This window comes from Schistocerca nitens, chromosome 4, assembly GCF_023898315.1.
Source record: "Schistocerca nitens isolate TAMUIC-IGC-003100 chromosome 4, iqSchNite1.1, whole genome shotgun sequence".
NCBI lineage: Eukaryota > Metazoa > Arthropoda > Insecta > Orthoptera > Acrididae > Schistocerca > Schistocerca nitens.
This window is the reverse complement of record NC_064617.1, coordinates 747,315,537-747,387,625: the sequence shown is the minus strand read 5'-3', so window position 1 is coordinate 747,387,625 and position 72,089 is coordinate 747,315,537.

Genomic DNA, 72,089 nt, shown 5'->3' with positions numbered 1-72,089 from the left:
GACATAGAGAAAGTGTATGAGGATATTTAAAGGGTAACACAGCATGTAAAGGGGGATGAAACTCTAATAGTCATGGGGGCTGGAATGTAGTCATAAGGGGGGGAGTAGAAGAAAAGGTTGCAGGAGAATATGGGCTTGGGACAAGGAATGAGAAAGGAGAAAGAATAATTGAGTACTGTAACACGTTTCAGCTAGTAATAGTGAATACCCTGTTCAAGAACTACAAGAGGAGGAGGTACACTTGGAAAAGGCCAGGTGATGCGGGAAGATTTCAGTTACATTACATCATGGTCAGAGAGAGATTCCGAAATCAGATACTGGATTGTAAGGGGTACCCAGGAGTAGAAATAGACTCAAATCACAGTATAGTAGTGATAAAAAGTAAGCTGAAATTTAAGACATTAGTCAGGAAGAATCAATACGCAAAGAGGTGGAATATGGAAGCACTAAGGAATGACAAGATACGGTTGAAGATCTCTGAGTCTATAGATACAGCAACAAAGAATAGCTTAGTAGACAGTACAGTTGAAGACGAATGGACATCTCTAAAAAGGGCTATCACGATAGTTGGGAAGTAAAACATAGGTACAAAGAAGGTAACTGCGAAGAAACCATAGATACCAGAAGAAATACTTCAGTTGATTGATGAAAGGAAGAAGTACAAAAATGTTCGGAGAAACTCAGGAATAAAGAAATACAAGTCGCCGAGGAATGAAATAAATAGGAAGTGCAGGAAAACTAAGACATAAATGACTGCAAGAAAAATGAGAAGACATACAAAAACAAATGAGTTCTGGAAGGACAGAGTCAGCATAGAGGAAAGTCAAAATAAATGGTGACATTAAAACCAAGGGTGATAACATTAAGAGTGCATCAGGAATTGCAGAGGAGGCTGCGGATATGTGGAAAGAATACATTTAAAGCCTCAATTAGGGGGAAGTTGTGTCTGATGTGATAGAAGAAGAAACAGTAGTCAATTTGGAAAAGACAGGAAATACAGTATTAAGAGCAAAATTTAAAAGACCTTTCGAGGGCTTAAAATTAGATAAGGCAGACGGGATATATAACATTCCATCATAATTTCTAAAATCATTGGGGGAGTGGTAACAAAACGACTATTCACGTTGGTATGTAGAATGTATGAGTCTGGCGACATACCATCTGACGTTCGGAAAAGCGTCATCCACACCATTCGGAAGACGGCAAGAGATGACAAGTGCGAGAATTACCGCACAATCAGCTTAACAGCTTACTAGAATAAGATACAGAAGTATTGAAAAGAAAACGGAGGGTGTGCTAGATGACTACCAGTTTGGCTTTAGGAAAGTCAAAGGCACAAGAGAGACAATTCTGGTGTTGCACTTAATAATGGAACCAAGACTAAAGAAAAAACAAGACACGTTCATAGGATTTGTCGACCTGGAAAAGCTTTCGACGGTGTAAAACTGCGGAAGATGCTGGAAATTGCGAGGAATGTAGCGGTAAGCTATGGGGAGAGACGAGTCATGTTGGATATGTACAACAGCCAAGAGGGAATCATAAAAGTGGACGACCAAGAACGAAGTCCTCGTTTTAAAAAGGGTGTTAGACAAGGCTGTAGCTTTCCGCTCCTACTGTTCAATCTGTACCTCGAGGAAGCAGCGATGGAAATAAAAGAAAAATTCAGAAGTGGAATTAGAATTCAAGGTGAGATGATATAAATGATACGATTCGCTGATGACATTGCTATCTTGAGTGAAAGTCAAGAAGAATTGCATGAGTTGCTGAACGGAATGAACAATGTAATGAGTAGAGAGTTTGGATTGAGAGTAAATCGAGGAAAGACGAAATAAAAAAAATGTCTTGGGACTAGGGCCTCCCGACGGGTAGACCATTCGCCGGGTGCAAGTATTCCAATTTGACCCAGCCTGGAATCGAACCAGGACCCTTAGGTGTAACAATCCGTAGCGATGACCACTTTTTTTTTTTTGCATTTTGTTCGTTGTTGATCGTTGTGTTTGGTCGTTGCCGACGTCACAATGACATCAGTTCAAGTTCGTTTGTTGATCCTTCCACTCAAACCACTCAGGTACCGGGGGCCGGAGAAAAAAATGGCTCTGAGCACTATGGGACTCAACTGCTGTGGTCATAAGTCCCCTAGAACTACTTAAACCTAACTAACCTAAGGACAGCACACAACACCCAGCCATCACGAGGCAGAGAAAATCCCTGACCCCGCCGGGAATCGAACCCGGGAACCCGGGCGTGGGAAGCGAGAACGCTACCGCACGACCACGAGATGCGGGCAGGGGGCGGACAAGACGGAGGTAATGAGAAGTAGTAGAAATGAGAACAGCCAGAATCTTAACATCAGTATTGATGGTGACGAAGTAAATGAAGTTAAGCTATTCTGCTGCCTAAGCAGTAAAATAACCAATTACGGATGGAGCAAGGAGGACATCAAAAGCAGACTAGCTATGTCAATAAGTGCATTCCTGGCCAACAGAAGTCTACTCGTATCAAATATGGGCCTTAATTTGAGGAAGAAATTTCTGTGAATGTACGTCTGGAGTGCAGCATTGTATGGTAGTGAAACATGGACGTGGGAAAACCGGAACAGAAGATAATCGAAGCATTTGAGATGTGGTGCTATAGACGAATGTTGAAAATTAGGTGGACTGATAAGCTGAGGAATGAGGAGGTTCTGCACAGAATCGAAGAGGGAAGGAACATGTGGAAAACAATGACAAGGTGAAGGGACAGGATATAGGACATCTGGTAAGACATGAGGGAATGACTACCATGGTACTAGAGGGAGCTGTAGAGTGCAAACACTGTAGAGGAAGACAGTGATTGGAATACATCCACCAAATAATTGAGAACGTAGGTTGCAAGTGCTACTCTGAGATGAATAGGTTAGCACAAGAGAGGCGCGCTGAATCAAACCAGTCACAAGTTTGATGACAAAAAAAAAAAAAAAAAAAAAAAAAAAATTGCCCCAGTCCCCATCCTGCATGCATGTCAGGAAAAAGCCTGCATCGTACATTTGAACAACACAGGCACGGCAATAACAATGTGGTTACTACTGAATTTCAAACAGTTAGAGCCTTGACAAAGTGTTTGTGCGGTGACTTCCAGGCAACATAAACTAGTTTCTCTTGATATCTGTTGATCCACTGTGGACACGGGACAGCGCCTGGTCAAATATTTACCAAAGGAGTCGCCAAACAGCCATAAGTTTTGAGAAGTTACTTAATTTTATTTTAACAACCAATTTGGCTTTTCAATGCCGTCTTCGGGCCTCATACCCTCTACACTGATAGACACTCAGATGCATCGATATCGGCGTACAGTAGCTATCAAAAAATGATTCAAATGGCTCTCTGAGCACTATGGGACTTAACTTCTAAGGTCATCAGTCCCCTAGAACTTAAGACTACTTAAACATAACTAACCTAATGACATCACACACACACATCCATGCCCAGGGCAGGATTCGAACCTGCAACCGTAGCGGTCGTGCGGTTCTAGACTGTAGCGCCTAGAACCGCTCGCCCACCCCGTTCGGCTGTAGCTATCAGTATCTGGATAAAGTGAATCCTACAACACACGGTATCCAGATGCTGATGGCTCCAGTATGCCAATATCGATGCATCGGATTGTCTACACACGTGTTGCATATAGGGCCTGAAGATGGCATACTGAAACGACGAAACCGGTTGTCAGAATAAGACAAAACAACTTCTCAAAACGTACGGCTGTTTGCTGATTTATTTGGTGAATAAAAGTTTTTTTTTTTACATCTACATCTACATCCATACTCCGCAAGCCACCCGACGGTGTGTGGCGGAGGGTACCTTGAGTACCTCTACCGGTTCTCCCTTCTATTCCAGTCTCGTATTGTTCGTGGAAAGAAGGATTGTCGGTATGCTTCTGTGTGGGCTCTAATCTCTCTGATTTTATCCTCATGGTCTCTTCGCGAGATATACATAGGAGGGAGCAATATACTGCTTGACTCTTCGGTGAAGGTATGTTCTCGAAACTTTAAGAAAAGCCCGTACCGAGCTACTGAGCGTCTCTCCTGCAGAGGCTTCCACTGGAGTTTATCTATCATCTCCGTAACACTTTCGCGATTACTAAATGATCCTGTAACGAAGCGCGCTGCTCTCCGTTGGATCTTCTCTATCTCTTCTATCAACCCTATCTGGTACGGATCCCACACTGCTGAGCAGTATTCAAGCAGTGGGCGAACAAGTGTACTGCAACTTACTTCTTTTGTTTTCGGATTGCATTTCCTTAGGATTCTTCCAATGAATCTCAGTCTGGCATCTGCTTCGCCAACGATCAACTTTATATGATCATTCCATTTTAAATCACTCCTAATGCGTATTCCCAGATAATTTATGAAATTAACTGCTTCCTGTTGCTGACCTGCTATTTTGTAGCTAAATGAAAAGGGATCTATCTTTCTATGTATTCGCAGCACATTACACTTGTCTACATTGAGATTCAATTGCCATTCCCTGCACCATGCGTCAATTCGCTGCAGATCCTCCTGCATTTCAGTACAATTTTCCATTGTTACAACCTCTCGATACACCACAGCATCATCTGCAAAAAGCCTCAGTGAACTTCCGATGTCATCCACAAGGTCATTTATGTATATTGTGAATAGCAACGGTCCTATGACACTCCCCAGCGGCACACCTGAAATCACTCTTACTTCGGAAGACTTATCTCCATTGAGAATGACATGCTGCGTTCTGTTATCTAGGAACTCTTCAATCCAATCACACAATTGGTCTGATAGTCCATATGCTCTTACTTTGTTCATTAAACGACTGTGGGGAACTGTATCGAACGCCTTGCGGAAGTCGAGAAACATGGCATCTACCTGGGAACCCGTGTCTACGGCCCTCTGAGTCTCGTGGACGAATAGCGCGAGCTGGGTTTCACACGACCGTCTTTTTCGAAACCCATGCTGATTCCTACAGAGTAGATTTCTAGTCTCCAGAAAAGTCATTATACTCGAACATAATACGTGTTCCAAAATTCTACAACTGATCGACGTTAGAGATATAGGTCTATAGTTCTGCACATCTGTTCGACGTCCCTTCTTGAAAACGGGGATGACCTGTGCCCTTTTCCAATCCTTTGGAACGCTACGCTCTTCTAGAGACTTACGGTACACCGCTGCAAGAAGTGGGGCAAGTTCCTTCGCGTACTCTGTGTAAAATCGAACTGGTATCCCATCAGGTCCAGCGGCCTTTCCTCTTTTGAACGATTTTAATTGTTTCTCTATCCCTCTGTCGTCTATTTCGATATCTACCAATTTGTCATCTGTGCGACAATCTAGAGAAGGAACTACAGTGCAGTCTTCCTTTGTGAAACAGCTTTGGAAAAAGACATTTAGTATTTCGGCCTTTAGTCTGTCATCCTCTGTTTCAGTACCATTCTGGTCACAGATGTCTGGACATTTTGTTTTGATCCACCTACCGCTTTGACATAAGACCAAAATTTCTTAGGATTTTCTGCCAAGTCAGTACATAGGACTTTACTTTCGAATTCATTGAACGCCTCTCGCATAGCCCTCCTCACACTACATTTCGCTTCGCGTAGTTTTTTTAATTCTCTCTAATTCAGCCCTCATCAGTTTCCTTTGACTCACTCCATGTGTGGGCAACGTAAAGCTAAAGCTTGTACTATTATAACAAATTGGCTTTCACGGAACTGTCACGAAATGCATTCAATATAAGAAACGGCAATTACCACTGTGTACTTTGTGCGCGGCACTAATTTACGTCCCCCCCCCTCCCCGCCCCCTGGGGGATTGCGCTGCATTCGACGCAGATCGAACGCAGGACTGCGTTTTGACAGAGACGGGCTAATTTGGCGGCAGAGAGCAAACAGGGGCAAACGCAATAACAGAGCGGCTGCCGGCGGGGGTCCAGTTTACACGGCCGCCGAGCAAACAAAAGCCAACTAGCAATGCCGATTACCCGGCTCGGTGCAACGAAAGCGCTAATTCCACTTCCTTGGCAGCGGCTACCTCCAGGTCCGGCCGCTACTCGTGTGCCGGTGTGCTGGCTGCCTCTGCTTGCAACCTGCGCGCCAGCCTCGCCCAAACGGTCCGTTTACTATGAGCGCTCTCCCGTGCCAATTGGGCAGCAAATGGCCTCTCCCTGCAGTGTCCACTGCGTTAAGCGGCTGACGGTCTTCGCAAGGGCGTATATAAGGTTACGAGCGGTCTCTATTGCTCGTACAGCCAGAACAGAGGACAATGCAAGGGGGATCCGCGCTCTGTAATGTAGCTTCCGAAATGCGACGTCCCAAAAAGAGAGACAAGCACGTGTACAATAGGTAGTAGCCGCTCAAACGCACAGAGATTTTTCAGTGTTTGTACGTATATAAGGAGAAAGAAATAGTCATTCCCTATGTTTACAACACAAATGAAGACATCTTTGGCCCTTACCATGGTATAGGACGAGTTTTATTGTACAAGTTAAAATTTTGTAATGGGCCATAAATGGAAGTCTGATAAAGAATAAAATAAGATCAATCTCTGTTGAGACAGCAGTTAGTTCGTACTACCAGCTGTCAAACACAAGATCAAAATTAATAGAACCGACAACCGTGGGGGTGGATTCCTGACTGGAAACGGGGTCCTATGAACATGTGTTCAGATATACATCACTGCCACCAGAGATGGCGCTGACGAATGAAAGTTCCTCTGACCATGTGACCTCTATTCATTGTGATTTGTAAGCTCTGTGACTGACGCAGCGTACTGTAAGCAGCAGAATAGACCCGTATTCATGTCGGGAACAGCAGGCTACACCAATACAAGTACCCGCCACGTGTTAATGTGGTCTCCAGTCCCAAGACTGTTTGATACAACTCTCCGTACTGCGCTATACTGTGCGAGCCTTTCCATCTCCGAATAACTACTACACCCTACATCTTTCTAAATCTGCTTACTGTATTCGTTGCTTGGTTTCCCTCTACGGTTTTTCCACCCCCTCCACACACGCACACATCCCTCAAACATTAAATTGGTGATCCCTTGATGTCTCAGAATGTGTCCTATCATCCGATCCCTTCTTCTGGTCAAGTTACGCCACAAATGTCTTGTCTTCTCAGTTCTGTTCAGTGGTTCCTCATCAGTTACGTTATCGACGTATCTAATCTTCAGCATTCTTCTATAGCACCACGTTTGAAAAGCTTTTATTCTCTTTTTGTCTAAACTGTTTTACGTCCATATTTCACGGCCATACGTGGCTACACGCCACACAAGGACATTGAGGAAAGACTTCCTAACACTTAAATCTATATTCGATGTTACCAAAACCTCTTCTTCAGAATGCTTTTTTTGCCATTTCCAGTCTACATTTTGAATCCTGTCTACTTCAGCCCTCATCAGTTTTTTGCTGCCCAAGTAGCAAAAATTATTTACTACTTTTAGTGTCTCATTGCCTAATCTGATCCCCTTGCCAACATCTGATTGAAGTCGACTGCATTCCATTATCCATGTTTTGATTTTGTTGATGTTCGACTTATTTCCTCCTTTTAAGACATTGTCCATTCGATCACACAACATTTCAAGCCCTTTTTGGGCGTTTGTGTGATAATGGGTCCATTCAGACAGGCGAGCGTGCAGGGAGGTGGCGGACTGTGTCTACACCAGGCTGAGGACGGCCGCGTGGGATTAGCCGAGCGCTCTTAGGCGCTGCAGTCATGGACTGTGCGGCTGGTCCCGGGGGAGGTTCGAGTCCTCCCTCGGGCATGGGTGTGTGTGTTTGTCCTTAGGATAGTATAGGTTAAGTAGTGTGTAAGCTTAGGGACTGATGACCTTAGCAGTTAAGCCCCATACGATTTCACACACAATTGAACATTTGAAGACTGAGGACCGGGCTCTACAGGATATTGAGACGAACCCTGGTACAAGCTCCAGACAAGTGGCCTGCCAACATAGTGTAAGCCAAAGTACGATTATGTGTATCCGGCATGACAACCTCTGCAATACCTATCACCTGCAACGATGATGACGAAGATTTTGGTTTGTGTGGCGCTCAACAGCGCGGTTATCAGCGCCCGTCCAAATTCCCAATCTTTTTCCATTGAGCAGTTTTGCAATTTTTCCGAATTATGATGACATGTGAAGGACAACACAAACACCTTGACCCCGGACAGATAAATACCCGACCGGACCGGGAATCGAAACCGGGACTATGTGATCCATAGGCAGCAACGCTAAGCATTAGACCTCAACTGCAGACCAACTGCAACGAGTAAAAGGATTATCATCAGCGGATTTCCCTCTACGGTATGAATTTTGTCGCTGGTTTTGGCACCAGACCATCATACTTATAGGATTTCTGTCAACAGTCTTCTTTACTGACGAAGGAACTTTTACGAAACTGCATAATTGTGGGCTATAGAAAATCCTCGGTGGATGTTTGAGGCGCCTCATCAGCGTCGGTTCAGCATCGAGGCAAGGATTTTTGGCGGCCGCGGACCGTTTATTATACCACAACGCCTCGACGGACGAATGTACCTGGACTTCCTGCAGAATACTCTGCCTGGGCTGCGTGAGAATGTGCCCTTGGCAGTACGACATGTTACATGGTTTCTGCATGACGGAGCGCCACCCCACTTCCGCATTAGTGTTCGCTGACACCTGAACAACATCTTCCTCGGACGATGGATGGGACGCGGTGGCCCTGAAGCGTGGCCTACTAGATCACCAACTTAAACCCCCGGGTTTTTACCTTTGGGGGCAACTGAAAAGCGTTGGGCGTGCTGAACCACTTCCTGATGTGCAGACTCTTCCGTAGCGTGTCCACAACGGCTTTGACGCTAATCGAAGAGAGACTGGAACGTGCGAAAGAGTTCGGCAGTCTATGATGCGATGTGTTAACGTTTGCACTGCATGCAATAGAGGCCACTTTGAACATCTTTTGTAACGTGAATGATAAGCATCACTGTACTGTGTTTCGGGACTAGTTGTTGTCGTCGCACTCACACCGTACATTTCCGGATATATGCTCATAGGATATGCTCATAGGACCTCGTTTCCTCCATTTGCAGTCATAAATGCGACCCTGCAGCAGTTCGTTGGCGTTTTTAATCTCCACCCTGTATATTATTTCTCAAGTCAGTATTCCTTTTTCTCAACACATACTAGTCGTATGGGGATGAACTAGGTATCACTATAAACCTTTTGTAACCGGTTTCTGACATTGCATACCGATTTGCCGCCACACCTTACTGTTTGTGGAAAATTTTAACACAAATGAGACTTTTAACTATCAGTAGGCAAAAGGGTACCTTGGACGTCAAGCTTAATACCTGTATTTTATGAATATCGTGCTCCTTTAACATATTATCTTTTTACCAATACCATTTTATATGTTTTAAAGTACCTATTACCTGCATAATTTGTGTACAGCATTCTCACAGACAATAACCACGACCACTGCGGTAGTCCAGTCTCTCTACTCCTATCCCTTAAAGAAAATGAAAAAGAAGAAGTACATTAGATTACATTCTAATGTCAAATACAGTTTACTCCGAGGTATTGTACTCCTCTTTTCGGAAATGTATATGCAAGGATGTATCATAAATTCATGATTATTATATGACGTCGTTCGTGTCATTTTTAAAGATGTTGTTTCTTCATTCCCACAATCAGCCTCATCCCAAAAACAACACTTACTCCAAGTACGATCATTATTTAAAACTACAGAAGCGCGGAAGTTTAGCACGAGATCTTGGTTATCCTTAATATCAGTGTTGCTTGCCCCGTAACATCGTGAATCAACTTCTGTGGAGCTTCTTTAGATATTTTCTTCTGCTTGGGCACCGCAGCCTCAAAAAATTTTAAGAATGACATTTGTGGTGCTGGACGAAAAAATAATTTGAGACATTCGTGACGGCATGGTCGTGGGTTCTAGCAAGCTGAGTTTTACTTCTGGAAGAGGTCAAGTGGATACTACAACACATACACAATATTAGATCACTTTATTAAAGTTTGAGAAATCTGAAATACGTAACTGGGAAACAATCTATGTCCACAGAAATGTCTCTTACGTATTTGTTACTGTCACTGTACTCGATAAATTATAACTTTACACAATTCAAAGTGACAGCCTCATCACAGTGTACAATTTTCACGCAGGTCCACGGAATATCTATATTTTATTGAGCCAGCATTTGAAGCTGGGTGCAGAACGATTCTGTTGCCTCCAACATACATTACACGTAAGGACCACGAAGATAAGCTGCGAGAAATTAGGGCTCGTACTGTGGCTTACAGGCATCCATTTCTCCCTCGCTCTGGAGCAGGAAGGGAAATGACTAGTAGTGATAGTTGGTACCCTCCTCCACGCGCCGTACGTTGGACTGCGGTGTGTGGGTGTAGATACAGACCCAAATATAGAAATATTGTATATATTGTAGCTTTGCTCTTTTAGTATTTTAGTAAAAGTTGAATTGAAATGAACTCAGGAGTGCCGTTTCCCACGAATCTTACTCGGTGTAAAATTATTTTGGTTCTCTGCAGTACCCAGTGTTCCTGTCGATTCCTACCCTGAATAAATGTTGAGACTAGTAAACTCCCGACTACGTAAGGAATCGAACTCCCACATGTAAAGAAGCTTCAATCCTCTGAATACTTGACAAATGAGTAAATATATTAAATATTTAACGTGAAGCATGTAAGAGAGAAAAGTCTGGAAAAGGTTTGAAATTATGATTCAAGTTTGTTTCAAGTCTCTAAGTGCTATAATTATGAAACGCTGAATGAAAAAAGTCTGGGTAATTTGCGCTCCATTTTAAGCATGAGCAAGTTTCTCACGCATGTCAATGTTCGTGACGTCATACCTCCTGAACTATTTGTAGTACACTGATAAAAAATTTCAGGTACATTCAGTGATATACATAGATACTGCCTGAAAATTTTGTTGCGAATAGAGTCGATAGGAGAAAAGTAATAAATTGAAGCCTCATGTCTGATGCTGCAGCTTTACTGCACGAATAGAGAAAACGTAGAAAGCGATAAATTTTTTCCTTTCGTCATTTTTTGCGGTGTGTCAGTCAGTAACGCTTAAAGGTTTGGAATTATGTGTAAAGTTTGTTGGAAGCCGCTGATTACTCTCATTCCCAAACACTGAGTGATTGAAGTCAGAGCATTTGCACGTAATCAGTTACGCTGCCCCAAGAGAGATGGTTCCTAACTGCATTACTCCTGTTGTTGTGTTAAAATCTTAACCTAATATTATACCTCTTAATGAGTAGATTATAACAGCAATTTAACTTTTAAATTCAATCAATAACTAGGCGAAATATTCATAATCAAATCTGAACTGTGTGATGTCTATGGGCCTCCCAGTGAAGTCTCTGCAGAGTACTCGAACAGCCTTAGAAACATGTGGGCGATTTGCATATTACATTGCCTGAGTACAACCGTGGTTCCCTACGCAACCACAAAATTTCTCCAAGGAGATGATTATATGAACACTTATGGCGATTACTCTCGAAATAATAAACAGTTTACTTGTTTTTATTCCATGTGTTTCGTCTTCATTTGACTTTTCCTAGACAAGTATCATGCCAAGTGCCACAAGTTTACAGGTTTCCCAGGTTCCAAAATGCCGCAATCGACATGTGGATAATGCTTCCATAGTTGAGGGAGCAACAGTTGGTATGACGGTCAGTGTGGAACAGCAGAGAACCTGGACGCCTAATGCACCATAAGGATCTAACACGAGAGGCAGGAGGCGGCTTCCCAGCCTCTTCACAGAGGCCAGTTGTACAGCTCGCCTTATACACACCTGTGGCCAACCTAACTCTCCCATGGCGGATAGCATGAACCCTCTTGAGATAACCAGGTCTTGCTGATCCGTAAATCGTCCTTTCGTAATCTCACCGCGCCCGTAGAAATGCCTCTGTTTATTACGACATGGTAATGCGCTTATCGGTGGTAGGCAGAGAAAACATCGTAACTCCATCTGTCTGTGAAAACCTCATGATTCCAGTAACGAGTAACTTCTTTATCAAAGGAAGGTTTGAAACAGCATGGATTTCTCTAATCTAGCAATTACTGGCCTCCTGCTATATAGTTACACATGCATCAACATTATCTGTATCACTTTATGCATATTTTTCAAGAAACCGTGTTTGCTTCTCCTGTAAATTTTAGCAAAATGGAGTCACGAGATTCTCATTGCCTGACATCGATATGTGAATTTTCATGCGATTATCTCCGTTAAATCATTTCGATCCAACCAACCAACTGTGTGGACTTTTGGTCGGGGAGAAACATCCCAAACAAAATTTTGACTGTCGTTGTGCGTAACAAAGGCGATGCTAGTAGTCGTGGAACGATTGAGGTTTCGTTTTCAAAACGACAACATTTCTTCCTAATCTGGCTTAGCCTGAGCGTCGGGCAGGCCGCATGTGTATCGTTGTAATCTTTGTGGTGCGTATTTTTTTCGCGCTTTGTGTGTTTGTCCGACGCCACAGCCGCTTTGCTGGCGCCGCTAATTGCTTGCTACTGGCGCCAGTAAGCTGCCGCCGTGGCGTCTGTCAGCCACCGAACCGTTCCGCCCCCACCTCCCCCTCCCCAACCACCGCCCCCTCTCACCCTGCCAGCAACGCATCCGCTCCAACCGATTCGCCGGCGCCTAACCTTACAAATTATTCCCTACGTTACGTAAGCTGCATTACCATTTAAATTGAAAAAGTTAAAAGAGAGCTCACGATTAATGCAGCGAATAAATTTTTGCCCTCTTTCATGACTCAGAAGTGCCCGGTTTTTATTATTTCTTTTCCTGGCAAACTGTGCCATTAATATGAGGAGGTCACCTAGTCGTTATAGTTTTAGAAAATGCGGTTATTTCTTCATTGTTCCTTAGATCTGAAGGGTGGAATTGTTTACTGTTTACTAATCGCTGGATACGACGATTTGTTGTCACTATATAATGATATGCATGCTTGTAACAGTAGTTTTCGTAAGAAACTGATATATAGCGAGGCCTTACTTCAGACTATTTTTGGTGGTTTCTAATGTATGTACGTACATGTTCGACAGCGTAGTACAGTATAGTCCGACCAATCGAACTTCAGAACGAACTGTCCGTTGCCTAGCCGAGCGACAAGTATATTCTGAAATACTGAGAACTTAGAAAAACTTCCATGCAACATAAAAGGCTGACGTTACAGTACTGTTAAAGAAACAGTCCATTATAAATTTAGTTCAAAAAAATGGTTCAGATGGCTCTGAACACTATGGGACTTAACTTCTGTGGTCATCAGTCCCCTAGAACTTAGAACTACTTAAACCTAACTAACCTAAGGACATCACACACATCCATGCCCGAGGCAGGATTCGAACCTGCGACCGTAGCAGTCATAAATTTAGTCCAGGAATTATTTCTGTTTTCACTTATCAAAGGGCGTCTTTGTATTCTTTTTACGTTGTGTGATGATGGTGTGTAGGAGCGAGTTCCAAAAGAGGTACACATCTAAAGGGTGGCCCAGAAGCCCGTTGACATCTGAAAATGCACTAACTCACTGACTAATGTAGGTGGAAGGGTAAAAATAACACACGTACCTGAAATGACGTGGGGTCTTATTGAAAGAAGAAATCAGTGCAAAAACTGTCCAAAAGTTGGCGCTGGACAGTAACATGTCAGTGGCGCCCAATCAGAATCGAGCATAAGAGCTATACTGAGAGTGAGAGCCAGATGCGCCAGAAATCGCGGTATGTTGACTTTGACACAAAAGGTACTATTAGTGGATTTACCACATCAATCTTGATCGAACCCTTTTTCGTCGAGGAAATGTGAGGAGCTTCTTTTCAAACTGCCAGCGTGACGGACGGGTGCCAGGTACACCGACATTTTACAGAACCGCACATCATCCCTAGCCTGGCTGATAAAGACATGCTGGAAGGTACGACTTTTATGCAAGATTGCACTTCACCCCAAATTGCTAGGGATATTTCTTCCCAATTTCAGATCAGTTTTAATCTCGCAAACCCATTTCATCGTATCTGTTTTGACTTTGCTCCAGTTGGAAAAAAAAAAGATAAAGATGTGTATTTCTATTATAAGTCTGACTGGGTTTATTCTTTTAATGTGTTCATAGAATCGTAGCTTGCGTTTTGCAATTCCGCTATCGATATTTCTGTTTTGTTTGATTACTTGATTGCTTCTGGGTCGATTTTGTTCGTCTACGAGTTTTGGGTCTAGAATCTTTCTTATCATTTTGCGTTCCTTTTTCTCTGTGTTTTCAGTCCTCTGTTTTCGCGTTCAATATTCCATAGAGGATAAGTCGGTTGCAGTTTCCATCTTTAATAATCTAATTTCGTTGTCTTTTGTTTCAGTTTCATTTTCTCTGAATGGCTTCAAGGAGATATTTCACTTGTAACTCGATTTTCTTGAATTTTGGTGCTTCTTTGTTGCAAGTCATGTATTCTGTTTCTTCAGAACGTATCTGGACACTGATCTTTCTGCGGTTGGCTGATGAAATGTCGCACGTTAATACTGCTAAATCCTAAACAAATGCTAGGCAATCTAAAAGCTATTTTAATACTTTAATATTGAATTTATAAAATTATTATAAAAAAAATGGTTCAAATGGCTCTGAGCATTATGGGACTTAACTTCTGTGGTCATCAGTCCCCTAGAACTTAGAACTACTTAAACCTAACTAACCTAAGGACATCACACACATCCATGCCCGAGGCAGGATTCGAACCTGCGACCGTAGCAGTCGCGCGGTTCCGGACTGAGCGCCTTAACCGCGAGACCACCGCGGCCGGCAAAATTATTATAAAAATAACATTTTAAGATTACTTGTAGTATTGAACTACAGCAAAAACAGGAAGTGGTTAAGTGGTCAGCTAACTACAAGACAAAATTAGACTTGTAGTACTATTAATTTTCATGTTCTGTGCTTGCAAAAATTAGAAATGTGAATTAAGATATGTAAAAAATACATATAGTAAGTTGTACAACAACCTCCAAATATCCCACAATTCAGAAAATGCGTAACTAGCCAGAAACTCTAGTCTGTAAAAGCGGTTCGCACCAGTATTATTATTACAGCTTTCTGTGGGTTATATTACGCTGTAGAAGCTCATTCGAGCAGAATCGCTTAGTACCGCACTACGCTAGCAGTTTCTAAAAGTAGCGCAGCAATTAAACTTATTTCCTCCTCCACGATGAGCGCTATTTTCACCGCACTCGTGTTTCACTGTGGCAGTGCTGCATGGGACTCGCAAAATTTGTAGTTGAATATCCTTTAGGCAAGAAGATATTTATTTGAGATGCACCAGTTTCCAGAAACAGAAAAAAAGGTATTTCAAGAGTCATTGGCATTAACGCTTGCTTGACTGTTCTACGTTTATTCGCTAAACGTTAGAATAACAAATTTGATGCATCACATTTAAGTATAGTTTCGTCTTGTGGTCTATATTAATTAACTGCGTACAGTAACAATGAAAAATCTGAAATATCTTTTTTATAATTGCTTTTTCTCATGTATCCAGCAGCTAGCAGAACTGAGAATGAACAATACTTCCGAATGGTTGTACTTCTGCGAGAAGGATGTTTAATGTTAAAATATTTCCAGATTTTTTAAAAATGCAGTGTTGTCAAGGGCCTCATGTTTGTTTACATAACGTTGTGCTTTACTTGGGCTGACTATGTTGGAAATTGTACTTTCGTATCTACTCCCGACTGTCTTAAACAGTAACGAATTGTGTAATATTGAATATAACCTGCGGTATTTCTGCCAGTATTTACATAAAAATACATTGCCCAAGATGAAAGAAACTATGAGTGGCAGTAAAAAATCCTAATACCAACCAACGGTGGAATCTACACTTCACATTTTATACTGTAGCTATTGGTATAGCTTAAAGCATTACTAATGAACAAGGAGGTACATAATTACAACACTAGAACAAAACCTGGCATTCATTACTCAACAATAAGGTTGTCTTTAGCACATAAAGGGGTGCAGAACGCTGCAAAAAAAATGTTTGACCACTTACTCAGTGATATAAAATGACTAACAACAGGTCGACGTCAGAGATATAGGTCTATAGTTTTGCGCATCTGCTCGACGACCCTTCTTGAAGACTGGGACTGCCTGTGGTCTTTTCCAATCATTTGGAACCCTCCGTTCCTCTAGAGACTTGCGGTACACGGCTGTTAGAAGGGGGGCAAGTTCTTTCGCGTACTCCGTATAGAATCGAATTGGTATCCCGTCAGGTCCAGTGGACTTTCCTCTGTAGAGTGATTCCAGTTGCTTTTCTATTCCTTGGACACTTATTGCGATGTCAGACATTTTTTTCGTTGGTGCGAGGATTTAGAGAAGGAACTGCAGTGCGGTCTTCCTCTGTCAAACAGGTTTGGAAAAAGGTGTTTAGTATTTCAGCTTTACGCGTGTCATCCTCTGTTTCAATGCCATCTTCATCCCGGAGTGTCTGGATATGCCGTTTCGAGCCACTTACTGATTTAACGTAAGACCAGTACTTCCTAGGATTTTCTGTCAAGTCGGTACATAGAATTTTACTATCGAATTTACTGAACGCTTCACGCATAACCCTTCTTACGCTAACTTTGACATCGTTTAGCTTCTGTTTGTCTCAGAGGTTTTGGCTGCGTTTAAACTTGGAGTGAAGCTCTCTTTGATTTCGCGGTAGTTTCCTAACTTTGTTGTTGAACCACGGTGGGTTTTTTCCGTCCCTCACAGTTTTACCCGGCACGTACCTGTCTAAAACGCATTTTACGATTGCCTTGAACTTTTCCCAATATCACTCATCATTGTCAGTGTCGGAACAGACATTTTCGTTTTGATCTGTTAGGTAGTCTGAAATCTGCCTTCTATTACTCTTGCTAAACAGATAAACCTTCCTCCCTTTTTTATATTCCTATTAACTTCCATATTCAGGGATGCTGCAACGGCCTTATGATCACTGATTCCCTGTTCTGCGCTTACAGAGTCGAAAAGTACAGGTCTGTTTGTTATCCGTAGGTCCAAGATGTTATCTCGACGAGTCGGTTCTCTGTTTAATTGCTCGAGGTAATTTTCGGATAGTGCACTCAGTATAATGTCACTAGATGCTCTGTCCCTACCACCCGTCCTAAACATATGGGTGTCCCAGTCTATATCTGGTAAATTGAAATCTCCACCTAAGACTGTAACATGCTGAGAAAATTTATGTGAAATGTATTCCAAATTTTCTCTCAGTTGTTCTGGCACTAATGATGCTGAGTCGGGAGGTCGGTAAAAGGAGCCAATTATTAACCTAGCTCGGTTGTTGAGTGTAACCTCCACCCATAATAATTCACAGGAACTATCCACTTCTACTTCACTACAGGATAAACTACTACAAACAGCGACAAACACGCCACCACCGGTGGCATGCAATCTATCCTTTCTAAACACCGTCTGTGCCGTTGTAAAAATTTCGGCAGAATTTATCTCTGGCTTCAACCAGCTTTCTGTACCTATAACGATTACAGCTTCGGTGCTTTCTATCAGCGCTTGAAGTTCCGGTACTTTACCAATGCAGCTTGGACAGTTTACAATTACAATTACAATTACAATTACAATACCGAGTAGGTAGAGAATGTATCGAAGAGCTTCACAGCTCACCTCTAGGCGTTGCCAACCAGGTTCGTCACAATAGTTTGCAGCTAAATAGTCACCGAACAATATTTGGTAATTCGTAAATACTTTTATTTAATTCCATACATTATACGTGGTTTTATCTTGTTTCTACCTACACACTTATAACGGTACAGTGATAATATTATGTAATTGACGCACTGGACCCTGATCTACCAAAAAACGAGTGCTGCACTGTCTCCTAGATGGTTCTAAGAATGGAGGAATGGTTCGGGATTTGCTGTTTTTTTGTCAGTTAAATTTTTAAAAATCATTTTTATTTACGTTTCATTTTTAGTGCTGTTGACGCTTACATTCCAGTTATGTTGGGTCCTTCAGTTTAGTATGACAACATATCCTCTCTCTCCTGGATGAAAATGGATAATTCATTTAGATCTTCTATCCTTGTTTATCCTCTATGTTATGTACAATCTTTTCATTTAAGCTGCAGATTTTCAACCGTTGGCGTATGTCCAGATATATACTCTATATCGTCCAGCGCCAAGACTGGGTTCAAATAATACAATTGCAGGAGCCCTGATTCTGCTTTTGTCCTTCAATTCCCGTCTTGCACAAATGTATCAAATACATTTCGTTACTACTTTTCATTTATTGTTTTCATCTTTAAATTTATCATTCCCCGTTAGCATGTACATCAGGTGTGTGAACGAATGATTTTCGTTCGGCGCTACTGATGTAGCTTTCGCAAAATGCTCTCTTTTTGTTGGCTGGAGTCTCTTTATGTGTACCGCCTTGACAATTCGATTCGGAAAAATCGAGTTAAATACATTTCATTAGATGCACAACCTAAATACGGCCAATTTTCTTTAGGAATTTGGCTCTACTTAATGTTCCCTCTCAACAACCTGAAATTTTATTTGTCTCGCACGCAATTAGGGCCTGCACACCACTCGAGTAAATAACTTGAAAATAATCTAAAAGCGTTACCTGCAATATGCAGTACATGTATTGACATCTGAGCTCCATCTGCTGATAAACACTGTTGGTAATATGTTAATTTATAGTAAGGTACTTTTCGATAAATAAGATAAAAGTGAATGAGGCAAAAATCGACTCGTACTGAATGATGTAAGCTCACGCCTACAACTCACGCAAACTCACATACATGAGCGCGCCTGCGCGCGTGGGCTCGCGCACTCACGAACTCACGCGCACGCACACACACACACACACACACACACACACACACACACACACACAGACACGAGCAGTTATTGGCGCGTTTGTGAGTTAAAAAAAGTCTGAGAATGTACAAACATTCTATGCTGCTCTTTGAAAAGATCCGTCAGTTACGAAGTACTTTTGCTTTCGTAAAAGTGAGATCTAATACACGAAGCACCAAGCAGTATTTCATAAAGGCGGTGCACCAAACCTGTACGAAATCTTAGATACATTAATCTTCAAATAATTTTGTCTGAATGTTAATATGTCACAGGAAGCAGTCAATTTCGGAAACCTCCCTAAATCAATCACGTTGATCTTTCCAGCCGGCCGAAGTGGCCGTGCGGTTAAAGGCGCTGCAGTCTGGAACCGCAAGACCGCTACGGTCGCAGGTTCGAATCCTGCCTCGGGCATGGATGTTTGTGATGTCCTTAGGTTAGTTAGGTTTAACTAGTTCTAAGTTCTAGGGGACTAATGACCTCAGCAGTTGAGTCCCATAGTGCTCAGAGCCATTTGAATTTGATCTTTCCACAATACGATGTTTACTAATGGAACAACTACCGAGGCACATCGTTGAAACTTCTATAACGACAGCTTCGTGTAGACTGGCACGGACTGACTACACAGACTGTTCGAGATAGACTTACCGCACAGGCTACTTCGTACAGATTGAGAAATGGTTTTGGAATTATCTGAACATCGTTCGCGGTAGCGGACGTCTGGTGGACCACTCAGTTTTCTCGCAGCATGTCCTCTGCTACAGGCTAAGAAAGGTACCTTGCGCGGTTACCAAACTATTTAGTAGTGGAGGAAATTTTCCTCGATACAATGAAGTTTATTGTAGTCATCTACACCCAAAAAAGCGGTACCAATAATTTTCCAAAGGGAACTATTGCAGATTTTCACTTCCAAAGGTTATTATAACTAAAACATGCCAGTTGGTGCAACGCTATTATATTATGTAGCAAATACGACGGTGAAATTTCTTATTATACGTTAAAGCAGAATGGGCAACGCTCAGCGACTTGGCCCCTCCACTGTTAGACAGACAAGAAGCTCCGATGAAAGAATATTCCAAAACAATTACTAATATTCAACTTCCCACCCAAGAATATAACCCCGGCTTGAGAAACAACTTACTTTGTGCAGTAAATACTCCCTTACCACTGATTCAATAGCATGTTAACCACTGACAGCAAATGTGGTCGGACCTGCACTACAAACGCTGAAAATGTTGTTGACCCTCAACAGAGACTCGGTGACTTTGAACTCCCGCGGCGTGAGTGGAAGAATACTAATCGCATCGGAACAGGACACGGAGTGCGTGCATACAACCTGCACAGGTGGAGTAAGCTGTGATTGTAGAGCACCGAACTAGAACACCCAAAAAGTGTAAAATGAGAGCCTACTTGGGTGATGCAAACGACTTTTTCATGGCTACACCACCAATCCTTCACTGGATAAATACACTGGACATTATCATTGAACAACTGCTTTTTCATATATGTAGTTTTTTAATGTATCATATGTACCTGTGTCATGTCTACTGATGCATCCTTTATATATTATTGACTGTATTTCATGCGTAGTATTATACGCCAAATAAATAAAATAAATGGCGGAAATGGTTGATAATTTGTAACGTTTTTCTTGTTTTGTATCACAAATTAAATTTACTGAATAATTTCGAAAATACTGAAAATAATCAACTAAGGTTCTCAGGAGGATGCTTCCTTACTCAAGTACATTTATTATTAAAGTTCTAAGATGGTTGTTTTGCAGTGCGGTGGAAAACGAATGTACGAAAGCACTCGGTTTGTTCATAGAGTATTAATTGCGTTGGTTTCAAACTCAGTACACTTTGGTATTCGTTTTGATATACTGTATTAATTCTTATTAGGTTGATGCGTAAGTTCCAAAATCGTGAATATGGGTACCACATGCCAAAATAACAAAAATCAGCAGGTGACTGTATGTGAATCTGTGCTTGGTCGTCATGAATTGGCTCTTCAACAGCACTGCGTCGTTACTGGTCACGAGAAATGGTATCTTTGCGATAACATAGGGAAAAGAAAGGAATAGTTGAGGCCAAACAAAGCAGCAACACTCCGCACAAAGATCTGCGCGCATTCAAATTAGATAATACTATGCATCTGGTGGAACAGCGTCTGTGTGATGTGGTACGAATTGCTTCCCCAACGTGTAATCATCACTGCTGACACTTGATGTCAGTCAATGAGACGTCTTGCAGACGCAGTCCAAGAACAACGACTGGGAAGATGGCATTAAGCGATGCTGCTTCACGATAACGCCCGCCCACATTCTGCTAGACTGACCAGAAACTCTATATAGGAGTTGAGTTGGGAAGTCATTGCGCACACACTTTATTAACCTGATCTTGTGCCCTCAGATTTTCACCTTCTGCGCTCTCTGTCGAACAACCTTGAAGGAGCTCCGGATGAAAATGCGCCCCGGGTTCCTCGCCTCAAAACCACCTGATTTCTACTGTCGCAGAGTCCAAAAATTACCTCAGCGTTGTCAGACTGCTGTAAACACTGAAAGAGAATATAAAATTGATCACTTAAGTCTCTGTCAGGAGCTTGTGTTGTGTTTATTAACCTTATGGAAAAACGCTATGAGCTTACGCACCAACCTAATATAAGTTAATCAGTAATAATTTTGATTACGTTGTACTGCATAGTAGTAGCTGACAAACACGAGCTGCTTTCGCATACACGCTCCAGCAAGTGGGAAGGGTGATAATTGTATCATTTTATTGTCGGGAAGTACTTTGACCGATTGCCCAAATGAAGACTAGATATGGAAAACGTTGTACGTGCCAAATCTGAAATTTGTGGAAAGAATTAGAAGCAATGTATCTCTGTAAATAACCGATTTGTATGCAAAATACGGAGAAGATATTCTGTTGCCACATAATCATGCTCGTCAACGCATCATCGCAAATGGTAGACAGGTTAGAAAAACAAGTACTTTATTAAGAAAGCTGTCAGGCCCATACCAGTAAACTCACTGGTACCAAAATGAAGTTTTTACAAGTTGATTCTTGCAAAGAAGAAAACAGCCACTCTTAATATCTTCATTTATAAAAATAGTGCCGTTACCGGTTCCGAAAAATGTAATATCAACATGAACAACCAAATGAAGAGGAACATGTCGGTTCTAAACCCGTAACGACGCTGTTTGTGTATATAATAAGCATTGTTTAGAGTGGCTGGCTGCTGTTTTCTTATTTTCAATAATCGGTATGTATTTTGTACTCAAAATGATAGTTTTCTACAACATAGCAGGAAGAAATTATTTTTTACATGTAGCATTATTACTGGCTCGTGGTAACCCAAGTACGGAAATACAGTGTTAGATTTTCAGCTAGTAGAACTGTTGTCACCACAAACCAATTCTCACACCTTTTAAAATTTGGTACTCCAGAGGGAAGCACAGCTTGGCACAAAGACTATAAGCTATCTTCTAACGCTCGTTTGAAAACCATCTTCCATAGTTTGGCACCTGATTCAAGTCGAGCCTACCGAGAGCAAAACGTCACTGAAAAAACTTTTTGTTAGGAAGTTGACTTACAACGTTTGCCATTTCCACTCTTGAAATGTTTAAGATAAAATACACCGTATGCTATCACAGTGAGTCTCACCATAAGTACTGTGGCCTCTGCTATTTCCATTACATATTACGGTGCTGCGTGACGTGTGCTAAAGCGCGCTTACGTCTTACCTCCTTCCAAGCCGATTCAATCAATATGGACTCATAGAGTATTATTTACATGTAAACAGAACCGGCAACCTGTGAAAGACCCTGAATACGGTATCGATCCACTGAGCCACGTGTAAACCTGATTTTCAGTGTAAATGGAAAATTTAGAAGTATTAATTTACGCCATAAATGTGGGTCACAAGCCACCATAATAACAACGGCAGCCTTATTTGAAAGTGGGCGGCGTGTCGACAGTTTTGCTCAGTGCTGATTTAATGAGCCCTGTGGTTCTACTTTCTCAGTTTTATTATTATTATTCGAAACTGGTCAGCCTTTACCACGGGAAACAACTCATTTACAACATAAATTATTTTCATTGTTTTTGAGCTTTGCAATAGTTCCTCATTATGGCTCTCTGTTGTTGTCTTCTTGACGTTTGACTCTTTGTACCCTTTCCCTGAATTAATTTCTATTCTCCGTGTCTGTGTCTGTTATACCCAGCCGATATATATGTTTATTGACTTCCGTCAGCCAGGAAATCCTTTTAGTGGGAAAGCTCGGTGGCTTTGTCGCCAGCAGAGTCGGAGGGTAGTGAGGAAATAAAATACTCACCGTGAAAAAATAAATCGACTGATCCTCAGGGTTGGGGGTTGAGCACTGGGCTAACAACACGTCCCACAAAAAAGAACGTGTAGCGAAACGTCAAGAAAATGCCTCGGAGGAAAACAGAAATACGGAATATTGCAAACGGCTTACTAACAAGGACTTACGATTGGGAACATGGAACATTAGGTCTTTGGCAACACATGGATTTTCAACATTCTGTCAGAAGAACTCGACAAACATGAAATGGATCTTGTAGCACTCAAAGAAATTAGATATCCAGGGACAGGAAAACTGTAAACGGACAGGCATATTCTATACCAGGGCCGCACAAACACGGAAAACCGCACGCGTGCAAAGCGAGGTGCAGCGAGTGCCTGCACAGTGCATCGTTTCAACTCGGTATACTTCGCCTCAACTCGGCTTGCTAGGTGAGGCCGACGCTGTGCGCTGCCGAATGCGCTGCCAGACGGCTTAGTCAACATTCGAATACGTAAGCGCAAGACAATTACCGGAATAATGGAACCATGTGTTCCAAAAAAAGGGAAAATTGCCGAAAGTCAATTTAAACCGGAATGGGAACTCTCCTACTTTTTTGTGCGTTGTGACGAGAAAGCCAAATGTCTAATCTGCGGTACACCAATTACGTGTGTCAGAAAATCGTCTATTGAAAGGCACTACAGCAAATTGCATTCAGAAAAGTCTAGTGATACAACAGGGGAAGCCAAAGAGGAAGAATTACGGAAGTTGCAAACTCTTGCAGAAGGGAATTCTGTATCTACAAACGAGGTTTGTTGCAAGTACTTTAGCATGTATATTTTGGTTAAAGGTCATGCGAAACGAAATAACATTTGTTTGGATTCCTTAGTTTTTGTTTTCGCATAAATTATTTCTAACATATATTTTTTTCTCTACTTTAGGGTGAAGAAGATGAGGGGTGTTGCGAAAGGACTCTCAGAGCTAGTTACCAAGTTGCTCTACGTTTAGCAAGAGCTGGGAGGCCATTTATGGACGGGCCATTAAAAAAAAAAAATACGTTATGTTGGACGTAGTAGAGACAATGAATCCCACATTAGCTCCCGCGTACAGCAGAATACCACTTTCCAGAATGACAATACATCGGAGAATCAACGACATTGCCGAGAATTTGCATGAACAACTGGCAGCCAAAATTGAAAACTTCCTAGCGTACTCCATCGCACTTGATGAGTCCACGGATATTAATGACACAGCTAAGTTAGCTATATTTTTGCGTGGCGTGGACGACGACCTACATGTAACGGAAGAGCTCCTGGATATGATTTCGTTGAAGGACACTGTTACAGGGGCGGATATTTTAGCAGCTGTTGAAATGGCAGCTGAAGGAATAGGACTCCCTTGGGAAAAGCTGTTTTCCGTAACCACAGACGGGGCACCAGCAATGTGCGGTAAAGCAAAAGGGTTTATTGGCCTACTGTGAAAAAAACTTAACATGCCGAATTTACCTTCCGTCCATTATTTTGCACACCAAGAGGCTCTTTATGCGAAAGTTATCGATCTTCAAGATGTGATGAAGGTAGTGGTGCGTATCGTGAACTACATTCGTTCTCATGGACTCACTCATCGTCAATTCAAAGAATTTTTGATTTCCTTTGAAGAGGAGTATCCAGATATTCCCTACCACGCTGAGGTGCGCTGGCTGAGCAAAGGGAAAGTGATTTCCCGAAGTTTTCGACTACGCCATACTGTGGCTCAGTTTTTGGAGAACAAAGGACGTCCGGAGCCACTTTTTCATGACCCTGAATGGGTAGCTGATTTAGGATTTTTAGCAGACATTATGGTTCTCCTAAATGATTTAAGTCTGAAACTCCAAAAAGAAAACAATCTCATCAACGATATGATCAGCAAAATAAACGCTTTCCAGTATAAACTGAAGCTCCTCAAAACAACCTTTCAGAGAAAAATACGCAACACTTTCCTGAACTAGGTAAGCGAGATATAAATTGCACCTTTATTAAAACAGCCTGATTTTTATAACCGCTCTAATCAAACGGTACTATGTTTTTGTTTGACAGCATCTGTGCAGGACGGAGCGCGCTTTGAAAAATACGTCGTGGTGCTATAATCCCTTGAAAATGCGTTTAACGACCGATTCCAGGTAATGTGCCGCTATATGACATACAGCTAAATAAAGGAGTTTGCGTTGCCTATGCAAGTGTAACATTACATTAAAACCAATAGTACACATTACATGTTTATTAAAATCTATCGCATTTTAGTACTTCGAAACAACGGCTTACATTAGTTTCATTTATTAACATTGGCTTTGTTATTGTTTCAGGAAATTACCTACCTGCAGCTAATTCTCGATGTTTTTCTGAAACCTTTCTCGATGGATATTGAAAGTGCGCCTTCAGATTTACATTTCGAACTAATTGATTTGCAAAGCGATGTTCACCGAAAGGATGTGTTTTACAATACAAAAGGTTTGCTTCAATTCTACCAGAATTTGCCGAAGGAAGAATTTCCCAAGTTACACAGTGAAGCAGCGAAGATTATTTCTATGTTTGGTTCCACTTGCGTATGTGAAAGGTTTTTTTTCTGTTTTTTCTTGTACAAAAACTACATTGCGTGCGAGTATTTCTAAATGTAATTTTAAAAAATCTCTCAGAATTGCTGTCAGCCAATCTCTTGTTCCAAAATCTTAGTAGCACATTTGAAAATAAAATAAAGAGCACATAGGAAGATACATTTGTGTTGAAACCAAACTTAAAATTGTTGCCATTACAGTTATTATATAACCTTGTGCGGCCCTGTTCTATACTAAAGTGGATCGGAAGATGGAAAGTTTCAGAAAAGAGTAGGTTTTATGGTCGGCAATAGTTTAGCAGCGGCAGTAATTGATTTTCAACCGATTGATGACAAAATAACTGTCATGAGACTAAAAGCTAGATTCACAAATACAACAATAGCTACACTGTATGCTCCGACCGAGGAAGCGCAAGACGAGAAGAAAGACAGATTTGTGAAATTCTTGAAGAGGTAAATAGTTAGACGCCAGGATATGATATGAAGCTCATTGTGGGAGACGCCAGCACTTAAGTTGGGAAGGAGATCATTATGAAAGGAATAGCTGGAACTGAGAGCCTACATGTTGAAAGTAGTGATAATGGAGTGAGGCTACTAAGTTGTGCAAGTGCAGCCAACCTAAGGGTTAGGAGCATACGCTTCCCTCGGAAGAACATTCACAAGGTAACTTGGGTATCACAAGATGGAAGAACAAAAACCCAAATAGACCATGTTCTGGTGGATCTAAGACATAAAATTAGTATAATGAATGTGAAAACCATAAGGGAAGTTGAGACATGCACAGACCATTATCTAGTCATAGCAGAGGTACGCCAAAGAATAGCCACAGAAAAATTAAGGGCGGGGATGGAGGTGGGGGGGGGGAAGAGCATTGAAGACCATAACGTCGACATGGATAACGGTAAAGTACGGGAGTTTGTCATTAAGCTCCAAACCAATTTGATGTTCTAACAATGGAAGACAACCTTGACATTGAAGACCAATGGGAAATGATAAAAACAAGTGTGGAAGGAGCAGCACTAAAAGTACGCGGAGAAAGAAAAAAAAAGGAGAAAAATCGATGATTTTCGGAAGAATGTGAGCAAAAAGTGAAGAAGAGCAGCGAAGGAAAAACACCTACAAGAAGATTCCAACGAAACTAAAGAATAATGAGAAAATTTTAACAGAGAAACTAAAAATATTCTCAGAAGGAAAAAGAGAGAACAAGCGGATAGTTTATCAAAAGAGCAGATGTGGATAGAAGTGCAGGGAATGCAAGAGGTTTTTACAGATCAGATTTTTCAAAAAAGATATGTAGCACGGATGTACGGCATTAAAGATAAAAGTGGCAATACAGTTCTGGAAAGATCCAAAGGTATGGAAATTTGGAGGGAATATTTTTAGGAGCTTCTGCATGTTGAAAATAGAAGTACAGAAATAATTATCAGATTGTGGATCCCTTCGTGGAGCCGCCGAAGATGGAAGAGACAATGGACTCAATCAAAAAGAGATGGCATAACAGCAGAATTGTTTAAGAAGGGAGGAATAAAAATTGCAAAACAATTACACAAACTTGTTACGAACCTCTGGAATGAATAAAGAATGCCAAAAGAGTAGGCAGAAGCGATAATAATACCAGTTCGAAAAAGGGCGACAAACAATAATGCAGGAACTACAGAGGCATCTTATCTATTAGCCCACAAAGTGTTCTCCAAGATCCTCCAGAAAAAATAGAACCATAAGTAAAAGAGATAATAAATGATAAACAAATGGGATTTATGAAGAATAATTCAACTACTGACCATATATTCATAGCGAAAGAAGCCATATCCAAATATTGGGAGTATAACAAAACAATGACAATATTATTTGTTAATTTTCAGGAAACCTGTGACAGTGTATCCAGAGACAAGTTGTGGGAGAAAATGCAGTGATTCGGAATACCGAAGAAGAAGTGACACTGAAAGGCTCGAAAGGGGTAGTAAAAATCGATGGAGAATATTCCAAGGCGTTTTTCATAAAAACAGGATACAGGTATGGAGATGCAATACCACGTCCATTTTCAACACTGTAATACAGGAAGCGCTGGATGCAACAAGTGAAGGAGAAGAGGGAATTAAAATAGGAACAACAATAAATGTACTGGTCCAGGAGTTGCACTTTGATTCATAATCGAAACGTCTTCGGTCCCGGGTTCGAATTCCGCCGCTGCTTAAATTTCGAATAATAATCAACATTGGCGGCCGAAGACTTCGGGCATAAGAAGTCACCCTCATTCTGCCAACGGCCTTGTCAAAGAGGGCGGAGGAGCGGAGAGAGATTCAGGGCACTATCCTGCCCTAGGTGTGGGAAATTGCCCCTAAAGGCGGAAGAATCAGCAATGATCACCGGCATGAGGATGCAGAAGGCAATGAAAACCACTGCATTAAAGATGCGTAACATGTATCCACAGGACATGTGACCTGTAATTGAGAAAGTGCCATGGTGATTTCTCCATTCGCAAAAGATTCCGGAATAGTCCCACATTCGGATATCTGGGAGGGGACTGCCAAGGCGGATGTTACCATGAGAAAAACACTGAATAATCAACGGAAGGATAACGTTCTACGAGTCGGGGCGTGGAATGTCAGAAGCTACAACGTGGCAGGTAAACTAGAAAATCTGAAAAGGCTCAACTATAGATATAGTTGGGGTCAGTGACGTGAAGTGAAAAGAAGACAGGGATTTCTGGTGAAATGAGTATAGGGTAATGTCAACAGCAGCCGGAAATGATGTAACTGAAGTAAGATTCGTTATGAATAGGGAGGTAGAGCTGAGTGTATGTTATTACGAACAGTTCAGTGACAGGGCTGTTCTTATCAGAATCAACAGCAAACCTACACCGACAACGATAGTTCGAGTATACATGCCGACGTCGCAAGCTTTAGATAAAAGAGATACAGAAACTGTATGAGAATATTGAAAGGGTAATACAGTATGTAAAGAGGGATGAAAATCTAATAGTCATGGGTGACTGGAATTGAGTTGTAGGGGAGGGAGTAGAAGAAAAGGTTACAGGAGAATATGGGCTTGGGACAAGGAATGGGAGTGGAGAAAGACTAACTGAGTTCTGTAACAGGTTTCAGCTAGTAATAGCAAATATCCTGTTCAAGAATCACAAGAGGAGGATGTATACTGGGAAAAGGACAGGTGACACTGAAAAATTTAAGTTAGATTACATCATGGTCAGACAGAGATTTCGAAATCAAATAATGGATTGTAGGATGTACCCAGGAGCAGAAATAGATTGAGATCACAATATAGTTATGAAGAATAGGCTGAAGCTTAAGACATTAGTCAGGAAGAATCAACACTCAAAGAAGTGGGATACGGTAGTACTAAGGAATGACGGGATACGCTTGAAGTTCTCTAAGGCTATAGATACAGCAATAAGGAATAGCTCAGTAGGCAGTACAGTTGAAAAGGAATGGACGTCTCTAAAAAGGGCTATCAAAGAAGTTGGGAAGGAAAACATAGGTACAAAGAAGGTATCTGCGAAGAAACGATGGTAACAGAAGAAATACTTCAGTCGACAGGTGAAATGAGGAAGTACAAAAATGTTCGGGGATACTCGGGAATACAGAAATACAAGTCACTGACGAGTAAAATAAATAGGAAGTGCAGGGAAACTAAGACGAAATGTCTGCGGGAAAAATGTGAAGAAATCGAAAAAGAAATGATTGTCTGAAGGACAGACTCAGTCTACAGGAAAGTCAAAACAACCTTCGGTGACATTAAAGCCAAGGGTGATAACATTAAGAGTGAAACAGGAATTCAACTGTCAAATGCTGAGGAGAGAGCGGATAGGTTGGAAGAGTACATTGAAAGTCTCAATGAGGGGGAAGTTTCGTCTGATGTGATAGAAGAAGAAACACGAGTCGATTTAGAAGAAACAGGGGATCCATTATTTCCATCAGAATTTAAAAGAGCTTTGAAGGACTTAAGATCAAATAAGGCAGAAGGGATTGATAACATTCCATCAGAATTTCTAAAATCATTGGGGGAGTGGTAACAAAACGACTATTCACGTTGGTATGTAGATCGTATGAGTCTGGCGACATACCATCTGACATTCGGAAAAGCGTCATCCACACAATTCCGAAGACGGCAAGAACTGACAAGTGCGAGAATTACCGCACAATAATCTTAACAGCTCTTGCATCCAAGTGGGTTACAAGAATAATATACAGAAGAATGGAAAAGAAAATAGAGAATGCGCTAGGTGACGATCAGTTTGGCTTTAGGAAAAGTAAAGGAATGGGAGAGGAATTCTGACGTTGCGGATAATAATGGAAGCAAGATTAAAGAAAAATCAAGACACGTTCATAGGACTTGTCGACCTGGAAAAGGCGTTGGACAATGTGAAATTGAGTAAGATGTTTGAAATACTGAAAAAAGAAGGGGTAAGCTACAGGGAGATACGGGCATATACACTATGTTCAACAGCCAAGAGGTAAAAATACGAGTGGATGACCAAGAACGAAGGGCTCATATAAAAAAAGGGCATAAGTAAAGGATGTATCCTTTCGCCACTACTGTTCAATTTGTACATCTGGGAAGCAATGACGGAAATAAAAGAAATGTTAAGGAGCGGAATTAAAATTCAAAGTGAAAGCATATCAATGATACGATTCGCTGATGACATTTCTATCCGGAGTGAAAGTCAAGAAGAATTATTTGATCTGCTGAACGCAATGAAGTGTAATGTGTACAGACTATGGATTGGAAATAAATTGAAGAAAGATGAAGGTAATGAGAAGTAGTAAAAATGAGAACAGAGTGAAACTTAACATCAGGATTGATGGTCACGAAGGAGATGAAGTTAAGTAATTCTGCTAACGAGGCAGTAAAATAACGAGTGACGGACGGAGCATGGAAGTCATCAAAAGCAGACTAGCTATGGCAAAAAAGGCATTCTTGGCCAAGAGAGTCTACTAATGTCAAATATCGGCCTTAATTTAAGGAAAAAATTTCTGGGAATGTACGTCTGGGGTACAGCATTGTATGGTAGTGAAATATGGTCTGTTGGAAAACAGGAAGAGAAGAGAATCAAAGCATCTGAGATGTGTTGCTACAGACGAATGTTGAAAATTGGGTGGTCTGATAAGGTAAGAAATGAGGAGGTTCTACGCAGTTTCGGAGAGGAAAGAATATGTGGAAAACAATGACAAGGAGAAGGAACAGGATGATAGGACATCTGTTAAGACATGAGGGAATGACGTCCATAGTACTAGAGGGAGATGTGGAGGGCAAAAACTGTAGAGGAAGAGAGAGTTTGGAATACATCCATCAAATGACTGAGGACGTGAGTTGCATGTGCTACTCTGAGATAAATAGGTTAGCACAGGAGAGGAATTCATGGGGGGCCGCAACAACCCTGTCAGAAGACTGATAAAAAAAAAAAAAAAAAAGAAATGGCATTTGCAGATGACGTAGCACTAATCACTGAAAACGGTGTTGACATTAAAATACTGGCTAAAAGACTATTTCAAAATGCAAAGGGAGCTGGATTAGACGTAGATGACGAGAAAACAAAATTCACGAGTGTACAAAGAAATTACAGAACAAAAATACGGGAAACTCTGCTGATCGGTAATGACATGTTTGAAGAAGTAGATGAGTTTAGACCCTGGGGTGGTAGTAAACAATAGACCTGAGAATCAAAGCAGCATCCAGAGCACCAGACACACTCAACAAACTACTGCTATCTAAAATTTTTTCAATAGGAGCCAAAGTAAGAATATACAAGCTACAGTCCCACCATTATTGCTATATGGCGCAGAAATCTAGAGAATAGATGAGTACTCGGAGAGAAAGATAAACGTTTTTGAAAATAAGATCCTGCAAAAGATATTTGGACCAACCTATGAGGGAGGAGAATAGCGAAGAAGAAAGAACGGGTCGTTATACAACGAACCAGATGTTGCGGAAGCCAAAACAAGAAGACTAAGATGGGCCGGCCACGTCTATATAAGAGAGCAGAGGTCTTTACTGAAAGAAGTCTCAAAGAATAAACCGCAAGGACGAAGACCTTTAAGCAGGCCGAAAATGAGATGGAGAGACCAGGTTGCCCTGGATCTCCAGGTACTGGGAGCAAGGAAAGGAGGTGCCGAAGACAGAATAATGTGGGAAAGGCTACTTGACGAGGACAGAAACCGATTGCGGTTTGTGCGGCCAGGAGAGTAAGAGTAAGTATTTCTTTGTTGCTTCTCAGTTTCGAATTCCCTTTATCAAACTATGGACCCCAAATAATTCGAACTATCCCCCCTTTCTTCTCCAAAGGTATTAACTGTTTTGCTATGTTTATGGTGAGATGTACTGAGGCATAAAGACACACCGTTTTATATTAACTGATCAGGATTTTTTTTATTCTACATGTTGTTTGATAAGTGATTTTAGATTTTACTGAATAATGTTTTGACAACAGTAAGTCAGGTACTAGATGTCTTTGGTATTGTACTGAATGATAAGAAACAATTAAAATTCAAAGGTTTTGAATTTTATTTGTAATATTAAAGAAACGCCTTAAATAAAAAATGAAAGCGTGAATCTGCAACTCTGGACAACCAACCTCCACAAAATACGTATATCTGCGGGAGGCGTGCATCTGAGAATCTACTGATACCGGTTCACTTTTTGTAAAATAAAACGTGAGTGACCCTCACTAAAAAATGGCTCTGAGCACTATGGGACTCAACTGCTGTGGTCGTTAGTCCCCTAGAACTTAGAACTACTTAAACCTAACTAACCTAAGGACATCACACACACACATGCCCGAGGCAGGATTCGAACCTGCGACCGTAGTAGTCGCACGGTTCCGGACTGCGCGCCTAGAACCGCGAGACCACCGTGGCCGCCTGACCCTCACTGCTCATATTTTAACTGGTCAGGTAAACTGTGTTATTATTCATTATTATTGAGTTATTCAGTTCGTTCTACATTACTACATTCATTTAAGCTGTACATGTTAGGCAATACTGCGCAGCGTCTAGCAGCTGCTTGTAGCACGTGTCGAAGCTTAAGCTTTCGCTTCCGCGTCGGTAAGTGCTAAAAATATACGAAAAGAGATATCAGTAGAAACACGTCAAAACAACAGTCATACAGAGAGTTAGGTCTATATTTGGCAAACTGCTCCGTTTGACCAGAGGATTAGAACATTTTCATTAGATTTTGTTTAGGCAAAGTACACTATTGGCCATTAAAATTGCTACACGACGATGATGACGTGCTACAGACGCGAAATTTAACCGACAGGAAGAAGATGCTGTGATATGCAAATGATTAGCTTTTCAGAGCATTCATGCAAGGTTGGCGCCGGTGGCGACACCTATAAAGTGTTAACATGAGGCAAGCTTCCGACCGATTTCTCATACACAAACAGCAGTTGGCCGGCGTTGCCTGGTGAAACGTTGTTGTGATGCCTCGTGTAAGGAGGAGAAATGCGTACCATCACGTTTCCGACTTTGATAAAGGTCGGATTGTAGCCTATCGCGATTGCGGTTTATCGTATCGCGACATTGCTACTCGCGTTGGTCGAGATCCAATCACTATTAGCAGAATATGAAATCGGTGGGTTCTGGAGGGTAATACGGAACGCCGTGCTGGATCCCAACGGCCTCGTATCACTAGCAGTCGAAATGACAGGCATCTTATCCGCATTGCTGTAACGGATCGTGCAGCCAGGTCTCAATCCCTGGGTCAACATAAGGGGACGTTTGAAAGACAACAACCATCTGTACGAACAGTTCGACGAAGTTTGCAACACCATGGACTATCAGCTCGCAGACCATGGCTGCGGTTACCCTTGGCGCTGCATCACAGACAGGAGCGCCTGCGATAGTGTACTGAACGACAAACCTGGGTGCACGAATGGCAAAACTTTTTTTTTTTTTTCGGACGAATCTAGGTTCTGTTTACAGCATCATGATAGTCGCATCCGTGTTTGGCAACATCGTGGTGAACGCACTTTGAAAGCGTGTATTCGTCATCGCCATACTGGCGTATCACTGGCGTGATGGCATGGGGTGCCATGTCACCTCTTGTTCGCGTTGACGGCACTTTGAACACTGGACGTTACATTTCAGATGTGTTACGATCCGTGGCTCTACCCTTCATTCGATCATTGCGAAGCCCTACATATCAGCAGGATAATGCACGACCGCATGTTGCAGGTCCTGTCCGGGCCTTTCTGAATACAGAAAATGTTCGAGTGCTGCCCTGGCCAGCTCATTCTCCGATCTCTCAGCAATTGAAAACGTCTGCTCAATGGTAGCCGAGCAACCGGCTCGTCACAATACGCCAGTCACTACTCTTGATGAACTGTAGTATCGTGTTGAAGCTGCATGGGCAGCTGTACCTGTACACGCCATCCAAGCTCTGTTGACTCAATGCCCAGGCGTATCAAGGCCGTTATTACGGCCAGATGTGGTTGTTCTGGGTACTGATTTCTCAGGATCTATGCACCAAAACTGCGTGAAAATGTAATCACATGTCAGTTCTAGGATAATATATTTGTCCAATGAATACCCATTTATCATCTGCTTTTCTTGGTGTAGCAATTTTAATAGCCAGTCGTGTATTATGACAATTATTACTCCATATTTATTAATGTTTTAATTAATTGATAGTGATAAAAATGTTCATTTAAGTAAAACTGGTCATTAAAATCGCTGTATTTTCATCTCGTACTTCGACTGTAATGCGTCAGTAATAAAAATTTATATTGAACAGTCTTGATCAAATAAAAACACTTCTACTCATAAGTTGTGGCCGCTTTCGAGACGATGTGAATCATTTTCGAACCACAATATCTTCTTTATGGTACAATAGAATAGAAGGAAACATTTAATATAACAAATAGTAAGTAAAAAAAAACTATACAATCTTATAGCCAGTGATGAAGGTTGGAGATGATGGCGCGGATTACGAACTGTGGATACCACCCATTGATGTCGACTGCTTACTGTGGGTAGCTATCAAGGTGTTAAACAGCAAATTCCCCACCTCTTGCCTGTCACCCTGCATCATCTTCAGACAATAGCATACAACGTATGCGATATATGTCAGACAATATGAATATAAACTCTAATACTATGCTACAGAGTAAACTAAACATACAAAAAACAAATGAGATAACAAATATTTGTAGTGTGGGGTTTGCAAATTGATATTCGATACTTGTGACAAACAATAGAATGGGCAAACAGGCGCAGCGTGTAATACAGAATAAACAGTCCTACAGCTGTAGTGCAGGTAAACTAAAAGTTTTACAGGATGTACCTAAAGCTCTGTTGCTAAATGTTCTATAAGAAGTTGAAACTTTCGTATATTGTTACTCAATGAACGAACAGATTTCAAAGAAAGATATTTTTTCGATCTGTTTGATCAGGTACTGTTAAAAATTGCATCCTTGTTTTATGTTTTACTGTATATCGAAGATCATCAATTTCATGAAATATTTTTAGACTTTTATATTAAGCCAATTATTACGTTCTTCAGCCCCAATGCAAAAAAACGTTTCAATCAGTTATTTGTAATTAAATTCAAAAGAAAGGCGGCACTGCATTCTTTACGTATTATTAAAGTGTCTCTATTACTGGTGATGGTGGACACTGATTAAATACATTTTTCACGGTGTACAACACGGCAGGCCATGTTTACGTTCGGCGATGAAGGACGACTTGCAACCAACGCAGATATTAAGATAAAAAGAGGCCGAAGCGATGCAGTACGGCAGCATCACAGCATGTTTTGTCGTTACCGATGCGTTGTCCTGTCGTTAGATAATCAGCAGCCTCTTGTAGGCCATCTTTGGAGTACACTAAATCCCGCAGAGGGCAGTCCAGTAACATATTAACTGACGCCATTGGCTTCTCAGTTACACTTTTCGCGTTCTATTATGTAAAATTTTAACTGTGTAATACATAAACTGTCATTAAGATAAAACTAACGATAATACCCGGTATATAATTAAGGTGTATATTTCAGCTGTCTGCCGTGCATCGTTTACGCTGTATTCGCCTGGCTAATGATGACGTAGGCTGATAGACAAGGAGCAAGGCATTTAACAAAAAACACCGCCACATAGTCGGCTCTCAACATCAGTGGTGGTTGGTATGCACAGTTCTGCTCCGTCCCATCATCTCCACACGTCGTCACTGGGTATAACATCCTACAATTTATTTTTAACTTAATTTTCATTATATTACGTGTTTCTTTCTGTTCTGTTGTTCTCTAAACGACACAGTATGGTCCGAAGAGAATCCATATCGTGTTGAAACTGATCACCACTCACGAATAAAAGTGTTTTTATGTGACGAAGTTGTACAGAAACCAGATGGCAGTTATAAGAGTCGAGAGACATGAAAGGGAAGCAGCGGTTGGGAAGAGAGTGAGGAAGGGTTGTAGCCTCTCCCCGATGTTATTCAATCTGTGTATTGAGCAAGCAGTAAAGGAAACAAAAGAAAAATTCGGAGTAGGTATTAAAATCCATGGAGAAGAAACAAAAACTTTGAGGTTCGCCAATGACATTGTAATTCTGTCAGAGACAGCATAGGACTTGGAAAAGCAGTAGAACGGAATGGACAGTGCCTTGAAAGGAGGATATAAGATGAACATCAACAAAATCAAAACGAGGATAATGGAATGTAGTCGAATTAAGTCGGGTGATGCTGAGGGAATTAGATTAGGAAATGAGACAAAGTAGTAAAGGAGTTTTGCTATTTGGGGAACAAAATAACTGATGATGGTCGAAGTAGAGAGGATATAAAATGTCGCCTGGCAATGGCAAGGAAAGCGTTTCTGAAGAAGAGAAATTTGTTAACATCGAGTATAGATTTAAGTGTCAGGAAGTCGTTTCTGAAAATATTTGTATGGAGTGTGGCTATGTATGGAAGTGAAACATGGACGATAAATAGTTTAGACAAGAAGAGAATAGAAGCTTTCGAAATGTGGTTGTATGGAAGAATGCTGAAGATTAGATGGGTAGACCATATAACTAATGAGGTGGTATGGAATAGAATTGGGGAGAAGAGGAGTTTGTGGCACAACTTGACAAGAAGAAGGGACTGGTTGGTAGGACATGTTCTGAGGCATCAAGGGATCACGAATTTAGCATTGGAGGCGCAGCGTGGAGGCTAAAAATCGTAGAGGGAGACCAAGAGATGAATACATTAAGCAGATTCAGAAGGATGCAGGTTGCAGTAGGTACTGGGAGATGCAGAAGCTTACACAGGATATAGTAGCATGGAGAGCTGCATCAAACCGGTCTCTGGACTAAAGACCACAACAACTACATGTGACGAAGACTGTTATATATCATATTTTATTCATGTTCATTGTGTCATTGCCATGCCCGATACGTTTACAAAAATTACCAACGCATAGTTTTCTTCAATTGGCTTTTATAAGTAAGTGTTAAAATTAAAATTCAGTGGTTTCGCATCAGGCTTTGTAGGATTAATTCATGGAAACCACCCCTTACAAAATCTGTTGCGTCTCTGGGAAAAAGAGGTGATTCATATTTCCAATACACGTCAGTAAATCAAGAAATAACATGTAATAAAGAAACCAAATGTGAAAAATTTACCTAGGCTAAGAAAGCTTGTAAAATAAATACCAGTGAAAATTTCGATATGGAAAGAGATGAATACTTCCAAGCAATTTTATGTAGTGGCCAAAAATGTGTTTAATGTTACTGAAATTGTAGGGAGCGTGGAACAGGGAGTTGCAAAGTGCTAAGAAAGACTTTTAACAATATTTGTACTCCTCAGCAGCTTTTGAACATTTACAAATAAACCATACATCATGTAACAGTTGCCACAAACAGAATGGCGTTGCAAGTTTGTAACGCTTAAAGAAGTTCTGAAAGTTAATCATACATCACATACATAAATTTCTCGCAACAGTGTACTCGTACAATAAGGAAATCCCTTCTAAAATAAACTTAAACAGCAAAAAGCTGATGATATTTCATAGAATCCCAGAATCTAAAACAAATACATTTGATTACCACGTAGATGTTGACATAAGGTGACCGGTTTGAACTTAGTCCAGGCATCGCTTGGTCACTTCATTCGTCTCATCAGGGAATACGTGACAAAATCAAAAAGAAATATTAGGCCCTTTAAGGTGCTATCTGTTACTCAGTAATGTTTAAAAAAGTTTGAAATTAAACACATGGATATTTAAAGGAGAATAAACCCCTGCAGTATTAAATGCGCAGAATTGAACACGAGTCTTTAAAAGTAAGCACACGGTTTTAAAAATTAATTTTTCTGCTGTACGTGAACATGGAAATGGGGACACATTAAAACCGTTGGCCTTAAAAATCTAACTCTTGCTTGCCTTTTACAAGTAGTCTTAAGACAAATCTGGCACGTACTGCAAACTTAGAAAGTTGATCCACGTTCGGGGCTAACAAAGGAACCATCAGGCGTGTTAAAAACGGATTTTGATGAGTCTTTGGTATGCTGTGGAGGTCCTGTCTTGAGTACCTGCCTAATGACTTTTCATGCGGAGGCCCCTAGTTTCCGGGAAAATCGCTGTTAAAGCTTGACTTAAACCTCCTATATCCGTAAAGTTACACACTGCGGTTATAAAAGTTGGAGCTAGCCGCATAGGACATTCCATTTCGTAAATCATTAGGGAATTCAATATCCTGATACCCAGAGTGTCAAGAGAGTGCCGACGGCCTTCACTTAACGTCCGAGAGCAACAATGGTGCCATACAGTTGTCAGTGCTAACAGACAAGCCACACTGCGTGACATACCCACAGAAATCAATGTGGGAAGAACGATGGGTTCGAGTGTAGCACAGACCCCATCAAGCAATGGATCCAACTTATCAGTAAGGCACTGTGCAAGCTAGTGATGGCTCCATAATGGCGGTGGCTGTGCTTACATGGAATGGACTGGGTCCTCTCGCCAAATGAACCTATCAATCACTGGAGAGGGTCACATTCGGCTACTTTGCAGTCAATCAACGATGGAATATTTATGGATGATTTTCAACATGGCTGCTATTGAGCAACTGTGCATGCACGAGCTATGATTAATCAGAAATAACAGACAGCCAGTTTTAAGATACAGGTTTATTAAACTCGATTATGGTTTTCCAGAAGATGTAGGAAGTAAAATCACATTATATGTAGTCAAAGTAGGAGCCGTTAATTCTGTCTACTAATCCACTTAATCACCATGTAAAATACACAATGTAAAAGTAGTAGCCGTGTGCTGTAGGGCTTTGTCTAAACATTTTTAATTAAAAAAAAAATCACATACTTCAAGCAGGATACAGCAGTATATAGTATGCACTTAAAAGATTTGTATAAAACTGATATTTAAATATAAAACATTCCATCAGATCCTATATAGCATCAATATGTCACGTTAGGAGCTAGTGACATGGTCAAGGTTTAATAAATCTTAATTTTGCAAGTGGCTGGACTTTCAGAATGAGATTTTCACTCTACAGCGGAGAGTGCGCTGATATGAAACTTCCTGGCAGCTTAAAACTGTGTGTCGGACCTAGACTCGAAATGGGGAACTTTGCCTTTCGCGGGCAAGTGCTCTACCTTGTGAGCTACCCAAGCAGGACTCAACCCCTCTCGTCACAGCTTTAATTCCGCCAGTACCTCGTCTCCTACCTACCAAACTTCACGAAAGCTCTCCTACGAACCTTGCAAAACTGGCACTCCTGGAAGAAAGGATACTACGGCGACATGCACTGTGTCACAAGCCCACAAATGTTCGCGATTGGTTTCAAGAACATTCTGGACAATACGAGCGAATGATCTGGCCACCCAGATCGCTACTACGCCATAGTCGAGAGGTCAGTTCGTGCACAAAATCGTGCACCAACAACATTTTCCCAGTTATGGACGGCTATAGAGGCTGCATGGCTCAGTATTCCCGCAGGGGGTCTTCCAATGACAAGCTGAGTCAATGCCGCGCCTTTTTGCTGCTCTACGCCGGGCAAAAGCAGGCGCGACACTGTATTAGGAAGCATCCCATGACTTTTGTTAACTAAGTGTGTATTGTTTCGACTGAGAGAGCGTTATGCAGGTGCTAAGGACCACTGCTCCCATGCTGAAGGTACGGCTTCAAATCCTGCCTGTGTACTTTTTTTAAATTTCGTCACGTAGAATACCATTAAATGGTATATGTCGTGCAATTATTCAGATATAGTCATTTTCACGGTAGTAATCTCATTCATAAATCAATAAATGGAAATACCGTGTGGCTAGGACCACCCGTCGGGTAGACCGTTCGCCTGGTGTAAGTCTTTCGAATTGACGCCACTTTGGCGACTTGAGCGTTGATCGGGATGAAATGATGATGATAAGGACAACACAACAACCAGTCCCTGAGCGGAGAAAATATCCAACCCAGCCGAGATTCGAACCTGGGCCGTCACGCTGACCACTCAGCTACCTGGGGCGGACAGTGATAAATCAATCATTACAGTGAGATTTCTTGAAACGTGTATACAGTTTGTTACAGAATACATTACAGACTCGTTTTGCTTTCGTTTGCTGTGCTAGAAAAGAATTCCGGATGGTATTTGTCAGACAACCAACCGATACAAAACTTCGTAGAGACGACGTAGACCATATTAAATGAAAGCTGTTGCCATGCAAGCACACGGATTTTTCAGAAGCCATACCGGGAAACACAGTCTGTTTGCACAGTGCTGCTTTGCCTGCTATCGCTCAACCACTTTGCTGCTCGTGGCAGGCGTTTGCTATCCCACTCGTTTTAACTATGGACTACCGCTTTTAGCCTGTTTGTTTGTACCCTGATGTGAATTATGGGGAGTGTGAGTTGTTAAAAATATCTGTCACCTGAGGATGCGTGTTCAATTGACGCTAAGCCGCTGGTGACTTTTGATAAAAAGCATTTTACAGCCGCTCCTTATCATTTCATTCAAAATCAGGAAATTTGTCTGCCATTACTCGCAGTTTAAAATAACATATTCCAAACGATTGCTCTTTATTCGATAAATTTGTTTTCCAATCACACATATGTCATAGTTGATTATTCCTATGAAAGCAGATGCTCTAAATAAAAATAGAATTAAATAGCGTATTTTTATGGAAACCTCCCTCATAGCGATTTCTCTACTAGTCTTTATCAAGTTGTGAGCATTGTGAATTCTTGTCGTGAAAATTTAGACTTGCCTTTAAAAATAAACGTAACAGGTTTGGCAAAGTAGAACACATATGGGTGGGATAATTTTTGCAGTGCAGTTGCGTGCCTGACTTCCATCTACAATGATTTGACCATAAAGTGTCTGAACGGCCAGCTCTCTCCACTAATCAACAATGTAAGTAAATCTATTTTGTCCCACGTACGGAAGAATGACAAATTAAAAAAAATCTTTCAATACTTTTCTGAACTATGATTTCGTACAGGTCGCAGTTATATGTTTTAGTTTATAAGTCACGTCTTCAATTCTTATCTGAACAATCCGACCAAATTTCACGCATAGTTACTGTATACATAAGAAAACGTAAGGGATGATCTTTCCTGACACATTTGTAGTATACTGTGCTGTAAAGTAATAACCAATTTTGTTCAAATCGATTTTTGCTCCTTGTTCCGATAGAGATCCATTGTAGTACGATCGATACTGACAACCGGTTTTATCGATATTAATTACGTAATATAGGTCGAAATTAGGGACGAGCGCTTTCAAATGTATCGGGAATCCTTCCGCACCTGCTAATACATCGTCCACGTTGGTTCGAAATAAATCCGATGAGTGTGAATATCTTGGCATCGGCTGTATTACGTATTGATAAGCGTGAAATCCGAGTTCTAATCCGTGTCGGGCGGAAATTTTCATACCTCACTAACAGGTAGTACATCCGTTCCTAATACACCTGCTTTGCTTATCGGCGTATGGATTCTAGAAGAGTTTCTCGGCTGAGAATACTAAACTGGTGAAAAACAAAAATCGCAACACGAAAAATTAGTTGATGGAGACTAATGAAATTTCTAAAATACGTCTGTCTAGGTAACATATTTAAGTGGTTAACATAGCAAGATCATAGGTTAATAAAAGCGACAGATTAGCCACTGCAAATGTGAAATGCTGCAGCATTCATAACCGGTGTAGCAGCCAGAATGTTGAATGCAAACATGCAAACGTGCAGACATTGCGTTGTGCAGGTGCCGGATGTCATTTCACGGGGTGGAGTTCTAAGCCTGTTGCACTTGCTCGATTAATACAGGGACTGCATGTGCTGGTTGTTAGATGACGACGCCAGAGTTGTCGTTCGATGATGCCCAATACGTGTTCGACTGGAGACAGCTCTGGAGATCTAGCACGCCAAGGCAACATGTCGATACTGCGTAGAGCACGTTGGGTTACAACAGTGGTATGTGGGCGAGAGTTATCGTGTTGGAAAACACTCCCTGAAATGCAGTTCATGGATGCCAGCAAAACAGATAGTGTCCCCAGACCGACGTACAACACTGCCGTCAGTGTGTGTGGGATAACCTGGTGTCATACGAAAACGCACCCCACACCATAGCTCGGGGTGTTGGTCCAGCGTGTCTAGTACGCAGACAGGTTGCTTGCTGGCCCTGAAGTGGCCTTCTCCTAACCAACACATGGCCATCACTGGCTAGGAGGCAGAACCACAGATTCTCCCATTCACCCTACCCTCCAATGAGCTATCGCTTGACACCACTGGAGTCACAAATGGAGATGGTTTGAGGAATTGCCGCTGCAGGATTTGCCGCTACAGGAATTGCCGCTACAGGGCGTCTGGCTCGGAGCTGTACTTCTAGTAACCGATTTGTAACAGTTGTTTGTGTGACTGTGGTACCAACAGTGGCTCAAATTACTGCTGGAGAGGGTGTACGATGTGCCAGAGCCATACGCAAAACACGAAAGTTGTCACTCTCGGTAGTGCCACGTAGTCATTGGAGCCCAGTCTTCTTGTGACTGCACATTCTCCTGACCACTGCTGCCAGCAATCATGTACATTTTCTACCTTCCTGCCAAGAATTACTACATTATCAAAGAAGGAACATCCAACCTCTCATACGCGACCTTGTTCAAACTCACTGAGGTGCTGATAATGGCGTCTGTCACCTTGAAGCCATTCCTGACTGACATCAACTCACCACGTACAGTCTCAATGCTAACTGACGCTCAAGACCATTACGTCCTATATTAAAACCGAACCTGATTTCCATCCGCATAGTGGCGCTACTGTCGCCCTTTTTTCTGCGACTGCCGCGGAATTGGAGTATGTGTCATCCTTCTGATGCAGAAACACGTCTACTAACTTCCGTTTACGTAGCACAACTCCCTTTTGGTATTGTGATTTTTTTTCGTCAGAGTATTTATACATTCATTCACCAAATAGTACAAGCTTCAAGTAATAAAACCTTTCCAGCTAGTATTTTTTGTGATCTTTCGAAGACGATTGATTGTATCGTTCTTGTTACGCTCTAATAGAAACTTAATTTGAATGGAACTGATGGCTTTATGAACAACTGATGAAAATGATACCGAACAAATAGAATTCATAAGGTTATGATGAATAATTCAAAAAATGTAGAAGTAGTAGAAAATTTTAGTGACTGGATAGAAATCACAAAGGCAGTCCCACAGGGGTCAATGTAAGTCCCACTGCTGCTTCTTCTATGTGTGAAATGACCTTCCATTAAACATTCAACAGAGCTAATCGGTGCTTCCTGCAGATGATACTCGTGTAATAATAAGTTCAATTGCAGTGAAAGCAACATAAATTTTGTTAAATCATATTTTCCCAAGAATTATGGTTATGAGAAAATAGTCCCTCTCAAAATTCTGAAGAAGTACATTATATTCAGTTCTCTACACCAAATAAAGTCATACCAAATGTTGATGCAGCACATGAGTGGCACTCAGTAAATAGGTCAGAATGCTCCAAATTTTTGGGTGTTCATGTAGATGAAAGCTTATTGTTCTCAGTATAAGTTTAATCTTGGAAACAAGCCAATCAGCCTCCTGAGGTGTTCTGCATATGTCCACTCAATAATGTTTTATGGGACAATTTTCTGTGGTAACTCGTCACATAAAAGTAAAGTATTGATTGCTGAAAAGAGAGCAGTAAGAATAATATGTGGTGTTCACCCACGGACGTCATGCAAGTACCTCTTCAAGCAGGTAGGCATTTTAAGTGTGGCGTCACAGTAGATAATTTCGCTAATGAATGTCTCTATAAATAATTCAACACAATTGAGAAGAACAGTGATACCCAGTGGTATCCATACCTGCAACACTAGGGAGGAAAGTAATCTTTATTTGACATTATGAAAGCTGTCACCGGTTCAGAAAGGAGTTCAATAGGCAACAACCAAAATGTTTATGAAACTTCCTGGCAGATTGAAACTGTGTGCCGGACCTACACTCGAATGGTTCAAATGGCTCTGATCACTATGGGCCTTAACATCTGAGGTCATCAGTCCCCCTAGAACTTACAACTACTTAGACATAACTAACCTAAGGACATCACTCATATCCATGTCCAAGGCAGGATTCGAACTTGCGACCGTAGCGGTTGCGCGATTCCTGACTGAAGCGAGTAGAACCGCTCGGCCACAACGGCCGATCCGACACTCGAACTCGGGACCTTTGCCTTTCGCAGGCAAGTGCTCCAGGAGTGCTAGTTCTGGAAGGTTCGCAGGAGAGCTTCTGTGAAGTTTGGAAAGTATAGGATGAGGTACTGACAGAAATAAAGCTGTGTGGAGAGGCCCTGAATCATGTTTGGGTAGCTCAGGCGGCAGGCCACTTGCCCGCGAGATGCAAAGTTCCCGAGTTCGAGTCTCGGTCCGGTACACAGTTTTAATCTGCCAGGAAGCTTCATATCAGCGCACACTCCGCAGCAGAGTGAAAATCTCATTCTGAAAATTTTTTATCATTTGCCCGGTAACATAAAGTGTCCAACAGATAGCAAAGCAGGTTTTAAATCTAACTTAAAATAATTCCTCGCGGACAACTCCTTCCACTGCATTGACGAATTTCAACGTAAAAATTGGTAAACTGTCTAGTTCCCCGTTATTTAGATTAAATAATCGTTGAAATGATCTACGAATGGTATAACTAACTAACTTTGGAATACGTCGAGAGGTTGCAGTCCGTCTCACATTTTATGAAAAGAGTGGCGGACTCAGTAGAAGTACGTGACAGTAGGGACTGTCTTTGTCAGTGCTGAAGATACGTTTGCGTAAGGATGAAATACACTCCTGGAAATGGAAAAAAGAACACATTGACACCGGTGTGTCAGACCCACCATACTTGCTCCGGACACTGCGAGAGGGCTGTACAAGCAATGATCACACGCACGGCACAGCGGACACACCAGGAACCGCGGTGTTGGCCGTCGAATGGCGCTAGCTGCGCAGCATTTGTGCACCGCCGCCGTCAGTGTCAGCCAGTCTGCCGTGGCATACGGAGCTCCATCGCAGTCTTTAACACTGGTAGCATGCCGCGACAGCGTGGACGTGAACCGTATGTGCAGTTGACGGACTTTGAGCGAGGGCGTATAGTGGGCATGCGGGAGGCCGGGTGGACGTACCGCCGAATTGCTCAACACGTGGGGCGTGAGGTCTCCACAGTACATGATGTTGTCGCCAGTGGTCGGCGGAAGGTGCACGTGCCCGTCGACCTGGGACCGGACCGCAGCGACGCACGGATGCACGCCAAGACCGTAGGATCCTACGCAGTGCCGTAGGGGACCGCACCGCCACTTCCCAGCAAATTAGGGACACTGTTGCTCCTGGGGTATCGGCGAGGACCATTCGCAACCGTCTCCATGAAGCTGGGCTACGGTCCCGCACACCGTTAGGCCGTCTCCCGCTCACGCCCCAACATCGTGCAGCCCGCCTCCAGTGGTGTCGCGACAGGCGTGAATGGAGGGACGAATGGAGACGTGTCGTCTTCAGCGATGAGAGTCGCTTCTGCCTTGGTGCCAATGATGGTCGTATGCGTGTTTGGCGCCGTGCAGGTGAGCGCCACAATCAGGACTGCATACGACCGAGGCACACAGGGCCAACACCCGGCATCATGGTGTGGGGAGCGATCTCCTACACTGGCCGTACACCACTGGTGATCGTCGAGGGGACACTGAATAGTGCACGGTACATCCAAACCGTCATCGAACCCATCGTTCTACCATTCCTAGACCGGCAAGGGAACTTGCTGTTCCAACAGGACAATGCACGTTCGCATGTATCCCGTGCCACCCAACGTGCTCTAGAAGGTGTAAGTCAACTACCCTGGCCAGCAAGATCTCCGGATCTGTCCCCCATTGAGCATGTTTGGGACTGGATGAAGCGTCGTCTCACGCGGTCTGCACGTCCAGCACGAACGCTGGTCCAACTGAGGCGCCAGGTGGAAATGGCATGGCAAGCCGTTCCACAGGACTACATCCAGCATCTCTACGATCGTCTCCATGGGAGAATAGCAGCCTGCATTGCTGCGAAAGGTGGATATACACTGTCACTGTACTAGTGCCGACATTGTGCATGCTCTGTTGCCTGTGTCTATGTGCCTGTGGTTCTGTCAGTGTGATCATGTGATGTATCTGACCCCAGGAATGTGTCAATAAAGTTTCTCCTTCCTGGGACAATGAATTCACGGTGTTCTTGTTTCAATTTCCAGGAGTGTATAAATCAGAATACCCTACAAGCGGGAAAATACTCGACTGTAAGTTTAACAGCATTATGTAAACGTTTTCACTGTGTGAGATGTTCAGTTTCCGTCAGTAAGGTAATTGTTAAGAGACTCCATAACAAGAAAGTGGCTATTCTGTTTCTTACGTGAAATTTTAGTAAAAATAGCCTGCACCTATCTGATTTAATGCAAGCTACCGGAAAGGAAACACGCAACTTAGTATTTTTCCTGTAGAAGTAAAACGGGCGAATGGAAGAACACTTGCAGCCACACACACAAGCTGTAACGGCGACACGATCGCCGCGAATCCACTGCAGAAAGACAAAACAATTGCATCTAAGTGGGGAATTCCTCTTGTTGAAGTTAAACGATAGCCCTGTGGGTTTCTTGGGCCCGGCTCCGAAATTGGTGGCTTGGGGTGCGGCTGCCGGCTAGTTAGGGCGGAGATCCCCGTCCGAGATTGCGGGAAATGGGAGGATTTTGCAGGGGCGGCCGGATATCTGCGGCGAGGCTTTCCCGGACGGCTGGTCCCGTGACGCAAGCTTAGCGGGGCGGGCGTTGAGTCTGACTGAGGACGGGGCAGCCTCGGCCCAACTCGACGCCATTACTTGGGGACGGGGCGTCTCATAATACCCCGTGAGCCAACTTCTGGCGACTAAATTTCTTCCTGCAGCGACAGAATTAGCACATTGTGACTGACAATGGTGTTCTCTTTGCTGGAACGTCTATGAAATGCGCACTAAACAACATTGTTGTTAATGTGATAGTGTTCCTCAGCCCGAAGACTGGTTTTATTGAAATAAGAGATGATGCCTGTCTGTACAGTGTTGAAAATGTACGTCCAAAAAACCTTTGACTTGTGCAGTAGGAACTGGGTGGGAATGGGCATTCGAATAACAACAAGTTTCGTACTGCGTGTTCCTCGCAGATGAGTAGGTATTGGTGGCTAGTGAAGAATATGACATCTGCTTTACGCTAGGAAAATTAATCGAAGAATATAGGTGATGACTGAAAGTAACTTTTCGGAAGACTGAATACATAAGAAATAGAGCAAAAAAAAATAGCAGGGCAAATAACCTTGTAAATAGGGCAATCACAGTTGTGGATAGTCATCTGAGGCTTTAATAAACCGCTTCAGCTGTAAGTCCTTTATTTCTGGATCACTTCCGGTTTCGTGGAACTAACAGCCGCATTTTCAGGTCAATATGTAACTAAAACAATAGAGCCAAAAAGCTCGGAACTTTATACCCAACATTTGTTGACCGTCAGAATAAATCATCGCCAAAATGCGCTATTTCACTGAATAAAAGAGTCGGAAGTATGGATTCTAATACAAGACGGTGGAGGGGCCGCTCCCCCAGTCTATACGCAATCGCGCAACAGCGTACGCGACTGCGTGAGACTAAATACGACTGACATAGTTTATTAACTCCCAAGGTAACAGTACAGGGCCAGCACATCGAGGCATGTCAAAAATTTAAATATTTGGCTAGCACCAGACCGGAAGACGGAACGAGTATTGCGGATTCGGCAACGAGTAGCCCATAGGAAACCATGAATCCGTAAGCTAAAGAACATACTACATAGAACTACTGCAGACGCTATAACGACCTATAGATGCGAGTGCTGGAGGCTTACTGTAAATATAAAAACAATTTCATTGTAGAAATGAATTATATCAGAAGATATGGAATATCTCAGTGAGACCGCGTAAGAAATGCAAGGATAAGGGAAACGACTCATACTAAAGAAACCATCACAGATGAGCAGAACGGAAGGTTCCTCAGGTATGGACATATAATGCGAATGACAGGTGACAAATGGCGAAAGGCGATCTTGATGTACAGTCTTCAGGAAAGAGAGACAAGAGGAAGACGGAGCGTTGCCTGGTTGGAATGGATAAAGGCTGCCATGAGGAAACGAGAAATAGGAGAAGACGGCGAAGCATCTGGACATAGAAAACGATAGCGACAGATATGTGGGTTGCGGCAGCAGCTGTAGGAACCCCATAGGTGACAGGGAGACTGGTTTGGTACGGCTACCAGCTTCGGTCCATCGATGTCCCCTTTCGAAAGCCAAATTTTTTAATATAAATTTGTCAGACGTATGAGACATGCACACGCCTTCCCTTGCCGACTATGTAAATTAACGAGCGTTCACGATAACTCCGAGGAGCTTTACGTTTGCTTAAAATATGATTTAAGGAAAGGTGGGTAAAAATAAACGGGAGCAATAGTCAAACAACTATTTATAGAAAAAAAGACAAGATTTATAAACCGATTTGTTGTCATTCAGTGAAATCATTCTTTGGACTGAATCCACCAAATATTTTGGTACTGAGATGGACAAACGCCTCATCTTCAACAAAAAACATAACAGACTTATCGAACAAAGACACTGTAAATAATATTAAATGCTCCCTGGTTCCTTAGAAACTGACCTACAATTAAAAACGTTTCAAAAGAGATTCACTCCATACCTGAGAGTTTTTACAGCAAACACTCCAACTCGAACACTATACTAATTCACCAATTACCCATATATTGTGTGATCAACATAACTATAAAGTTGGTACGATTACCACGCCATTAATATAAAATGAAGTTGATATACTACACCATAAATATTGTAATTACATATTTATGTGTGTATACGTCCGTAATGTCAAGCAAATAATAATTCCTTCCTTTCGTAATAATGAAGCGTGTTCTCCAATAGCTAAATTTAAGGATCCTTGTAAACCTACCATGGTTTAGAATTTAACTACGAGTTAGTCTAATAAGCATCGTACAGATACGATAAATTCCAAGATAAGATAGTCAGAACATTTAAGAGCACTGAAAAGTGACATCATACATAGCAAATTTGCAAACCACTTCACTAAAAACGATCTCCGTTGATCCATCATGGACAGGGGACATCAGCTGGTTAAGTAACTGTCAATTTCAATAAATTTCTCTAACAGCTACGTAACTTAGGTTTAATTTGACGACAACCAGGTTCGGCAATCCACTCTGCCATCTTCAGACCCCATTTTCATCTCACAAAATAAACGATGACGCCATATAGTACCATACATGTTTGGATTTCGTGAATTCAAATCGTTCCAGAAGTGTTTCATTCTAAGACTTGGTAGCAATTTGAATCTTTTTAAATAACTATATGTACAGTCATGCTCAAAAGTATCCGAACGACCTGAATTGCATTTCGCCTGATTCGCATGCAACCCATTTAATGCAGCTGTCTAGCAGGTCCTCTAATCGCTCCTGGATACAGTCGTTTGACTATTGAAAATGGTTCCAACAAGTCACCACTAGAAAACACTACTATTTATCGCAATAACTCAAGATGTCAAGTTATACCACGATACTACAAATATCAGGGAACAACTTATCACAGATAACACTGTCCTTAAGGCTTGTAAGCTCACATTTATTACAACAGATGACATACCTGAAATGTTATCACTCTCATTATTACGTCAGTTAGGTAATGCACGTAGTAAGTTCGTCGTATTCATGATTTCCTCATTAAAGTAACATACCGTACTTATTATATAACACGAAATGACATTAAAAAATTAAGTTATTCACGAGCAGCTAGTTCAGAATATGTATGATCTTCAAATGACACGACGAACCGACTCGTTCTGCATATGGATTCAAACACAGGTAATGCAGACTAAGCAAAGATTACATGACTAACGGAAACTAAGTCATTCCTGACTATGCATACAGAGAGTGATATACCTCGATTTTAGACAGTGTCAGTTAGCAAATATCAACTTTAAATTACATAACGTAAACATTTTTAACGGACAGGAATTCCTACCCAGCATCTATTGTCCTTGTTAACGAAGTACGAGAAATGTTAAATATTGCTTCCTCACAAGTAACTTACTTGAAATGCCGTGAGATAAAGCTTTGCGTTGGACAGGGATTCGAACCCAGAACCTAATGAGATTGTTATCCAAGCACAATCAACTGTGCATATCGGATATTCTGGGCAATACCTAAATGTTTTAACTGAAATAATGAGACGGAACATAAATTTTTGCCTTCCCAGGACTCCAACCCGACACCTATCGCTGTTAAATTCTACAGAAAACGAACATTAAATATGGGTTTCTTACACCTGCAGCGATATGTGAGCATGTTTGAACAAGAAATACTATGACGGAGAGTTCAGTGCTGACTGGGAATCGAACCCCACACATATCGTTATGACTACACACAAAGAGACATCAGCTACCGAATTTTTCTCCACCAGCATCCTTGAATTTACAGTTATCTCGCAAATATTTCTGTGTCTCACTGGGAGGCAAAAAGGTTAGATATCATTAGTGTTGACAACGAATGAAAATAAATTAAAAATAAAAACTGTTATCCACTAGCAAATAGGTGTTCTCATGCTAGAGCTTGATAATACATAATGAAAACTTTAGTGCTGGTCCAGGATTTGAACCTATTCACGCACAATATGTGGAGATGTTGAAAAATCTGCAGTTTTGAACAAACAACAAATTGTAGTCGAGCTGTATTGTCACAAAGGGATCAAATCCCGTGTTAAGGGCGGTCTGAGTTACATTCCCAGTTCAGAACCAATTTTATCGACATACAGAAGCCCAAATACAAGATGGAATAAGTGTCCTGTGGCCCTACATAGCGTTTGTTTCGTCACCAGAAATAAATAACTAGTGTAATAAAGGTTACTGTTGATAGAGTTTCTACATGTCGCCACAGCTGACTTTATTGTGGTTCACCCTAACGTCTACTTGGTAGAGAAGGAATATCGTGATTAATGTGAATTTCATACCACAATGTCATTATACCTTCTTCACTTGGCGTAGCCAGAAGAGAATACAATATGTCTCTCCCCATCAAAAATCATCCACAGAATTGGAATCGAAGCCAGACCATAAGCATATGAACATGTTAACAACCCAACAGACCACCGAAACCTCTGTTCAGGGCGCCGTTGCGCCACACTTGATCTGAATTCTGACACACAGGTTCCCTGTAGTGGTTTGCAGCATGTTCTGTAAATTCATTGACTTGGTTGACCGAATCGCCATTAACTAGCGGCCACAGCTACCCAGTGCATACATTCGACTCTATTTTGTAATCACCGAAATAAAATAACGTAACTGCCACTCACACAGAACTGCCAACAGTTTAGGATGCAGAAATTTAAATAGGAAGTGTTCCTTTCCAGTTTAGCTACTCTATTGCGCTAGCTGTTTGTTGAAATTGTCGTGCAGTGCAAAAGAAAAGCTGTAACTGTCTGTCTCTCAGAAGTCTAGATCCAGCCATATGCTTTACCTCACAGCACTGTAGAATGGGGGAAATCTGTAGGAATTCTTATTGACTTCTGGAGGTGCCATAGCCATGTGTGAACAGTCTGCTTTCCGCAGCGCTGCGGCGAGGACGTCTTGTTTACGTCCCGTCCGCGCGGTCGCGAGTGCCCGTAGTTGTTTACTACTGCGTTGTCGCTAGTTTAGAGTCCATCACTACCGACGCAACATGGCACATTCATACAGACAAACCACCATCAAGATCAGTTTTCAAACCGATCATGCACGACCGCGAGCTTTCGAGGTGGAACGTTTTCTACGTGACGACGTTAAAATTGACCCGCGAGACATAATTGGTATCCATCTCTCTATCACGAGCAGTGTTGTCTACGTCAAGCTAGTAAGTGACGAGGTGTGCAACAGAATCGTGAGCGCACATGCGAACGATCTTAAATTCAAACATTCTGATGGCCATATTGGGGCGGTCTCTATCGATCACGCGGGGCTTGGCCTCCGTACGATACGCGTCTTCGAACTCCCTTTCGAAGTACCACCGGACGTCGTCACCGCGGCTTTCCAGCCCTACGGTAAAGTGATCAGCCATATGGCCGAAAAATGGACCACCTTTACAACGTACCCCGTCCTTAACGGGGTACGACAGATTAAAATTGAACTGACCAAACATGTTCCATCATATCTTGTCATCGGCGGATGTAGGGCGATCATTATGTATGACGGTCAGCCACGCACTTGCTCTGGTTGTGGCCAAGTAGGGCACGTCCGGTCGGATTGTCTCCGACGACGGCTTACGCAAATCCCGACAGGTGAATCTATGACTCCTTCTACGGTGACGACCCTTCCTCTCAATTACGCCGAAGTTACACGGGCAGCACCCTTTTCCGATGCTGACGACATTAGTCCGATAGCCGCCCCCGATGGAGAGACCAACATGGCTTCTGCAGTACAGGATCCGGCCTCTACATCGGCGCCCCCACCTGAAGATAATCACCGACCGACCTTGCAAGAAGGCGTGGATGCCAGGATGGACATTGACCCACGGGTTGTGCCGACAGCGGCTTTTCTTCCAGACACCGGAGCAGCTGACGAAATCCACCCACATTCAGATACTGAAACACACGTCCGTAAACGGCGTTCCCCGCGAAAACACAAGAGACGGCGGCGTGCTCCATCGGACGAGTGTTTGCAGCGATCGTCTGACATGGACTGTGGAAATTCCGACGACGGTACCGGTGGTACAGAGGCCGCTGTAACTTCAAACTCAACAGATCGCCGTGGTGACAGCTTCAGCCCCTCAGACCCCGCAGCACAGCAGGATCACAAGCAGACAACCGCTGCCGATTCCCAGCCAGCAGAGCCGATGGAGTCAGCGCCGAGTGCCGCAGCAGCCACTAAGAGCCACCAACAGCCGATGGTGTTTCATGGCGACTGGGCGGACGACTGTGAGGAACACTCCTTGCCCATCGTGTCGGACGACACGGGGGGAAATTTACCCCACCAGTGTTGATCCTTTCCCGCCGTCAGTTACAGTGACGAGACAGCCTTACCAGGGTATTGATGGCCAACACGGATGCTGTGGATAGACCTCAAACTTATCGCGTTGCAACTATAAACATCAACACTATACGGACGCGCGCTAAGTTATCCTTGCTTCAGGATATGTTGAACTCTGCTTCCATCGACATAGCCCTTCTCCAGGAAGTGTACGTCGACGACTTCCCAGGCATGTACGGTTACGATGCTTGCGTCTCTCCAGCTTCCCCAACAGGCAGCGGTGTCGCTGTACTTCTTCGGGAAGGGATAGTGGCGGACGATATCCTGTTTCTGCCTGGGGCAAGAGGAATGGCACTCACAGTATTGGGTGTCCGCCTTATCAATATCTACGCCCCTTCCGGGACGGACAAACGTCACGAACGTTCCCGATTCTTTGCGGAAGACGTCGCCCCGCTCTTCCAAGGCCGCCACGACCATCTGGTGTTTGGAGGTGACTACAATTGCGTACTGGCGCCCAGAGATCAACTCCCACGACATAATCCGTGCCCGGAACTCGGGACGCTAATTCGAGACCTGCAGATGGTGGACACTTGGGAACATCTTCACGGCCACCAACCGGGATTCACGCACTTCACAAGTCACTCTTCCAGTCGTATCGATCGGATTTATGTCTCACGCTCTCTCGCCGCTGGAACACAGGATGCGGAACTGTGGCCTGCAGCATTCTCGGACCACTCGGCTTACATTTGTGCCGTCACCCTGCGGCGGCAACAAGTGTGGAGAAGCCGCAGCCCGTGGAAATTAAACATCGCTCACCTGTCGTACCCGGATTGCCGCCAAGCCGTTGAGGATACGTGGCATTCGTGTGAAAATCGCCTCCGTGCATATCCCACAACGATCCGCTGGTGGTTGGACTGCGCCAAACCGGCACTGAGGCGAACGTTGATAACATACGGTCGTGACCACGCTACTTGGCGAAGATATACACTCGACTTTTACTTCCGGGTCCTGCGCGACTGCGATGCTATGGCACCGTCTCCGGAACGACAAACGGCGGTCCACCGTGCTAAGGCTCAGATCCTCGCTCATGTACGACGCCACCTAGAGGGGGTAGTCATCCGCTCGAGGACGCAGGATCGGATACCGGGCGAACGCCCGTCAATGTTCCACGTCCTTCGTGAACGTAAACGACGCCAACGAGCGCTGATACGCTTCATCGACTCGGAGGACGGTCATCGCCTCACCACGCAACAAGACATAAACACAGCGTTCTACAATCATTATTCCCAACTCTATTCCGCTCAGACCCCTGATCCGACAGCACTGGAGGACGTCTCTCAGACGATTTACGGCACCGTCACCCCGGCAATGGAAGCGGCCTTGATGGAAGAAATTACAGAAGAAGAAGTGAACGACGCCATTAGAAAAGGAGCTGTCAACAAGTCTCCGGGTCCTGATGGCCTCCCCTTGGAATTTTACCGGACTTTTCAATATTTATTAGCCTCCCGATGGACGGACATCTGTCGCGATCTCCTATCCCCGGACGTGCCGCTCCCTGCGGCCCTTGTGGAAGGGATGATTATTCCTATTCACAAACCGTCCGGTGGCTCACGACTGCAGGACTACCGCCCGTTGACACTATTGAACTGCGACTTTAAGATCTTTTCTCGACTGTTGGCGGCGCGGATACGCCAGACCCTACGAAATGTTATCTCACCCGATCAAACGTCATTAGGAGGCGACAATAATATTCAAACAGCACTCAGTGAATATCGTGACTTGATCTCACTGGCGAGGGCATGTCGTCTGAAGGGTGCACTGGCGACAATCGATTTTAGTCAAGCTTTCGACCGAGTGGACCACAACTATTTGGAAGCGGTCCTCCAACATATGCGGTACCCACAACCATTCGTCACTGTCGTCATGCGACTACTCCGTGGCGCGACGTCCAAGGTGATCGTCAACGGCCGACCTTCGCGGCCCCTCACCATTTCTCGATCGATACGCCAAGGCTGCCCTCTGTCCACTTTACTTTACGCTGTGGCCATGGAACCTCTCCTCTGCGGCCTGCGCCAACGACTAACGGGTATGACGTTACGAGGCCACACTTTCCGATGTAAAGCGTACGCCGACGACCTGGTGATTGTCATCCGCAACGGTGACGACACCGCTAGCGCACTAAATTGGATAACGAAGTATGGCATGGCCACTGGTAGCCGTATCAACGTCGCAAAATCGGTGGCGATGAACATCGGGGTCGGATTGTCTGAGAACAGTGTCACCCCCTTACAGCTCAGAGATAGTTTGAAATGTCTCGGCATTGACTTTACAGACGATATAAGACGGACCGCTGCTCACAACTTTCGACGGCTTTTACGGAATGTTCGGACTGGCATTGCCAACAACCGCCTACGAGCCATGGACATCGTCCAACGGACCCAGTATGTTAACACACATTTAGCGTCACGCATTCCGCACATCGCCCAGATATTACCTATACCGGTGCTGTTGGCTCGCCGTATACTTTCGGCTTTTGGGTCCTTCGTGAGTTCAGGAATGCTTTTCAAGATAAAATATGAGACTCTCACCCTTCCCCCGGATCGGGGAGGGCTTGGCCTTTATCACGTTTATGACAGAGCGGTCGCCCTATTTGTGAGCACATTAGTCAAACTATGGCACCGCCGTCCGGACAGTCTGACCAGTTTGTTAATAGAAGAACTAGCACCACCCTCCCTGTTGCCGCCTGTGCCGATACACCACGTCCCCTCCTCGCTCTTCTACATCGGTGTCTTTTACCTCGAACTCAGTTACGTTCGACTTGCCTTACCAGCGACTCAACTGGCGACGGCAAAGGCGGTTTATAGGGTCCTGCAACGTGGACGACCCGATAACGTCGTGGAGAGGAAGCACCCGAACGTCAACTGGCGAGTAGTGTGGAGGACAATTCACCACGTAACACTGGACACTGACGTCACGGCGATGTGGTATATCACTGTCAACTGTAAGCAGGTGACCAGATCAAGGCTACATGCGATCCACATGGTAGACTCACCCACGTGCACGAGCTGTGGCGTTCAAGACGACGATGAACACCGTCTTAGCTGTGGCGAATCTACGGCAGTGTGGCACTTAGTGAGACAAATGTCAGCATACTTCCTTCGGGTAACGCCGAATCATATCGACCCCAAGACTATCTTATTCCCGGATGAAACGTATTACCCACGCACTAAAACTAATGCAATGACGTGGCTTCGTGGACATGCAGTGCATTATTTGTTTCAAGACGGCACTAAGGACACTTTAGACTTTTGGAACTATTTGCAGGAACGACATTGCAAGATCCTCCGTAACCCTAAGTATCGACAATATTTTTCCAATTTTTTGTGGAGTGCGTTCCACGACCCTCCTCGTAGCTGGAACATCACGGGTAAGAGAAGCTAAAATTACAATACGATGATAGAACACTACACGGTACAACGTGGGATCTACTTTCATCATTACGAGAAGTCATACCTGGATGATACAGCAGATGGAGAGTTTCGTTGTGAACCCTCACACTCTGTAGCAGTATTAGCCCCATTTCCTCTTTTTGTCCCCGGTGCGAAAAGGTCTTCGCATTTTCAGTTTTCCCATCCGGTGCACGATGTAGCACTGGTTAATGGTGGTATGGATTCCACCCTTCAGTTTTGTTTCATGGTTTCCTTCGCCCCGCACTTTGCTCTCTTTCTTTATGCCTTTTTCTACAACTGTTAACGTGGTTTTAGTTCTGTGCGTCCCCAACTCGACGCAAAGAGTGCACTTACTAGTTTTCAGTTCCTTACTGTTAAAAAAAAAAAATAAAAAAAAATAATAAAAAAAAAAATAAATAAATTTAAAAAAATTAAAAAAAAAAAAAAAAAAAAGCTAGTAGCGTAACGGTAAGCGTCGCCCAACGTAGATGGCATGTCGCGAGTTCGAGTACGATCGCCGCTACATTTTTTTACACGCAATTCTGCCGTCTGCTGAAGTTATCGATCTAATGGAACTTTGAATACAAATCCCTTCACTTCCCAACCCAAAATATTCGCATATGGAAAAAGGGCTAACTTCTGCGACATTTTGTTCCTTTCAGGTTTAATAGACGATCAGGCAGAAGATGCATCTCGAAACTTTTGTATCATGTATGGGGAGAGCGCATAGTGCCAAAATATGTCAGAAAAGTATTTTCTACATTAGGTGTCCAGTGGTAGTGGCATTTTATTCTTCTTCAACCATTGTTTGACAGCTTTAACTCAGAACAAGTTTTCTACATTCATGTAATCAATAAACTGCATGTGCATTCTCAGACTGTTACAGATAATATCAGAGAATTCGCGTATATCGTTGATGATTAATTTCTCTCTCATGTTTACTATTGTTTTAACAACACTAAAAGAAACCTTACGAAAATGGAGCAAAGTATAATAAAACTGAGTATCTGTACACAAGTCTGCCTCTATTGGCACGAATTAGTAAAATACTAGTCACTTAGATTTCGATTGAGTCTGTGCTTAATTGGTATTCTGTATCATACTTAAGAGGTATGCAAGTGTGACATTTGATCAATAAAGTTATGTATTCCCAGAAATCCAAAACTTGCTTGTCAGCAGCGGAGAGAGGCGTTACAAGTAGTGCAGCATTGTACGTTTTTCACCATTGCACTATGAGTCGAAAGTATTTTCTTGCGATTTCCTTATCGATGTTTGATCTGACTGCTTGCAGCTCTTTTAGAGAAGGGATAAAAACGTTACGGTCAGCGAGACTGGAACCGCGAACCATAACAAACTCTTTTTCACAGGTTAGCACGTAACCACAGAGCTAGGGAAGACGTACGTGTTTTAGTTTCCACTTACGAGGCTAATGTGGTTTAAAGTTCCTAAACAGCTATTTAAAGGACGAGATTAGTTGCGATTTCCACGAGAACCCAGAAATTTAAAATCGTTTGTTGCACTTCAAGCGATAATAACTCAGTTTATACAATAGAAATGACAGGAAAAATCATGTGAACTTTGAGGCTTAATTCCGTGCACACCAGGAAGTAACTCGTCGATCACATAGTTGCCAAACATACCTTGCTGTGTTGCCAAATCTCAGTTACAGTACCAGCAGGAAGAAGACGAACCGACGTGAGCCTGCAGTGGGCTGGTAAGTGACCATAGCTGGCGTCTCAAAGACGCGGCTGCTACGGCCTGCAATACCTAATGCGTCTGATTCGCATTTCTGTAACTAGGTTTAGGAACTGGAGCGTAGTTACTAATAATACTCAGAACTGACTGTAAACTAAGCATCATAAATCAGTAACTCTCATACTTATTTTTATATTTATTTCGTAAGTGTACTCAAAACTAAGAAACTCATTCATGGACGTTCTTGTGCCTCACCAATAATCGAGCACAACAAACAAATAAAAATGAAAAAAGAATGTGTGTGTGTGTGTTTGTGTGTCTGTGTGTGTGAGTGTGTGTGTGTGTGTGTGTGTGTGAGAGAGAGAGAGAGAGAGAGAGAGAGAGAGAGGGAGACAGAAGAGAGAGAGAGAGAGAGAGAGAGAGAGAGATAAATATAAAAAAAGAAAGAGAGAGAGTAAATAATTGTAAAGAAATTGCATCATGGTATGTAAAGTAATCTATCATTAAAATGACATGTTCCACATCATTACGAAATGTTGTGTTCATGATCTATGGAACAAATATTAATCGAAACAAATTTAATCTAATCTAATCCAATCATAATGCTGACTAGCTATGAAGATTCATGAATTACTGAAATTTTCGCCGATATCAGTAACCAAATGTAAACTTGAAATTAATTACGACAGTTTTTGTAATAAACCGGGACTCCTATCAAGACCCTTTGTTCCTGTTAACTAACCACGAGAGATGTCTGATATACCTCCACTCAGACGTATCTAAGTGTGTATACACTTAAAGATTAAGCTGATGATGTGACGTTCTGTGACAGAGATACGAACCCAACTCGTAATCGGATTGTTAACTAAGTAAAATCAAATGTTACGTACCGGTTTTTCTTATCAGGTGGTTGGTGTTTGTATCTAAAATAAGGATACAAATTTTTGTGCCTGAGCGACAATCGAATCGCATACCTACCGTCCTCCTTTATCATCCACGAATATAGCTGAAGTATCAATTGGTGACTCACCAACAATAAGACGTGTGCATGTTTGACCAGAAATAACGACACCTATTGCGACTGTTGGCAACACATGAACAGACTTTGAAAATGCATCTTAATTTTCACTAGCAAGCCGGTGTGCACGTTATTGGGCTTGAAATAAAATTATGAATACTTTTGTACTGGATCAGTATTCGGACCCATATACTTACCTTTGGAGGAGACCTTGAGATAATTGCAGTCTTGGGAAAAGGAACAAAATGATTGAACTATACTGTTCAGAGAAATTCAGATCCTCGAGAAAGGAGATACGAATTCAAATCACAGTCCAGCACCAAATTTTTCAGCGTATGTAGTTCAATCAAGTACATGTAAAATAAGAGCCCTGTTCCTTTAAATGGCTGTCGGTTCACCAACTAAAATAAAACTTTCCAATGTAAGTAAGTTTACTGGCGACAGTATTTCTGTTTATCATGACTGTCGCCTATGTCATTTCCCTACGTAAACCAGCTCTGCCCACTTGGTAATGAAGGAACGTGATGTTTAATGCGGATTCTGGATTATAATGTCTTTCTCTCGATGTTCCTAGAGGTAAAGTAAATATGTTTGTGCCTCTTAAAATTAATTGTCTGAACCCACACTTTGCACCTCTGATAGTTCATTCCACCAGACCGTTGTGGCCACATTTCCCAGCCCCACGAGTGTGCCGTGATGGATGATGTGCATAGCTTACAATACTAGTCACGGTGGAAAAAATACGAGTCTATTAAATGGTTAAGTAGAAGCAAGCTTCTGACGCTGATATTATGCTATTCTCATGTCAGCATGATGGAAATACTCTTCTAGGCAGCACAGCCGCGATGTGATACCATTTTGAAATTTTCAGTGATTCCGCAAATTTGTTAGATCGAGAAAAACACTGTGAAGTGAGTAGTTACCGGATAATTCGATTATCACCGTCATTATTACTATCGTTTTCTTCATACCGCGGCTGGAAGACAGGTGCTTGAAGATCATTTAATGCCTTTTGGTCATTACAGAAGTAATTGCCCAACAACAGGTTCTTTCCTTGTCCACGGAATCCTTTTCATGTTAATATCAAACATCAGCAATTACTCGTAGATTGGATTAAAACTAAAGTAATTGATGAAGATGTTATTTGATAACGAAAACGCGCTGCCTTTCTTCATTCACTTGCGCCTAGAAATGGCTGTCGTGTACTGCCAAACCAAAAGCCAAGGGATCTTACTGCCTTCCGATATACTTCGCTCTCAGTTCTTCCATATAATTTGGTCGACGTGACCTGAATCAAGTTGTGTATGACAGAGAATGTTTTAGAAAATCAATTGCTTTCCTTTGCAATAAACAGAAAGATTTACATTCTAAGCTATCCAAGTTAAAAATTTTCCCAATATTAGTTCAAATTTAATATTCGCTTCTACAGTGTAGGAAAGTATTTCACAGTTGCAAAACTCGCATCCGACTCATTGACCTTACACTTAGTCGCTGGCCTTAAATTGTAGCTCAGAGTGACACCTAATGTAGCGAAGACTGTCTGCCAATATTCTTTCTCATAGCAAAATACGCAATTCTCTCATTGGGCTCGATAAGTACATTGTAACAGTAATTTCTGTGTGTATGCAATGCATTCGGATTGTAGAATTTGGTGGTGGTCTCTCTTCCACTTCTTTATACAATATGCCTGACCTAAACGGGCCCTTTGTCATTACAGGCCCTGGGCAGTGCAATATCATACTGACAACAGTAGTGTGCTTATACTGACAACCTCTCTGTTCGTTTTACCTGATTTTGTAATCAGTTAAATAAAACAACATGACCGTCCAGTGGGAGGCATTTCGTCCCCCTTCTCCTTCTGTGAAATTTGTCAGTAAGTTTTTTGTCTTCCAACCCGTGAAATTCGGCAGAGTACGGCTGTTGAATGATTCACACACCACGATTTAGTGCCGTTAAGACGATTTCTTTAAACATTGGCGTAGCTGAAGGAATTTAGTTTCTTCTGAAATCGTCTTATGCAGCAACGTTCACAGATATCTCAAATAGGGAAAGCTCTTTATCCAGGTGCGAAGGTTGTAAAACAAACTTTACACAGTTTGTGTCAGGTTGAACTTTTCGTCTGATAACACTGCACAAGTATTTTGTGTAAGAGGTATCACAAATAGTGTTCCTGTAGCTGTGGGAATCATTGGCTGAAAACGAGGTTAACTCCAATGGGTGCAGTACTGATAAATATTCGAAACGATTGTCAAACTAAGTCTGAGTTCATCCACTAACTGAGGCGTATTTATAAAACTGAAGCTAGACTGTGTATCCTTGTCTTCCTTGAGTGGGCAATGTTGGCGTTTCCACACACGTGTACAATACCATGAATACTTCGAACGCTATAGTTAACGTTGCTCTCACAAACTAATTTTGTTTTTTTAATTCTAGCTAGACTTTATGGTCAGCGACTAAGTGTAAGGTCAATGAGTCGGATGCGGGTTTTACAACTGTCAAATACTTTCCTACATTATAGAAGGGAATATTAATTTTAAACTAATATTCAGAAAATTTTTAACTTGGATAGCTTAGAATGTAAATCTTTCTGTTTATTGCAAAGGAAAGCAATTGATTTTCTAAAACATTCTCTGTCATACACAACTTGATTCAGGTCACGTCGACCAAATTATATGGAAGAACTGAGAGCGAAGTATATCGGAAGGCAGTAAGATCCCTTGGCTTTTGGTTTGGCAGTACACGACAGCCATTTCTAGGCGCAAGTGAATGAAGAAAGGCAGCGCGTTTTCGTTATCAAATAACATCTTCATCAATTACTTTAGTTTTAATCCAATCTACGAGTAATTGCTGATGTTTGATATTAACATGAAAAGGATTCCGTGGACAAGGAAAGAACCTGTTGTTGGGCAATTACTTCTGTAATGACCAAAAGGCATTAAATGATCTTCAAGTACCTGTCTTCCAGCCGCGGTATGAAGAAAACGATAGTAATAATGACGGTGATAATCGAATTATCCGGTAACTACTCACTTCACAGTGTTTTTCTCGATCTAACAAATTTGTGGAATCACTGAAAATTTCAAAATGGTATCACATCGCGGCTGTGATGCCTAGAAGAGTATTTCCATCCTACTGACATGAGAATAGCATAATCTCCGCGTCAGAAGATTGCTTCTACTTAACCATTTAATAGACCCTTATTTTTTCCACTGTGACTGACATCGTAAGCTAAGCACATCATCCATTACGGCACACTCGTGGGGCAGGGAAATGTGGCCACAGTGTTCTGGTGGAACGAGATATCATAGGTGCAATGCGTAGGTTCGGACATTTACTTTTAAGAAGCACAAACATATTTACTTTACCTCTGGTAACCTCAAGAGAAAAACATTATAATCCAGAATCAGCATTAAACATCACGTTCCTTCATTACCAACTGGGCAGAGCCGGTTTACGCTGGTCAATGACATAGGCGCAATTCATGGTAAACAGAAATACTGTCGTCAGTAAACTTAGTTACATTAGAAAATTTTATTTTATTTGATGAACCGATAGTCATTTAAAGGAACAGGGCACTTATTTTATTTGTACTTGACTGAACTGCAGTTGTTGAAAAATATGGTGTTGGACTGTGACTAGAATTCGTATCTCTTCTTTCAAGAATCTCAATCCCTCGGAATACTATAGTTCAATCATTTCGTTCTTTTTCCCAATACTGCAAACTTCTCTAGGTCTCCTCCAAAGGTAAGTATGTGGGGCCGAATCCTGATCGCGTACAAAAATATTCATAATTTCATTACAAGCCCCATCACGTGCACACCGGCGTGCTAGTGAATATTAGCGTGCATTTTTAATGTCCGTTCATGTGTTGCCAACAATCGCAATATGTGTCTATACTTGTGATCAAAAAAGAACACATCACACTGTTGCTGAGTCACCAATTGATACTTAAACTATATTCGGGGTTGATAATGAAGGGCAGTAGGTATGCGATTCGATTGTCGCTCAGGTACCAAAATTTGTATCCTTATTTGAGATTCAAACACCTAGCAGCCGATAAGAAAAACCGGTAAGTAACATCTGATTTTACTTAGTTAACAATTCGATTACGTGTTGGGTTCGTATCTCTGTCACAGAACGTCACATCATGCGATTAATCTTTAAATGTATACACACTTTATTACTTCTGAGTGGAGGTATATCAGACATCTTTCGTGGTTAGTTAACAGGAACGAAAGGGTCTTGATAGGAGTCCCGGTTTATTAGAAAAACTGTAGTTTTTTATTTTCAAGTTTACATTTGGTTACTGACATCGGCGAATATTTCGGTAATTCATGACTCTTCATGGCTAGTCAGCAACATGATTAGATTAGATTAAATTTGATTCGTTTAGTATTTGTTAAATAGATCATGAACACAACATTTCGTAATGATGTGGAACATGTCATTTTAATGATAGATTACTTTACATAACATGATGCAATTTCTTTACAATTATTTACTCTCTCTCTTTCTTTTTTATATTTATCTCTCTCTCTCTTCTGTCTGCCCCCTCCCTCCCTCTCTCTCTCTCTCTCTCTAATACACACACACACACACACACACACACACACACACACACACACATTCGTTTTTCATTTTTATATGTTTGTTGTGCTCGATTATTGGTGAGGCACAAAAACGTCCGTGAACGAGTTTCTTAGTTTTGAGTACACTTACGAAATAAATGTAAAAACAAGTATGAGAGTTACTGATTTATGATGCTTAGTTTACAGACAGTACGCTCCAGTTCCTAAACCTAGTTACAGAAATGCGAATCAGACGCATTAGGTATTGCAGGCCGTAGCAGCCGCGTCTTTGAGACGCCAGCTATGGTCACTTACCAGCCCGCTGCAGGCTCACGTCGGTTCGTCTTCTCCCTGCTGGTACTGTAACTGAGATTTGGCAACACAGCAAGGTATGTTTGGCAACTATGCGATCGACGAGTTACTTCCTGGTGTGCACGAAATTAAGCCTCAAAGTTCACTTGATTTTTCCTGTCATTTCTATTGAATAATCTGAGTTATAATCGCTTGAAGTGCAACAAATGATTGTAAATTTACGGTTTCTCGTGGAAATCGCAACTAATCTCGTCCTTTAAATAGCTGTTTAGGAACTTTAAACCCTATTAGCCTCGTAAGTGGAAACTAAAACACGTACGTCTTCCCTAGCTCTGTGGTTAGGTGCTAACATGTGAAAAAGCGTCTTTTGAGGTTCGCGGTTCCAGTCTCGCTGAATGTAACGTTTTTTATCCCTCCTGTGAAAGTGCTGCAAGCAGTCAGATCAAACATCGATAAATAATCGCAAGGAAATACTTTCGGCTCATAGTGCAATGGTGAAAAACTTACAATGCTGCACTACTTGTAACGCCTCTTTCCGCTGCTGACAAGCAAGTTTTGGGTTTCTGGGAATACATAACTTTATTGATGAAATGCCACATTTGCACACCTCTTGAGTATGATACAGAATACCAATTAAGCACAGACTCAATCGAAATCTAAGTGACTAGTATTTTACTAATTCGTGCCAATAGAGGCAGACTTGTGTACAGATACTCAGTTTTATTAAAACAGACTTTCGTCGTAAGGTTATCATGGGTAGTTTTATATCATTTGCTATAGTACTGTGCTCCATTTTCGTAAGGTTTCTTTTAGTGTTGTTAAAACAATAGTAAACATGAGAGAGAAATTAATCATCAACGATATACGCGAATTCTCTGATAGTATCTATAACAGTCTGAGAATGCACATGCAGTTTATTGATTACATGAATGTAGAAAACTTGTTCTGAGTTAAAGCTGTCAAACAATGGTTGAAGAAGAATAAAATGCCACTACCACTGGACACCTAATGTAGAAAATACTTTTCTGACATATTTTGGCACTATGCGCTCTCCCCATACATGATACAAAAGTTTCGAGATGCATCTTCTGCCTGATCGTCTATTAAACCTGAAAGGAACAAAATGTCGCAGAAGTTAGCCCTTTTTCCATATGCGAATATTTTGGGTTGGGAAGTGAAGGGATTTGTGTTCAAAGTTCCATTAGATCGATAACTTCAGCAGACGGCAGAATTGCGTGTAAAAAAATGTAGCGGCGATCGTACTCGAACTCGCGACATGCCATATACGTTGGGCGACGCTTACCGTTACGCTACTAGCTCACACATGGCTTTGGCACCTCCAGAAGTCAATAAGAATTCCTACAGATTTCCCCCATTCTACAGTGCTGTGAGGTAAAGCATATGGCTGGATCTAGACTTCTGAGAGACAGACAGTTACAGCTTTTCTTTTGCACTGCACGACAATTTCAACAAACAGCTAGCGCAATAGAGTAGCTAAAGTGGAAAGGAACACTTCCTATTTAAATTTCTGCATCCTACACTGTTGGCAGTTCTGTGTAGGTGGCAGTTAAGTGATTTTATTTCGGTGGTTACGAAATAGAGTCCAATGTATGCACTGGGTAGCTGTGGCAGCTAGTTAATGGCGATTCGGTCAACCAAGTCAATGAATTTACTGGACATGCTGCAAACCACTACAGGGAACCTGTGTGTCAGAATTCTGATCAAGTGTGGCGCAACGGCGTTCTGAACAGAGGATTCGGTGGTCTGTTGGGTTGATAACATGTTCATATGCTTATGGTCTGGGTTCGATTCCAACTTCTGTGGAAGTGTTTTGATGGGGAGAGACAGATTGTATTCTCTTCTGGCTACGCCAAGTGAAGAAGTTATAATGGCATTGTGGTATGAAATTCACATTAATCACGATATTCCTTCTCTACCAAGTAGACGTTAGGTTGAACCACAATAAAGTCAGCTGTGGCGACATGTAGAAACTCTATCAACAGTAACCTTTATTACACTAGTTATTTATTTCTGGTGACGAAACAAACGCTATGTAGGGCCACAGGACACTTATTCCATCTTGTATTTGGGCTTCTGTATGTCGATAAAATTGGTTCTGAACTGGGAATGTAACTCAGACCGCCCTTAACACGGGATTTGATCCCTTTGTGACAATACAGCTCGACTACAATTTGTTGTTTGTTCAAAACTGCAGATTTTTCAACATCTCCACATATTGTGCGTGAATAGGTTCAAATCCTGGACCAGCACTAAAGTTTTCATTATGTATTATCAAGCTCTAGCATGAGAACACCTATTTGCTAGTGGATAACAGTTTTTATTTTTAATTTATTTTCATTCGTTGTCAACACTAATGATATCTAACCTTTTTGCCTCCCAGTGAGACACAGAAATATTTGCGAGATAACTGTAAATTCAAGGATGCTGGTGGAGAAAAATTCGGTAGCTGACGTCTCATTGTGTGTAGTCATAACGATATGTGTGGGGTTCGATTCCCAGTCAGCACTGAACCCTCCGTCATAGTATTTCTTGTTCAAACATGCTCACATATCGCTGCAGGTGTAAGAAACCCATATTTAATGTTCGTTTTCTGTAGAATTTAACAGCGATAGGTGTCGGGTTGGAGTCCTGGGAAGGAAAAAATTTATGTTTCGTCTCATCATTGCAGTTAAAACATCTAGATACTGCCGAGAAAATCCGATATGCACAGTTGATTGTGCTTCGATAACAATCTCATTAGGTACTGGGTTCGAATCCCTGTCCAACACAATGCTTTATCTCACGGCAATTCAAGTAAGTTACTTGTGAGGAAGCAATATTTAACATATCTCGTGTTTCGTTAACAAGGACAATAGATGCTGGGTAGGAATTCCTGTTCGTTAAAAATGTTTACGTTATGTAATTTAAAGTTGGTATTTGCTAACTGACACTGTCTAAAATCGAGGTATGTCACTCTATGTATGCAGAGTAAGGAATGACTGTTAGTTTCCGTTAGTCACGAAATCTTTGCTTAGTCTGCATTACCTGTGTTTGAATCCATATACAGAACGAGACGGTGCGTCGTGTCATTTGAAGATCATACATATTCTGAACTAGCTGCTCGTGAATAACTTAATTTTTTAATGTCATTTCGTGTTAAATAATAAGTACGGTATGTCACTTTGATGAGGAAATCATGAATACGACGAACTTACTACGTGCATTACCTAACTGACGTAATAATGAGAGTGATAACATTTCAGGTATGTCATCTGTTGTAATAAATGTGAGCTTACAAGCCTTAAGAACAGTGTTATCTGTGATAAGTTGTTCCCTGATATTTGTAGTATCGTGGTATAACTTGACATCTTGAGTTATTGCGATACAGAGCAGTGTTTTCTAGTGGTGACTTGTTGGAACCATTTTCAATAGTCAAACGACTGTACCGAGAAGCGATTAGAGGACCTGCTAGACAGCTGCGTTAAGTGGGTTGCATGCGAATCAGGCGAAATGCAATTTAGGTCGTTCGGATACTTTTGAGCATGACTGTATATTGTGATGTGGCATCTATCTATCTCCATCATAAGTCCTTCCATTAGTATTATGGTATTCCTTAGACATACAAACTAGTGGGTGTAAGACTATTAGGTAGAAGCCCACTGATGAAAATCAATAAGAACACTGATATATCCTGAGCAAACCTCAACCAGTTTACTGGACACAGTCTTTTGTCGCCCTCTACGATACTGTACCACCCCCCCTCCCCAACTTCCTTCCATTACGAAAATGACGACTCCTTGATGCCTCAGGATCTGTGTTTTCAACCGATTTTCCTTTTAACGAAATTATTCTATAAATTTCTTTTCGTTCCAAGTCGATCCAGTATCTCCTCAATAGCTGTAAAATCTTCCCATCTAGTCCTTACCACTCTTTTGTAGGAGGATCTTTTTAAAGCTTCTATTCTTCTCTTGTCAAAATTGAGAGTGCAGGTATCAAAAACGGTAGGGTAGACTGGGTACGGTTGTTCCAGGCTACGGTTGTGCCAGTCGCCATATTAGCCAAACAAAAAAGAATAACGTGGAGAGTGGGAGGGAGACAAAAGCGGCGCACAGTGGGTCAGAATCCCAAAAAGCTGGTCAAAATATAAGTAGTTGTTCAGTTTGTACCAAACTTCGTATGTAAGGGTTTACGGAGTTTCTGATTAAGAATATGATATCAAAAAGTGAAAAAAACAAAATGGCGGAACCAAGATGGCAGGCTCTATGTACACTACTATCAATTTTTACGTATAAAAGTAATTTTTAGGGAATTATCGAGGTTACTGATGATGACAGAGTTCAAAAAATTTAAAAATGGTGGATCCAAGATGACGGTCAAAACCTATGTCTTTTTATTTATTTATATTTATATATTTTTATTCATATAAAAGTCAGTATTTAGCGGTTATTGTAGTTAATGCTTAAAAAATAAACGAAAAAAAAGGAAAACTCGAAGAAAGGACCACATATAGGTTACAAGATGGTGTAAAATATTACAAAAAATTATTTCATTTTAATTACAATTATTTATTTTGTAAATTTTTTATAACTTAATTTACAAGTTTTCATTTTCTTATTCGTATTCTTTTTCATCTTCTGCTTCAACTTAATCGTCATCATCCTCAAACACTGTTTCCTCATTATCTGCATCTGCATCTGATTCTTCATAGTCTTCCGCCACAGGAACTAAGAGGCAACGGCTTCTGGCGACAAACTCTTCAGTTTCTTCTGCGAAGATTTGCATAAGGAAGAAACGTAGGGGTCTGTCGTTGCCAACAATCTCCTGAACACGTCTTCCATAGTCTTAACTCTTGAAAACTTTCGAGAAAAACTCAGACGATATTGCTTTATCAACTTATTGGTTGATTCGTGAGCATCCTCCGATAGTTGACCGATGGGTAAAATGGCCGAAGAAATAATGTCTGGACCGTGAATCAACAATCTATGGACTGCTGTTGGCATGTTGTACCAGGGGTATTCTTTCACGTAGTGCCTGGCAGTTGCTAAGGCGTATGCTCGAAACTTTTCTACGTCGATCTGACGTCCGCTAGAAATCGTCTGCAAAATTGTATGGAAACGGTGGATTAGTTCTTCGGAAACTCCAGTTATCAGCGCTGATGTTGCAGTGTTTTCAAAAAAACGTCGAGCGGTGTTTCCGTCATTCGTACTGCCAAACCCTTGTTTCGGCATGTCAATTACAATTCCAAGCTTCTCTTTGAAAGCATTTTGAATATTGGCTTTCAGTATTGCTTTTTCCTCTTTATCTTCTGCTTTACGTGCCTGCCACTTTTTTGTTTTCATTTGGTATGCCAAATGAATACAACATTCAAAACATCGAATCCAGGCGTGAAGAGTTGATAGTCCGTACTGCAGATAATCGGCGGTAACTTGTTTTTTCAAAACATGGTCAATGTTATTAAATTGGGCAGACGTAGCCTTGCAGAGATAGCACCGTCACGTAGATTTCGTGTTGGTGATAGCATTGCACACTTTACCATCTACCATGGTCATGCTTAAATTTTATTTAATGGAAATGCCTTTCCCATGAATAACTGTTTCGAATGACTGGAGTTGTTCGAGCTGTTTGTCGTAATACGCTTTCTCATTTAAAGACGTTTGCTCTGTTTCCTTTCTAAATTCTAACTTCAGTGGTCTGCAAAAGAGGGTTTAAGACGGCTTCGGATTAATCCATAAGATCTTTTCTTCTTTAGTTCCTTCATTTACACCTGCAAGTTTCAATGGAACAAGCGAAGTGAAAAATAAAGTTGCATCGGAAATACTCGAATCTGAAAACTTCATTTTATATATGCTTTGCCCAGAGGTTCCGTCAAAGCCCCACTTACAAATAAGGGCCATTTCCGAATCACTCATATGTAAAATATCGTCTCGTTTCAGCAGCAGAACACGTTGAACAGTGTGGTCTAACAAAGCTTGCAACCGTACCACAGCTTTTGATTCGGTAAAAGTGAGGGTTACGTCTGGAGGGCAACAAGCTTTTTTTGCTACCAAAACAGCTGAATACGGTGGATATAGTGTGTTTAAGCCTTTTCCTTTAGCCCCATTTCTCAAATGCTGGTAAGATTCTTTTGGCAATTTCAAGTCGAAAAGGAGTGCTAGACCTTCATTTGCATCATATGAGGATGGCGATGATGTTGAAAATCGCAAGCCTGCCTTGTATTTGTTCACCTTGGATGGACTTGAGAGTGTGACGTCTTTCACAATCTTCGCAGCATCTGGGTGCCCCGAAGATCGAAGACTCATTTGCGCGGCGAACGATAATTCGACAGGACTGAACTTCATACGAATCTCCTCTGTTCTCCTTCTTTTAGACCTATCAGATAATGTTTCAAATTTTGTGGCAGGTCGGCCTGTTGATTTAGTCGCACTTGCAGGTTTCGAATCAATCGGAATATGTACGAGGTGCATTCAAGTTCTAAGGCCTCCGATTTATTTTCTAATCAACTACTCACCCGAAATCGATGAAACTGGCGTTACTTCTCGACGTAATCGCCCTGCAGACGTACACATTTTTCACAACGCTGACGCCATGATTCCATGGCAGCGGCGAAGGCTTCTTTAGGAGTCTGTTTTGACCACTGTAAAATCGCTGAGGCAATAGCAGCACGGCTGGTGAATGTGCGGCCACGGAGAGTGTCTTTCATTGTTGGAAAAAGCCAAAAGTCATTAGGACCCAGGTCAGGTGAATAGGGAGCATGAGGAATCACTTCAAAGTGGTTATCACGAAGAAACTGTTGCGTAACGTTAGCTCGATGTGCGGGTGTGTTGTCTCGGTGAAACAGTACATGCGCAGCCCTTCCCGGACGTTTCTGTTGCAGTGCAGGAAGGAATTTGTTCTTCAAAACATTTTCGTAGGATGCACCTGTTACCGTAGTGCCCTTTGGAACGCATTGAGTAGGGATTGCGCCCTCGCTGTCCCAGAACATGGACACCATAATTTTTTCAGCACTGGCGGTTACCCGAAATTTTTTTGGTAGCGGTGAATCTGTGTGCTTCCATTGAGCTGACTGGCGCTTTGTTTCTGGATTGAAAAATGGCATCCACGTCTCATCCATTGTCACAACCGACGAAAAGAAAGTCCCATTCATGTTGTCATTGTGCGTCAACATTGCTTGGCAACATGCCACACGGGCAGCCATATGGTTGACCGTCAGCATTCGTGGCACCCACCTGGATGGCACTTTTCGCATTTTCAGGTCGTCATGCAGGATTGTGTGCACAGAACCCACAGAAATGCCAACTCTGGAGGCGATCTGTTCAACAGTCATTCGGCGATCCCCCAAAACAATTCTCTCCACTTTCTCAATCATGTCGTCAGACCGGCTTGTGCGAGCCCGAGGTTGTTTCGGTTTGTTGTCACACGATGTTCTGCCTTCATTAAACTGTTGCACCCACAAACGCACTTTCGACACATCCGTAACTCCATCACCACATGTCTCCTTCAACTGTCGATGAATTTCAGTTGGTTTCACACCAGGCAAATTCAGAAAACGAATGATTGCACACTGTTCAAGTAAGGAAAACGTCGCCATTTTAAGTATTTAAAACAGTTCTCATTCTCGCAGCTGGCGATAAAATTCCATCTGCCATACGGTGCTGCCATCTCTGGGACGTATTGACAATGAACGCGGCCTCATTTTAAAACAATGTGTATGTTTCTATCTTTTTCCAGTCCGGTGAAAAAGAATCAGAGGCCTTAGAACTTCAATGCACCTCGTACTATTGTATTTAACCAGGTTTCGTTCTTCTTGAAAAAA